Source organism: Tachyglossus aculeatus, chromosome 12 (assembly GCF_015852505.1).
Source record: "Tachyglossus aculeatus isolate mTacAcu1 chromosome 12, mTacAcu1.pri, whole genome shotgun sequence".
Taxonomy (NCBI): domain Eukaryota; kingdom Metazoa; phylum Chordata; class Mammalia; order Monotremata; family Tachyglossidae; genus Tachyglossus; species Tachyglossus aculeatus.
Window position 1 is genome coordinate 8,032,677 of NC_052077.1, and position 54,129 is coordinate 8,086,805.

Genomic DNA, 54,129 nt, shown 5'->3' on the forward strand with positions numbered 1-54,129 from the left:
CGCAAACGTGCTCCTGTGTGTGTGCAAGTGTGCGCCACTGTGTGTGTGTGTGTGTGTGTACCTCCTCCTAACAGTCCCCAAGCGTTTAGCCCAGTGCTCCGCGCGCAGGGAGCGCCCGCTCAGGGCTGGGGGATGGATGAGTGAATGAATGAATGGATGAATGAATGAATGAATGGGTGAATGAATGAGTGAATGAGGCGGGGCCGTGTGTGTGTGTGTGTGTGTGTGTCTGTGTGTGTGTGCGCGCGCGCCTGCCTCCTCCTAATAGTTCCCAGGCGTTTAGCCCAGTGCTGTGAGCCCCCCGTGGGACAACCTCATCACTTTGCATCCCCCCCCCCCAGCGCTTTGAACAGTGCTTTGCACATAGTAAGCGCTTAATCAATGCCATCATCATCATCATCATTATTATTGTTTATTGTTATTTATTTATTATTTATTATTATTTATCGTTCTTTAGCCCAGTGCCCCGCACACAGGGAGCGCTCAGCAAATGCGGTCGAATGCCCGATAGCTCCCAAGCGCTTAGCCCAGTGCTCCGCACACAGGGAGCGCTCAGTCAGGACGATCGATCGAATGAATGAATGAGTGAATGAATGAATGAGCATGTGTCTGGGTGCGCACCTACCTCCTCATAACAGCTCCCAGGCGCTTAGCCCAGTGCTGCGCACGCAGGGAGCGCTCAATAAATACGATTGAAGGAATGATGGTTCCCAATCAATCAATCAATCCTATTTGTTGAGCGCTTACTGTGTGCAGAGCACTGTACTGAGCGCTTGGGAAGTACGAATTGGCAACACATAGAGACGGTCCCTACCCGACAGTGGGCTCGCAGTCTAAAAGGGGGAGACAGAGGACAAAACCAAACAGACTAACAAAATAAATAGAATAGATATGTACAGATAAAATAAATAAATAGAGTAATAAATAGGTACAAACATATCTACAGGGAACGCTCAGTCAGGACGATGGATTGAATGAATGGAGGAATGAATGAGCGGCGGCGCGGGTGTGTGTGTGAGTGTGCCTCCTCATAATAGTTCCCAGGCGTCTAGCCCAGTGCCCCGCACACAGGGAGAGCTCAATAAATGCGACCGAATGAATGATACTGCCCAGGCGTTTAGCCCAGTGTCCCGCACACAGGGAGCGCTCAGTAAATGCAATCGAATGAATAATACTGCCCAGGCGTTTAGCCCAGTGCTCCGCACACAGGGAGCGCTCAATAAATACGATGGAATGAATAATACTGCCCAGGCGTTTAGCCCAGTGCCCCACACACAGGGAGTGCTCAATAAATGCGATCGAATGAATAATACTGCCCAGGCTTTTAGCCCAGTGCTCCGCACACAGGGAGCGCTCAATAAATGCGATCGAGTGAATAATACTGCCCAGGCGTTTAGCCCAGTGCCCCGCACACAGGGAGCGCTCAAGTCAAGACGATTGAATGGATGGATGGATAATAATAATAATAATAATAATAATAATAATAATGGTATTTATTAAGCGCTTACTATGTGCAAAGCACTGGGGAGGTTACAAGGTGATCAGGTTGTCCCACGGGGGGCTCACAGTCTTCATCCCCATTTTACAGATGAGGTAACTGAGGCCCAGAGAAGTGAAGTGACTTGCCCAAGGTCACACAGCTGACAAGTGGCGGAGCCGGGATTTGAACCCATGACCTCTGACTCCAAGGCCCGGGCTCTTTCCACTGAGCCACGCTGCTGAGCGGCAGCGTGGGCGTGTGTCTGCCTCTGTGTGTGTGTGTGTGTGCGCCTGCCTCCTCATAATGCTTTATTACTCTATTCATTTGTTTATTTATCTTGTACGCATTTATTCTATTTCTTTTATTTTGTTAATATGTTCTGTTGTGTGGTCCGTCTCCCCCTTCTAGACTGTGAGCCCAGTGCTCTGCACGCAGGGAGCGCTCAATAAATACGATCGAATGAATGATACTGCCCAGGCGTTTAGCCCAGTGCTCCGCACGCAGGGAGCGCTCAATAAATACGATCGAATGAATGATGGTTCCCAAGCGTTTAGCCCAGTGCTCCGCACACAGGGAGCGCTCGATAAATACGATCGAATGAATGATGGTTCCCAAGTGCTTAGCCCAGTGCTGCGCACACAGGGAGCGCTCAGTCAGGACGATTGATTGAATGAATGAATGAATGAATGAATGAGCAGCCTGGGCGTGTGTCTGTGTGTGTGTGTGTGTGTGCGCGTGCAAACGTGCGCCTGTGTGTGTGTGCCTGCCTCCTGATAATGCTATATTACCCTCTATTTGTTTTCCTTGTGCGTATTTATTCTACTTATTTTATTTCGTTAATACGTTTTGTTGTGTGGTGCGTCTCCCCCTTCTAGACTGTGAGCCCGTTGTCCACTGCTCTGCACGCAGTAAGCGCTCAATAAATACGATCGAATGAATGATGGTTCCCAAGCGCTTAGCCCAGTGCTCCGCACACAGTAAGTGCTCAAGAAAGAATGCTAGTTCCCAAGCACTTAGCCCAGTGCTCTGCACACAGTAAGCGCTCAAGAAATACGATTGAATGAATGACAGTTCCCAAGCACTTAGCCCAGTGCTCCGCACACAGGGAGCGCTCAATAAATACGATTGAATGAATGAATGAAAATAATAATAGTAATGATGGCATTTGTTAAGCGATTACTCTGGGCCAAGCCCTGTTCTAAGCGCTGGGGTGAATGCAGGGCAGTCAGGTTGTCCCCCGTGGGGCTCGCAGTCTTCATCCCCATTTGACAGATGAGGGAACTGAGGACAAAGAGACGTGCCTGGATGTGTGTGTGCGCCTGTGTGCATGCATCATCATCATAATAATAGTAATGATGGCATTTGGGAAGCACTTACTGTAATAATAATGGTACTTATTAAGTGCTTACTCTGGGCCAAGCACTGTTCTAAGCACTGGGGGAGATACAAGGTAGTCAGATTGTCTCACGTGGGGCTCACAGTCTTCATCCCCATTTGACAGACGAGGTCACTGAGGCCCGGAGAAGTGCAGTGACTCGCCCAAAGTCGCACAGTTGACAGTCGGCAGAGCCGGGATTCGAACCCGTGACCCCCGACTTCAAAGCCCGGGCTCTCTCCATTGAGCCACGCTGCTTCTCTAAGCGCCGGCGGGGAATGCAAGCGCTTGGTACGGCGCCCTGCACACAGTCAGCGCTCAGTAAAGACGACTGAGTGAATGAATACAAGGTGATCAGATTGTCCCACGTGGGGCTCCCCGTCTTCATCCCCATTTTCCAGATGAGGGAACTGAGGCCCAGGGAAGTGAAGCGACTCGCCCAGAGTCACGCTGCCGATTTTAGACTGTGAGCCCACTGTTGGGTAGGGACTGTCTCTATATGTTGCCGACTTTTACTGCACGCAGTAAGCGCTCAATAAATACGATTGATTGATTGATAAGTGGCGGAGCCGGGATTAGAACCCACAACAGGTTTACCGTCTAGATGGGGGGAGACGGACCTCAAAAACAAGTCAGCAGGCATCGCTATAAATAAGTAGCATTATAGATACATGCACATGCGCTGTGGGGCGGGAGAGAAGCAAAGCGACTTGCCCGGGGTCACACAGCGCAGAAGTGGCGGAGCTGGGATTCGAACTCAGGTCCGACTCTCAAGGCCTTTCTCTTGCGTCCAAGCCACGCTGCTTCCCTTAATGTTAACCCCTTTGAATCGTGCCTCTCACCTCATCCAGGCCGCTTTGGAAGGAAGAAAGAAATCGATGGATGAGAGCTCACCTCCTCCAGGAGGCCTTCCCAGACTGAGCCCCTTCCTTCCTCTCCCCCTCGTCCCCCTCTCCATCCCCCCCATCTTACCTCCTTCCCTTCCCCACAGCACCTGTATAGATGTAGATATGTTTGTACATATTTATTTACTCTATGTATTTATTTATTTTATTTGTACATATCTATTCTATTTATTTTATTTTGTTAGTATGTTTGGTTTTGTTCTCTGTCTCCCCCTTTTAGACTGTGAGCCCACTGTTGGGTAGGGACTGTCTCTATATGTTGCCAATTTGTACTTCCCAAGCGCTTAGTACAGTGCTCTGCACATAGTAAGCGCTCAATAAATACGATTGATGATGATGATGATGGATAGTCGAGCGGGAAGTTTTCAGCCGTGATCCCCGCGAGGGATGACGAGAAGGAGAGCAACTTTATTCTCTGATTCCTCTGGCTTTTAGAGGTCATTACGGCTCCCTAAAATAAATAATAGTGATATTTGTTAAGCGCTTACTATGTGCCGAGCACTGTTCTAAACCCTGGGGGAGAGACCGTGGCTCAGTGGAAAGAGCCCGGGCTTTGGAGTCAGAGGTCCTGGGTTCAAATCCCAGCTCCGCCAATTGTCCGCTGGGTGACTTTGGGCAAGTCACTTCACTTCTCTGAGCCTCAGTTCCCTCATCTGTAAAATGAGGATGAAGACTGTGAGCCCCGTGTGGGACAACCTGATCACCTTGTAATCTCCCCAGCGCTTAGAGCAGTGCTTTGCACATCGTAAGCGCTTAACAAATACCGTCATCATTATTATTATTATTATTAGGTTGTCCCCCGTGGGGCTCACAGTCTTCATCCCCATTTCACAGATGAGGGAACTGAGGCCCAGAGAAGTGAAGTGACTTGCCCGAGGTCACACAGCGGACAAGTGGCGGAAGCGGGATTATTCATTCATTCATTCAGTCGTATTTATTGAGCGCTTACTGTGTGCGGGCACTGGACTAAGCGCTTGGGAAGTACAAGTCGGCGACATATAGAGACGGTCCCTACCCAACAGCGGGCTCACGGTCTAGGATTAGAACCCGTGACCTCCGAGTCCCAAGCCCAGGCTCTTTCCACTGAGCCATGCGGGTTCTCTAAGCATTAATGGGTTTCCAAAGGGTGGATAAATGAAGGAACTGGGGTGTGACGTGGTGATAACATGAATCTTCATCAGTAAATATTGGGAAATTACAGCAATCAATCAGTGGTGTGTAACTCCATGAGTGCTCACTGTGGGTGTATCCTCCTCCAGGAGGCCTTCCCAGACTGAGCCCCTTCCTTCCTCTCCCCCTCGTCCCCCTCTCCATCCCCCCCATCTTACCTCCTTCCCTTCCCCACAGCACCTGTATATATGTATATATGTTTGTACATATTTATTACTCTGTTATTTTACTTGTACATATCTATTCTATTGATTTTATTTTGTTAGTATGTTTGGTTTTGTTCTCTGTCTCCCCCTTCTAGACTGTGAGCCCACTCTTGGTTAAGGATTGTCTCTATATTGTTGCCAGCTTGTACTTCCCATGCGCTTAGTACAGTGCTCTGCACACAGTAAGCACTCAATAAATACGATTGATTGATTGATTGATGAGAGTACAACAGTTCCCTGCCCACAATGACTCTATAGTCTAGTTGGGGGGCGGGCAGTCATTTAAAAAATAAACAAACAATTGACAGATATGCACAAAAGTGTTATGAGGGTGGGGTGAATACAGCATCAAAAAAAAAGGATTCGTCAAGAGAGTATTAATCATTTTATCTGCCCAAATTTCCGAGTGAGACCACAGTAAGCGCTCAATAAATACAATTGATTGATTGATTGATTGTACTGGTGAGAGTACAACAGAATTGGTAGACAAGTTCCCTGCCCACAATGACTCTATAGTCTAGTTTGGGGGGGGGGGGGGGGTGTCAGTCATTTAAAAAATAAACAAACAATTGACAGATATGCACAAAAGTGTTAAGGTTCTGAGGGTGGGGTGAATACAGCATCAAAAAAAGGATTCATCAAGAGAGTATTAATCATTTTATCTGCCCAAATTTCTGAGTGAGACCGCAGTAAGCACTCAATAAATACAATTGATTGATTGATTGATTGTACTGGTGAGAGTACAACAGAATTGGTAGACAAGTTCCCTGCCCACAATGACTCTATAGTCTAGTTGGGGGGGGGGGCAGTCATTTAAAAAATAAATAAACAATTGACAGATATGCACAAAAATGTTAAGGTTCTGAGGGTGGGGTGAATACAGCATCAAAAAAAAAAGGATTCACCAAGACAGTATTAATCATTTTATCTGCCCAAATTTCCGAGTGAGACCACAGTAAGCGCTCAATAAATACAATTGATTGATTGATTGATTGTACTGGTGAGAGTACAACAGAATTGGTAGACAAGTTCCCTGCCCACAATGACTCTATAGTCTAGTTTGGGGGGTGTGGGGGGGCAGTCATTTAAAAAATAAATAAACAATTGACAGATATGCACAAAAATGTTAAGGTTCTGAGGGTGGGGTGAATACAGCATCAAAAAAAAAAGGATTCGCCAAGACAGTATTAATCATTTTATCTGCCCAAATTTCCGAGTGAGACCACAGTAAGCGCTCAATAAATACAATTGATTGATTGATTGATTGTACTGGTGAGAGTACAACAGAATTGGTAGACAAGTTCCCTGCCCACAATGACTCTATAGTCTAGTTTGGGGGGTGTGGGGGGGGCAGTCATTTAAAAAATAAATAAACAATTGACAGATATGCACAAAAATGTTAAGGTTCTGAGGGTGGGGTGAATACAGCATCAAAAAAAAAGGATTCGCCGAGACAGTATTAATCATTTTATCTGCCCAAATTTCCGAGTGAGAGGAGCCCACTGTTGGGTAGGGACTGTCTCTATATGTTGCCAATTTGTACTTCCCAAGCGCTTAGTACAGTGCTCTGCACATAGTAAGCGCTCAATAAATGCGATTGATGGTGATGATGATGACTTACCTACCGGATTGGGTAAAAGCTACATCTGTAGCCAAACCGCTCTGAAAGCGATGCAAGAATCTTAAATTTCTGTAGAGGATAAAAGGCTCTGTTTCTACCTAGGCTCGAGATGTTCTAGCCTCGTTTCACTGGATAATTAAAGCAATAACGGGGCGGAATTGGGGTAACCAGGGTGCTCCAGCCTCCCTTCTTGGCAACCTTCCAGGACTTGGTTGTATTGTGACTCGATTTCCCTGTGCCTTAATCACCCATTTGGAGAAGTGGCAGAAAAGCAGCAGAATTTCACTGAAAAAAGAGATTCAAGTTCAGATGAGATTTCACTAGAAAATTATGGAATGGTTGAAAGAAAGCATGTGAAATCTGTCATTTGAATAGTTAAATTACAAGGTCATGATGTTACCCTTTTATAGGGTGTGTCCTTATTCATCCCTTATGTTATCAAGTAACTTGCGTCTGCGAGAAATGCACGGGAAATAATGACATCATCGAGAATATTCAGATTTAGGTCACTGAGCCACTTAAAATGCATATAGAGATTCCTACAAGCATGTGCTATTTGCAATCTTTTGCAAATGCCTGTTTTGCTATTTGATTTTTGAAGACTTTTCAAATAATTTGACCAATACAATTCACAGTAAGTATCGCACCTGAGCTCTAAATATTACATTTGAGTTCCTCTTGCATTAGTCGCAAAGAAATTTTTCTTATCCGGTAGCCAATTCTACACAAAAGTCTGGTGCCTCCTAGCCAGGGTTGAAAGCAAAGGGGTTTTTTTCCGTTAAAGTGGAAATGCTGTCAAGTTGTAAAAAAAAATAAAATAAACTTGCTTGCCAGGTCCCTCCAGTCTGAAATATTGAGCTTTAAAATTGCACCCAAAAGAACTTATCAGTTTTGCAGCAAAGCTGGGGCTATCACAGACAATGGTAAAATATGCAATTTAATGAATAAAAACTTTTTGTAATGCTATATCAGAAGCACGTTTTTCCATTCTTGAATTCTCTGGCCTGTTGCATTACAGCCAACCTATTTCTTTTCCTTCCACCCACTGGAGGCTTCGTCTTTATTTCTTGAGTAAAAGCTGCATTCTAAGAAATGCTTTAAGAACTCAGGATCCTGGCTAATCTCTCGATATATCTGGAGGCCTTCAGTGAATGATTCATTTGGGAGAAAAAAATCAATTTCTAGGTACTTGAAATTGGAGATCCTTGGTACCTTCCAGTCCGTCCCCCCAATCCCTGTGAGATGTTTCTTTCTTGTTTTTATAAATGATTTGTCAATTCGGCCTTGCCTTGCTGGAAAATGGAAACATTTATGGAAGTCATTGTGACAGACAATGAGTTTGTCCAAGCGGGAGACCTGCTAGCAGTATTTTGAGCTTCACAAAAGAATGAAATTAGCATTTTCAAAATATTGGTTATTTTAACCTGGAGATCTCCCAGAATTGTGTGTAGATTATCTGCATTTGGACCCATTGCCATCCATAGCCAATCAGTGGAACTTATCGAGCACTTACTGTGTCTACGTAGAGCGGGACGCTATCCATTTGGAAGCATACAATAAAGTTGGTAGGCACCATCCCTGCCCTCAAGGAGCTTTCAATCTAGTGGAGACTCATTCCCTCCTAATCGCATCCAACCAATAGCTGTCTCTCTTCATTCAGCTCATTCATCCGTTCGGTCGCATTTATTATGCGCTTACTTTGTGCAGAGCATTGTACTTGGAAAGTACAATACAGCAAATAAAGAGAGACGATCCCTGCCCACATAGGGCTCACAGTCTAGAGGCGGGGGAGACAGACATCAATACAAGTAAACGGGCACCAATAAAAATAAATAGAATTATAGATATATACATAAGTGCTGTGGGGCGGGGAGGGGGGGAAGAGCAAAGGGAGCGAGTCAGGGCGATGCGGAAGCGAGGGGGAGATGAGGAAAAGTGGGGCTTAGTGTATCTAACCACAATTCAGTCAAAACTGTTTTTATTGGTGATTTTACCCACTTGTTCCAAACTCGGTTTAATAATAGTAGTGGTGGTGGCGATAGTATTCCGGGAAAGAACACAGTTTACAATCAAGGTACAATCATGTTTTGTCGTCTGTCTCCCCCTTCTAGACTTTGAGCCCGTTGTTGGGTAGGGACCGTCTCTGTAAACTGCCAACTTGTACTTCCCAAGCGCTTAGTACAGTGCTCTGCACACAGTAAGTGCTCAATAAATACGATTGAATGGATGAATGAATGAATCAGTCAGTGATTACTGAGAGCTTACTGCGCGCAGAGCCTTTTGTTAAGCCCCTGGGAGTGTGCAATACAGTTGGTAGGCTCAGTCCCTGCTCACAAGGAACTTTCAATCTAGTAGGAAAATGACAATAAAATCAGGGTTTCCCCAGGATGTGGGACAGAGCTTCTCTGCCAAGGACTGTCTATTTGCCACTCTATTTGCTCACGTTCCGTTTCCTTCAGAAAGTTTTCCGTGAGTATGAGGGGCTCCATCATGGCCATATCCCAGCCCATGGGGAGGGAAGTGGGGAATCCAACATGACTGATAAGAGAACACCCCCCCCACACCCATCTTATCTCCAGAGTTTAGGGCGCAAACTCCGGGGAGATTGGGAAAAGGGTGGAACAACGGGCTGGAAGTTATTTAATGTCTGTCTCCCCCTCTCAGCTGTAAGCTCACTGCGGGCAGGGAAGTCAGGGCGATGCAGGAGGGAGTGGGAGATGAGGAAAAACGGGGTTTACCTCTGGGAAGACCTCTTGGAAGAGATGGGCCTCCAATAAGGCTTTGAAAAGTGGGAGCGGGAGAGGTTGTCCGTCAGAGCCTCTTCAGCAAATGCCTGAACACTTTCAAATTTAGTTCTGAAGCTGGTAACCGTTCTTTTTCTCAGTTTAATCAGCCCTGAAGTTGCCATGTCATCATCGTTAGTGACATATCGCTTTCCAAGATGACGTGGTTTACGAAAGCCTCAGCTTAAAGTCTTTAGCTGTCACAGTGATTTTCAGGGCCAAACTCAGTTGCTAAAACCGAAGACTGTTTCACTCTAAAGTACACCCGATGCTCTATTAGAAAGGTTCACCGTAAGTAAAAAGGGCTTGGTAGTCATCATTATTGAAATAAACAAGATGAGTCACCTGATCTTTTTATACTAGTGTTCACTCTTCCCAAAGCACCTCCTGATTGCTTTGCTTCAAAGTGTATTTTTTTGCCTTTTTATTCTGCGGTCATCGCACGTACTCCAGAAGTAACCCTTTTCACATTATCATTTAAAATTTAAAAGGACCTCACTTCAGTGCTTTGAGAACAAATGTATTTGTTCTATTTTTATACCCTCATATATTTTTTAGAACAGTTGCCTACCTAATATCCATCAGTTGTGACAATCGCAGCCCTCCGCTTTCTTTGAGCTAGTGCTAGTGGAGTGGACAAAACAGAAATGAGGGCAGTTGACGCGGCACCTGACTCTACCGTGTCTTAATAGTTATCGTAAGAATTGGGGTATTTGCTAAGTGCTTACTACGTGCCAGCGTTGCACTACGCGCTGGGGTAGATAGAAGATGATTGTGTCCCAGATGGGACTCACAGTCTCAGTAGGAGAGGGAACAGGTATTGAATCCCTATTTTGCAGATGGGGGAACTGAGGCCCAGAGAAGTTAAGTGACTTGCCCAGGGTCACACAGAGCAGGCAAGGGGTGGAGCTGAGTTGAAAACCTAGGTTCTCTGACTCCAGGTCCAAGCTCTTTCCACCAGGCCACAGTGTCTTCCCTCCTGCCTCCCAGATTGGGAGTGGACGTGATCCCTGCTCTAAAGGAATCTACAATCTAGCTGGAGACAGACTTAAATTACAAAAAAAAAAAAAAAAAGAGGAAGCGGAAAGGGCTGTGTACCTGAATTACTGCGTTAATAATTGGGAATGGAAGATCTGTGTGAAAATACTTTGGAAGGTAGTGAGTGTTTCAGGGCTTAGGTAGGACAAAAGTGCTAAAAAGGTAGCAGGGGAGATAGAGAAACAGGAGAGATTAGAAATCAGTCGAGGAAGGCCACGTGATGGAGATGTGATTTCATAAGGGGGTTTTGAAAGTGGAAAGAGCTGTGGTTTGTCGAATTTGAATGGGGAGGGAGTTCCAAACAGGGGTAGTGAGCTAGAGATCAGCGGTTGAAAACATGAGAAAGAGGCACAATGAGTAGGTTGGCGTGGGAGGATCAAAGAGTGAGAGCTGGAGAGTAGACTGGAAGCCCCTTGTGGAGAGGGAACATGTCTACCAACTCTTTATATTGTCCTCTCCCAAGCAGTTAGTACAGTACTCTTCACACCGTAAGCACTCAAATACAACTGATCGATTGATAGTAGAGAAAGAGTAGATAGGTAATAGTAATAATAATTATGGTGCATGTTAAGAGCTTACTATGTGCCAAGCACCGTTCTAAGCGCTGGAGTAGATACGAGTTAATCAGGTTGGACACAGTCCCTGCCCCACATTGCGCTCACACTCTTAATCCCCATTTTATAGATGCGGTAACTGAGGCCCACAGCCCGTTGTTGGGTAGGGATGGTCTCTAATCCGTTGCCGAATTGTACTTTCCAAGTGCTTAGTCCAGTGCCCCGCACACAGTAAACGCTCAGTAAATACGATTGAATGGATGACTGAATGAAAGTTAAGTGACTTGGCCAAGGTCCCACAGGTGGAACCAGGATTCGAACCCAGGTCCTTCTGACTCCGAGGCCTATGCTCTCTCCACTAAGCCACGCTGCAGTAGAGCTCACCGAGTGCCTTAGAGCCATTAGGCGGTAGTTCCTGCTAGATGTGAAGAAGAAGGGGTAGCCATTGGAGGTTTTTGAGGGAGGTGCTGTGTGGTATTTTAGAAAAATGATCTGGGCAGCACAGTGAAGTACAGTTGAAAAAGGGAGATGCTGAAGGCAGGGAGATCCGTGCAAGGAGGCTAGTTTAGTAGTCAAGCCAAAATAGTGCAGTTAAGTGCCTGGACTAATATGGTGACAGTTTGGATGGAAAGGAAAGGGGCATATCCTGGAAATGGGGTGGTGGAAAAAAAACCAAAAAGAATTTCACAACAGCCTGAATAAGGGGGTTGAAAGAGAGGGAGGAGTCAAGGATAGGGTGGCGAGCCCCAAAAGCCGCAAGGTTAGCGTCATTGTCAGCTCTTGTCGGAAAGCTAGGTGGGAGAGATGGAGGAGACAGTTTGGGCGGAAAGATGAGTTCGATTTTGGACGTCCTGACTTTCAGGGACCAGTGGGACTTCTGTGTAGAGACTTCCCAGAGGCAGGAAGAAGTCCAAGACTGCCGAAGTAAGGGGAGGTCAGGGGTAGCAAGGTAGATTTGGGAGTCGCCTGAGCATCTGTGACAGCGGATGAGATGAGTGTAGAATGAGTAGGGAAGGGGGCTCAGAACAGAGCGTTGAGCCCTCCACGATTAGGGGGTAGCAAGTACAGGGAGATCCACTGAAAAAGACCACAGAGGAACAGCCAGGGAAATAAGAGGAGAACCCCGAGAAGACCGTATCGGCGAAACTAAGATGTTTCTAGTGAAGGGAGTGGTCTGCGGTATCAAAGGCAGCCAAGAGGTTATAAAGAATTAGGAGAGAGTCCGTTGGATCTGATAAGGAAGAGGTCACTGGTGACTGCAGTCTCAGTGGAGTGAAGAGACTGGAAGCCAGGTTGGAGAAGGTTAAAAAGGAATTGGAGGAGAGGAAGTGGAGGCAGCTGTTGTAATTCACCCCAGGTAAGGAGGAGTTTGGCCAGGAATGGTTGGTGGCTAGAGCACGGACGTGGGAGCCAGAGGTCATGGGATCTAATCCCGGCTCTGTCATCTGTCTGCTGTATGACCTTGGGCAAGTCACTGAGCTTCTCTGTGCCTCAGTTACCTCGTCTGATCAGGGATGGGAGACAAGGGAAGAGTGGCCTGGGATAGGTTGGGGGTGGGCGGGACATTATCTTTCATAACGTGGGTTAGCCCATAATTTATTACAAAATCGACATTGCTTATACAACTAACGTATTTCAGCTTGTGACACTTTCCCCTCCTTAACGAAGTAATCCGATTGATAACAATAAGGAAGAGGAGGAATTGTGGATGTTGTATTGAGTTAGTTACAGTCCTGGGTTAGTCACGATCAATACTGATGAAAGATGGAAGAAGACTGATTTAGCAGGAATATTAACCGGGCATCAAGAGCGAGACCGTTAGGTTCAGTTTTAAAGATTTTTTTTTAAAGCACTTCAGGAAGAACGTGTAGTGTTTAGTATTTATTGTAATAAAACCGAGCACAGAATACGAAGGGGAAAGTTTGAAATCTCGGGGAAACTTGACACTATTAAAAAACTTTGAACAGTTTGAATACATACTAACCGCGTATTCTGTTAGGCTGTTCTTTTTGCAAGAGGTACTCCGAAGTTGTGAAGGAAACCCAAGGTGTTGGATCAAATTGTTTTAAAATTCAAGTCAGCCACTAGCACAGTCACGAAAAGGGGAAATTTAGCCTCTTTGTACTACACTTGATCAAGAAACCCTGTTAGATATGCATCTGTAGATCGCTTTGTTGGTCCTGGCAGGATTTTTTTTCCCTTGCAACTTTAGTCACAAGTTAATAAAGCAGTTGGTTTAAGCTTCTAAAGGTCTCTGATCAGTGGAAGCCAGTGAGCTTCAATCAGTCAGTGGTATTTATTGAGCACATACTGTGTGCAAAACACTGTGCTAAGCACCTGAGAGTATAATACAACACAGGTGGTGGACACATTTCCTGCCTGCAGTGAGCTTAGAGTTGAGAGGGGGAGACAGACATGAAATAACTTCTAGCCCATCGTTCCACCCTTTTCCCAATCTCCCCAGAGTTTGTGCCCTAAATTCTAGAGATAAGATGGGGGCGGGGGGGTGTTCTCTTATCAGTCATGTTGGATTCCCCACTTCCCTCCCCATGGGCTGGGAGATGGCCATGATGGAGCCCCTCATACTCATGGAAAACTTTCTGTAGGAAATGGAACATGAGCAAATACAGTGGTAACCCAAATAATAACAATAAATAATAATAATAATAATGGCATTTGTTAAGCGCTTACTATGTGCAAAGCACTGTTCTAAGCGTGTGGGGGGGGGATACAAGGTGATCAGGTTGTCCCACGTGGGGCTTACAGTCATCATCCCCATTTTACAGATGAGGTAACTGAGGCTCCGAGAAGTTAAGTGACTTGCCCAAGGTCACACAGCAGACATGTGGCGGAGCCGGGACTCGAACCCATGACCTCTGACTCCAAAGCCCGTGCTCTTTCCACTGGGCCACGCTGCTTCTCTGTCTTGACCCAAAGGTTGACAGAGAAGCTCTGTCCCACATCCTGGGGAAACCCTGATTTTGTCAATATCCTCTTCCCAAACCAACTTGAATCATTTGAAATTGAGTGTGTGTGCGTGTGTGTGTGTGTGTGTGAGAGAGAGACAAGATTTCATTTTCTTCATCTCAGTTCTGTGAGTGAAATTATCTTAATTTGTCTCCAGTGGGGGGAATTTTCTAAAGATATTGTATGCAAAAGGCCACTTATGCGTGGACTAAAGGTTTCCAAGACAGCCTGTTGTGCTGAAGAGGAACTCGTGAAAGTAAAGGGGCATGAGAATTGAGCCCTTATTGTTCAAAAGTGGGAACCAATAGAAAGAATCTTCCCCATTTGTATAGAATGGACAGTGGCAACAAGAAAGACAAGAGACCTATGGTCTCAAACAGTTTTACAAGTCTTCGAAGACAAGACCGTGAGTTGGCAACTACTCACCTGGATTTATCATTTACCTTTCTTCTCAACCGCCCCGCTCTGCTCGAGGCTCTATTTTTAAATCCCACTGTACTCAAGTAATGATACTCAGGCTTAGAGGATAATCATTTCAGAAAGAGTGCAATATGTAGGTATCGAGGCCTTTGGCTACTCGGTCCATGGTAACCAAGATTCCTGTTGCCATAACAACCTGTGGCCATTTCCTCCTCATATACATCATATTGAACTCCAGTTGCTATGACAACCGAATGCAGCCATTGTATTGTAGCTGACTTCTCCGAGTGTTGGCTTCCTTGGCCATGCTTTAGTTGGCCATTCTTGCAGTTGCTTCTTCTTGGTGATATCGAGGCATTCATAATGAATCAAAGGATTCTGATCATTAGATCCCTAAGGAAACGGTGTCCTCCGTTGTGTGGAGAAATTGTTTCCGTATTAAGGAGGTCTGATGCTCATTCGACATTGTGTGATGCAGGATCTCAGTTCTCCAAAGCAGGAGCATCCTGTGGGACTCTAGGTTTCAACGCTGCTTTCACTGATGATTATACAAACTGACCATTTTCTTCTTAAGATTGGAATTTTTAAATGAATTGCTAAAAGAAGGTGAGTGGGGAGCAGAGATGGTGCAGAAGAAAGACTAAGTAGGCCGGGCCTACTAAGGGATCCACAAGGCTTCCGTAACTTTGTACGGTGTGAGCCTACTCCAAATCCCGACTCCTTAATTGGTAGGACTGTGCATGATGTTGTCCTCCTTGACAGCTAGGGTAATTACCTGACAAAAGTGCTCATTACTTGTAGTCAGTCCCTTTCTCTCTCTTTTTTTTATTTTTTGATGGTATCTGTCAAGCGCTTACTATGTGTCAAACACCGTTCAAAGCACTGGGGTAGGTACGAGTTAAGTCGGACACAGTCCTAACCTCCCATCTAAAACTGGCCATAATAGTGGTATTTGTGAAGTGCTTACTGTGTGCTAGGCACTGTACTAAGCGCTGGGATCGATACAAGCAAATCGGGTTGGACACAATCCCCGGACTCACAGCCTTAACCCCATTTTACAGATGAGGGAACTGAGGCCGCAGCGCGGCTTAGTGGCTAGGACACAGGCCTGGGAGTCAGAAGGCCGCCACGTGTCACTTTTTGGGCAAGTCACTTTCCTTCTCTGGGCCTCGGTTACCTCATCTGTAAAATGGGGATTAAGAGTGTGAACCCGATACGGGGTGGGGATTGTGTCCAACCCGATTAACTTGTACCTGCCTCAGTGTTTAGAGCAGTGCGTGGCACATAGTAAGCGCTTATGGTTACATCGTACTCCCCCAAGTGCTTAGCACAGTGCCCTGCACACAGTAAGAGCTCAGTAAATATGATCGACGCAGTTTCCTCATCAGTAAAATGGAGAGTTCTCCCTTCTATTTAGACTGTGAGCCCAATGTGGAAGATTATTCTTGTTTCCACCCCAGTGCTCAGTGAAGTGCTTGGTACTTAATAAGCACTTTACAAGTGCTGAAATTATCATCATCGTTATTATTATTATGCTCAGACACACTTAACAAGGGTGATGCTCAATATCCTTATGCTATACGCAGGACAGGACAACATTCTCCCTCTTTCACTAATTTCCTCATTAAGCAGACCATAAAAACCTGTTCACTTGGATGTAGGAAGCAGAACTGGCTTCAATAGGAACAGCACTTATTCTTGTTAGGAATATTTTCAAAATAACTTTTCCAATCAACCAGTAATATTTACTGAGCACCTATCGGGTGCAGAGCGTTGTACTAAGCACTTGGGAGAGTATAGTGGAGTTAAGGCAGGATCCCTGCCTTCGAGAAGCTTGCAATAATAATAGTAGTAGTGGTATTTGTTATATACTATGAGAACTATGTTATGTACTATGTTATGTACTTTCTATGTACTATGAGAAGCAGCGTGGCTCAGTGGAAAGAGCGCGGGCTTTGGAGTCAGAGGTTATGGGTTCAAATCCCGGCTCCGCCAATTGTCAGCTGTGTGACTTTGGGCAAGTCACATAACTTCTCTGGGCCTCGGTTCCCTCATCTGTAAAATGGGGATTAAGACTGTGAGCCCCCCGTGGGACAACCGGATCACTCTGTAACCTCCCCAGCGCTTAGAACAGTGCTTTGCACATAGTAAGCGCTTAATAAATGCCATTATTGTTATTATTATTATGTGCCAGGCACTGTACTAAGCCCTGGGGTGGATAGAAGCAAATCAGGCTGGACACAGTCCCTGTCCAATCACCATTCTGCAGATGAGGTAACTGAGGTACAGAGAAGTGAAGTGACTTACCCAAGGCCACACAGCGGACGAGTGGTGAGCGGGGATTAGAACCCACGACCTTCTAACTCCCGGGCCCCTGCTCTATCCCCTATGCCAGGCTGCTTGGGAGACAGACACTAAAACATATTACAGATAGGAGGAAGTCTTGGAGTATGTGAGTCTGTACATAAGTGCTACTGGAAGTGTATGAGAAGCCAAGTTTTAAAGTGGCATGGAAGTAGCAATAGGGGAGATATGAGGTGGGGAGATTGGAAATTAAGGAAGGCTTCCTGGAGGAGGTGTAATTTATAAGAGATTTGAAGATTGGGAGGTCCGTGGTCTGTTGGATGTGAAGGCGGAGGTTGGGAGCCGATGTGAGCAGTAGGTTGAAGCAGCGTGGCTTAGCAGCAAGAGCCCAGGCGTGGAAGTCAGAGGACGTGGGTTCAAATCCCGGCTCCGCCACTTTTCTGCTGGGTGACCTTGGGCAAGTCACTTAACTTCTCCGTGCCTCAGTTACCTCATCTGTAAAATGGGGATTAAGACTGTAAGCCCCACGTGGGACAACCTAATTACCTTGTATCTACCCCAGCGCCTAGAACGGGGCTTGGCACATAGCGCTTAACAAATACCATCATTATTATTGTTAGCGGATGAGATGAGGAGGGGGCACAGACACACTAAGTTCATTTGAGAGGGTTGAAGTTCGGGAGCGGGGAGAAGAGTGGATAAGAAGAAGGGAGAGAGTTGCCTGAGTGCCTTGAAGAGACAGTGTTGGGGAGTTTCTGCTCGATGAGGAGAAGCAGGTAAGGCGAGGAGGAGTTCAGCTTTTCTGAGCCTTCCCGTTCATTTTAATTATACTTCCCTCAACCCTCATTTCCTGGGATAATATGCCACGTAAAACAGACTGGAATTGTTTTTAGCTTTCTGACTTTCCCCTCCTTCAGCTTTCAGTTGGTAACAGGTTGCCACGTTCAGTGATTTAGCAACAGCAGGTCTCTAAGAAGGGGCTGTACGGAGAATCTGGAAGGGCACACAAGCAAGAAGACCAGATTAAATGATTGTCTGGACGTAGCAGAGCGTGGTCTCAAACACTGCAACAGAGCAGTGGACTGGCAAAAGCCCCTTACAGTGGACAGATAAGCTTGACAGGCAGCAGTAAGGTGAGAGATTGTTTTCTTTTCATTCAGTCGTATTTGTTGAGTGCTTACTCTGCGCAGAGCCCTGTATTAAGCACTTGGGAGAGTAAAGTACAACAATAAAAGGACATTCCCTGCCTACAGTGAGCTTACTGTGTAGCGGGAGTTTACCCCCCTGCAGACTGTAAACTCTCCACGGGCAGGGCTTGTGTCTACCAACTCTATAGGATTGTACTTTCCCAAACGTGCTTGGTGCATAGAAAGCACTTAACAAATACCATTATTATTTGGATGGGAAGCAAGGACCAAAATCTCCACTGGCTGAATTTGCTTCTTGAAGGAGAGAAATGAGTCTTGAATATTGATTCTTTTTATTATTAATCCCCATTTTACAAGAGAGGTAACCAAAGCGCTGAAGAGTGAAGCAATTTGGCCCACATCCCACAGCAGACAAGTGGCGGAACTGGGAGTAGGAACCAGGTCCTACTGACTGCCAGGCTCTATCCACTTACCCTCCAAGAGGTGCCCCTTCTAGGACACCACAGCATATGGTGTAGTGGATAAAGCGCGGGTCTGGGGCCCAGAAGGTCACTGGTTCTAATCCAGGCTCCACCGTTTGGCTGCTGTGTGACCTCGGGCAAGTCTCTGCACCTCTCTGTGCCTCAGTTACCTCATCTGTAACAAATGGGGATTAAGAGTGTGAACCCAGTCTGGGACAGGGACTGTGTCCAAACTGATTAACTTCTATCTAGCTCAGTGCTTAGAGCAGTGCTTGGTACATAGTAAATTCTTAATTAATCCCAACTAGGAGGGGGGGTTCATGATAAAGGGACTGCCGTCGCTACACCCTGCCTCTTTATCAGTGCTCCACAGGTCTCTGCTTTCTCTAAGGTCACCCGAGGGAGGGGTCGCAAAGGTGGAGGCGCAGTACAATCCCGATCCCACTGCCCAGCAGCTGAGTGTGGTGAGAGGATAAAGCAGCTGGGGAGTGGGAGAAACCAGAGCAGTCATTTTGCCACGGGCTCCAAATATGGGCCTTCCTTTCCCGAGGAAAAATAATTTGTTCTGGGAAGTATTGGGAAATGTGCAGCCTTTGGGTGGGCGGAAGCACCCGCCCCAAGGCCTGGAGTCCCTGTGCCATATGGGGCCTGTGGGCTCGGGGATTGGGGGGCTGTGTCAAACCCAGGGTGGCCCCCTCCCCCTGCCCCGGCCAGGGAAAAGCTTCGCCCCCACAGGAGCGAAAGGTGGACAGAAGGCCCGGAACGACTTTGAGAAGATCGGAAAGTTGCGGCCATTGGACCGAGACCAAGGATTCGTCCCCTCCCGGTGGCTTTGCACTGCCGTTCGTGTTATTGCTGCTATTTTTCCCCACTCACCCAATTATTCTCTCCTTGCCATCACCTTCTCCCTTTAGCCCGTGAGCCACGGACCCAATCTGAAACAGCGTCTTTCTATCTGCCCTCAACTCTTAATATAGTGTCCTACTCATTATAAGCAGCTAATAAAAGCCAGCAGGAAAAGACCGACCACCCTGACTTCTATCCTACATTTTCCTGTCTATTTTTATCAGCGGGACATTCCTGGAGGAATAAAAGAACTAGATCCCTAGCCTCCCTTCTAAGATAAAGACAAATTTCCCCATCCTGTTTCAGCACTTTGTCACGTATTGATTCTTGACTTTTAAGGACGAAAAGGAAAGGTTTTTTTATTTTATTTTACGCCGTTTGGTAAGCCCTTACTATGTACCAGGCGCTGGGGTGGATACAAGGTAATCGGTTTGGACACAGTCCCAGTCTCACTCACAATCTTAATCCCCGTTTTACAGTTGAGGCAACTGAGGCGCACAGAAGCTAGGTGACTTGCCCAAGGTCACATAGCAGACAAGTGGCAGAGCCGGGGTTAGAGCCCAGATCTTTCTAATTCCCAAGCCATTCTCTAGCCACTTACGCCACGCTGCTTCTCATTTCCCTACCCTGCTCGAATTCATAAGCGGTTCCTATCTCAAGAAACACTGGTGACTTGGCAGCCTTCCTTCTCAGGAAAAGCAGTTGTTTCTCCCAAGCGTGTGTTTATCTCCAACCAGCACTGAGCAATTTGAGCTTTTCCTTTTCGTTCTGCTAATCCTAACCATGCCTGCATCAAAGTAAAAATTGTTCAGAAAGAAAGGGAGTTGGTCATTTTCCCTCTTCGAAATGTAAATGTTTACTCTTCAGTTTTTACGGCCCTCAAACTAACTTAATACCTGAATCCAGACCAATAGGGACGTTGGTCATGGATTTTTGTGGCATTACGTACAGAACTACATATAGTAATAATGATGATAATAATAATAATGGTATTTGTTGTTATTATTATTATCATCATTATTATTATATGTAGTTCTGTACGTAATGCCACAATGTTAAGCGCTTACTATGTGCCAAGCACAGTTCTAAGCGCTGGGGTAGATACAGGGTGATCAGGTTGTCCCACGTGGGGCTCACAGTCTTAATCCCCATTTTACAGATAATAATAATAATTAATGTTGGTATTTGTTAAGTGCTTACTATGTGCCAAGCACCGTTCTAAGCACTGGGGTAGATACAAGGAAATCAGGTTGTCCCACGTGGAGCTCACAGTCTTCATCCCTATTTTACAGCTGAGGTAACAGGCACAGAGAAGTTAAGTGACTTGCCCCAAGTCACACAGCTGACAAATGGCGGAGCCGGGATTAGAACCCAAGACTTCTGACTCCCAAGCCCGGGCTCTTCTCTCTAAACCCCGCTGCTTCTCATCTCCTGAAGAACATGGCCTAGTGGAAAGCACCTGTTTTTAGGAGTCCAAGGATCTGCGATCTAATTGCAGCTCCACCCCTTACCCGGTGTGTGACCTTGGGCAAGTCACCCAACTTCTCTGGACTTCAGTTTCCCCATCTGTAAAATGGGGATTAATACCTGTTTTTCCTCTCCTCTAGACTGTGAGCCCCATGTGGGACTGGGACTGTGGCTGACTTGATTATCTTGTATCTACCGTAACGTTTAGTACTGGGCTTGGCACATGGCACTTAATAAATTATTATTATTATTATTATTATTTATTATTATTATTATTATTATTATCCAGCCTCTGGGGTGCTCTTCTTTGTCACCTGGTGGCTACACTAAATTTATACTAACTCTGTATTTGAACATAACCCTACTTTGGGTAAGAGCCTATCAATCAGTCGAATTTATTGCATGTTTATTTCGCGTAGGGCACTATACTAAGCGCTTGAGAGAGTAGATTATAGCAGATATGGTAGACGTATTCCCTGCCCACAAGGAGCTCACAATCTATGAGTGGTTAAAAAAGACTGATGGGCAACTGATAATTAATTCAGCCCGAAATGCGCACAGAAGGTATTCTCTGGCTGAGCTTTCGATTAGCCATTTGTAATGTCTGTTGTTTCTGCATCTTTCTCTTGGCATCGTAATCTTCAATTTTCTCTTCAGAAACAGAGACTCATTCTCTTTATTGTCTCTTTGAGGCTGTTTTGCCCAACAGTCTGTTGCTGTTCCATATTGTGTAAGGACAGATTGTCACCGAGACCTTTTGTCTTTGTTATCCAGCTTGTACTATCTGAATTGTTATCTTCACAAATTTGAAGTGTAAGTAAATTTAGCATAAATCTACGCCCGTGGAGCCGAGACGCTAGCTCATCCGTTTGGTCACAGCCACGTGGGATAATGCCAGAACCCCAGCGTTTTCCTTTTAATAGAATTCACACTGAAATCAATGGAAGTCCTGTGGGCGAAGGGAGAGCTTGCCAGAGTAAAAAGATGCATTTGCTCAATGAATCAATTAATCATATACGTTGAGCACTTACTCTGTGCAGAGAACTGAACTAAGGGTATGGGAGAGTAAAATAGAATAAGTAGGCACAATCCCTGTTCTCATGGAGCTAACGCTCTAGTAGGGCATAAATAAATAAATAAATAAATAGGGAATAAATAAATAAATGAATGAATGAATGAATAAATAAATAAATAAATAAAATATTTATTTTATTTTGTTAGTATGTTTGGTTTTGTTCTCTGTCTCCCCCTTTTAGACTGTGAGCCCACTGTCAGGTAGGGACTGTCTCTCTATGTTGCCAACTTGTACTTCCCAAGAGCTTAGTACAGTGCTCTGCACACAGTAAGCGCTCAATAAATACGATTGATGATGATAGGGCAGACAGATATTAAAGTAAACTAATGGTAAGAGAAGCAACTGAGTATAAGGAAATGTGCAGATGTGGGGCTGGGGCTGGGGATGAGTACCTAAATAGACAGGACTAACTGGAGAAGAGAGCAAGACACAGTGAGTAGTTGGTATCAGTTACTCAGAGGTATTTATTGAGTGCCTACTCTGTGCAGAGCATTGTATTCAGATCTTGGGAGAGTGCAGTTCAGCAGAAGTAGCGGATACATTCCCTGCCTGTAGCGAGCTTACACTCCAGAGGGGGACACAGACATTAATATAAAGGATATATATAATATAACATATATATAATATAATATAATGTAATATAAAATATAATATAATGTAATATAAAATATAATATAATGTAATATAAAATATAATATAATGTAATATAAAATATAATATAATGTAATATAAAATATAATATAATAGAATATGATGTAATATATAATATGATGTAATATAATATAGAAATATAAAGGAGTAGTTTATAATTTGAAGAGTCAGCTGGGTGTTAGTAGGAGAGCAGTGAGGATATGTAGGGGGGAGAGAGGTGATCGAATGCCTTGAATCCAGTGGTGAAGAGTTTCTGCTTGATGCAGAGATAGATGGGCAATTATCGGAGATACTTAAGGAGTGCGGGGGGGATATTTGTGGAACTATATTTTTAGAAGAATGATCAAGGCAGCAGAGGGAAGTATGGACTCGGCGGCGAGGGCAAGAAGGAGGCTGATGCAGTGGGTGAGACAGGTGTGACAAATACTTGTACCACTGTGGTGGCAGTTTGCATGACCTAGTGGTTAGAGCACAGTCAGAGGATGTGGGTTCTAATCCCGGCTCCACCACTTGTCTGCTGTGTGACCTCGGGCAAGTCACTTAACTGCTCTGTGCCTCAGTTACCTCATCTGTAAAATGGGGATTGAGACTGTGAGCCCCACGTGGGACAATCTGATTATCTTGTATCTACCCCAGTGCTTAGAACATCGCTTGGCACATAGTAAGCCCTTAACAAATGCCATTATTATTTGGATGGGAAGCAAGGACCAAAATTTCCACTGGCTGAATTTGCTTCTTGAAGGAGAGAAATGAGTCAAGGAAAATGCCGAGGTTTGCAGACCCGTGAGACAAGGGAAGGATGGTGGTCTTGTCTTCAGTGATTGAAAAGTTGCGGGGGAGAGAGTGTTTGAGAGTAAAAATTCATTTGGTCGTATTTACTGAGCACTTTCTGTGTGCAGAACTGTTCTAAGGGCTTGGGAGAGTACAATACAACAATAAAAAGACATATTACCTACCCACGACGAGCTTATAGTCTAGAGGTGAGGAGTTTGGTTTGGAGCAAGGGAAGGCAAGGGAAGGACATCACGATCGAGATATCCTGAGGACGGGAGCAAATGAGGGCTTGCAGAGAACTGGAGAGGTTGGGGTGGAGAGGCAGATAGAATTAGTGGACCAGTAAACCTATGCTGGTATGAGGAAATAAAGTAATAAATTGAAAAGATGAGAAGGCTCAAACCCTGACAAACAATGTTAAAAAGTTTGGTAGATTCTTTATCTTGGTGCCTCAAGGGTGCTGCTGTTGAAGCTGCAAAGCCATAGAGCTGCTAATAATAATTCAGATAATTTCTATCTAATTTTTTTCTGTGTAGCCAGGGAGCCATCCAAAATGTGAAAGCCTGACCTTAGCTCCAACTTCTGAGAAAGTCGTTTCTACAAAAATAAAAGCTACGATGAAGGGAAGGTCCCCGGATCGGATAGCTTTCCGACAAAATCTGCAAGCCAGGAGGGGACTTATTGCTTAGTCACACTTCCCGGGTAATTCCTCAGAATGTGGAAAATTATTGAAATGCCTCAGGCTTCAGGAGATACCATCACCATCTCCAAGACCGCTGGCTGTGGAAACTACCAAACTCTCTCACTACTCTCTACTGCCAGTAAGGTCTTGATCCAAATCCTACTGGAAAGGCTAGTAAAAAAAAAACTGTCATTCAGAGGGCACAATGAAGCTTTAGACCAAAATGCAACCTAGCAGAAGTGATCTCTGCAGAGTGAAAAATACAGAAGAATCCCAGAGGGCAATACCAAGAAGCGGCACGGCTTAGAGGATAGAGCACGGGCCTGGGATTCAGAAGGACATGGGTTCTAATCCCGGCTCTTCCACTTGTCTGCTGTGCGGCTTTGGGCAAGTCAGTTCATTTCTCTGGGCCTCCGTTCCCTCATCTGTAAAATGGGGGGTTAAGATTGTGAGCCCCATGCGGGACAGGGAAGGCGGCCAACCCGATTTGCTTGTTTCCACCCCAGGGCTCAGTGCAGTGCCTGGCACGTAGTAAGTGCTTAACAAATACCACAATTATTATTATTATATAATTAGGCTGAGGCACAGAGAATCAATCAATCAGGGCTTTTTACTGAGTGCTTACCATGTGCTTACTAAGTGCTTGGGGAGAGTACAGTATAACAGAATTAGTAGACACCTTTCCTGCCTGTAACACGCTTACAGGCCAGAGGCCCGGGGTCACACAGCAGAGAGGTAGTGCTTTTTCCACTAGGCCACGCTGCTTTAACCGGGTATCAGAAGGTGCTTCCGATGGATAAGGATCTGATCAACTCAACAAGTGATGAGCAGCATCAAAACTTTGAGATAATTACCCACGAGCCACTTCTCACTGATGTCTCTTTGTCATCAGGAGGGATATCAGAAGACACGCAGATGATTGCAAACAGATTTTCAGAGTCAGTGTAGCAATATGAATGGACATCAAGCCTGAAGAAGATCAAGCCCACCTAATAATAATGACGGCATTTGTTAAACGCTTACTATGTGTAAAACACTGTTCTAAGCGCTGGGGAGGATACAAGGTGATCAGGTTGTCCCACGGGGACACAGTCTTACAGTCTTAATCCCCATTTTCCAGATAAGGGGACTGAGGCACAGAGAAGTTAAGTGACTCGCCCAAAGTCACACAGCTGACAATTGGCGGAGCCGGGATTTGAACCCATGACTTCTGACTCCCAAGCCCGGGCTCTTTCCACTGAGCCAGGCGGCTTCTCTACCCACCCTAGAGAAACCCTAGTCAACCGAAGATTTTTATGAACACACAGCCAATCACCAGATTCTGCTACCTAGCCAAGACATTATCCAGTGAGTCACTTAATGACAACATTAAATCCAAAACACCTAATTGACCTTTGCAGATTGACGGTATGCCATCAATGTAAACATTACAATTCGGCCCTCTGGACTGTAAGCTCCCCGTGGGAATAGTAATAATAATAATGATGGTATTTGTTAAGTGCTTGCTATGTGCCAAGCACTTTTCTAAGCACTGGGGTAGATACAGGGTAATCAGGTTGTCCCACATGGGGCTCACACTTTTAATCCCCATTTTACAGTTGAGGTAACTGAGGTACAGAGAAGTGAAGTGAGTTGCCCAAGGTCACACAGCAGACAAGTGGCAGAGCTGGGGTTAGAACCCACGTCCCCTGACTCCCAAGCCCCTGGTCTTTCCACTAAGCCATGCTGCTCTGCACACAGTAAGCACTCAATAAGTACGATTGATTGATTATTACCTCTTGTTATAGTGTAGTCTCCCAAGCACTTAGTATCATTTTCTGCATACAGTAAATGCTCAATAAATATGATTGATTGATCAACGAGACCATAGCCGTCATAGCAAATGGTAAGTGCTAGCGTCTAGCCTCCTATTTGCCTGCGAAGCTGGATTTGTCACAGAAAGCATCTGGTTTTTGAAGCGGTGTTTCCTCTGAATTGAAACCAGCATCAAATTACAAAACCAGTTTATCAGCAATGAAATCCTGGATGGCAGTTCAGTTCCACCAACCTCAAGGCAGTGCTCATTGCAGTGCAGCTTCAGTGGGTACTCAGTAGTTCATTCAGTCGTATTTATCAAGCTCTTACTGTGTGCAGAGCACTGTACAAGCACTTGGGGAAGTGGAATACAGCAATAAACAGACGCATTCCCTGCCCACAACGAGCTTACAGTCTAGAGGGACATAGGGACATATAGGATAGGACATATCAGTGGTATTTATTTAGCTTTTGTTTTGTGCAGAACACTGTACTAAGCTCTTGGGAGGGTTTAGTACAGCAGAGCAGGCGAACACTTTCCCTGCCCACAAATAGCTTATAGTCTAGAGGACTTCAGAGGACATATAAAAAGAATCCAAGCAGTTCCTATATAAGGAAACAAAGAGGGAGGGAGGACAGAAAAATATTTTGACGATTTAGTGACGTATAATTTCAAAAGAGTGCTTTGCACACAGTCAGCGCTCCATAAATACGATTGAATGAATCCCTTTGGATTAGGACAGCCTGGCACCTTCCCATCTCCCTCAAACCCAAACTGCCACTCTCCAGGGAGTTCAAAAAGAGTGAATTTGGGGAGAATAGCACATTTTGAATATACCCCATGTTCCCCCTATAAATTTTCACTTGGAGCATATTTTGTAATTATCCCTCTATGTCTGCTACTTATATCCGTTCTTTCGCCTCTGGAATAATTGACAATTTATGACTACTGTCTTCCTGATTAAATGGCATGTTCCTTGAGGGCAGGGATGTGCTCTTAGGCTCGAACAATCGGCTTAGTTCAATGCTGTGCATGTAGAAGGCTGTCAGTCAGTGCTGTTACTATGGTTACTAATACACTAACCCACTGTTTTCAATGATGGTTTGGGGGATCCACCTCAAAGTGAACAAAGTTTATCCTTCCTGGTTGGCTTTTGATAGGTTGAAACGGCCCTCTGCTCCTGCAGCTGGCAAGGTGCAATGCCTCTTTGTGCTCCTAGATACAGAGTTTCAGAAACTCTGATTTGCATTTTGTTTCCACACCATTTATTTTAACTCAGTATCTGACGCTGCCTAACCTAAGGTGACTTCCACTTTCGTTCCTTAGAGATCATTATTTGCAGGCAATCCAGACCAGCTCAAAAGGCAGATTAAGAAAGCCGGAGCCTTCTTGAGGTGTTAAAAATCGAGTCCAGCCCATCATCTGTGGGAGACACAAAGCTGTGAATGATAAAAGGGAGGAGGGTTCAACCGGGTGAAGTGTGACATCGCTTGGGGCCCGTCGTGGTAGTACACCAGAAACTTTGTGTGGTTTCCTGAAAGGGCCGGGAGACTCTCTTCCAAGTCAATGAGCGGTGCGCGAGCTTGCCACAATTCGGGTGTAACATGTCTTCAGTTTAACTTGCACAATGTGCAGGTGCAGAGTTGTTTGTGGTCACATTCTTTGCAAGGCACAGAAGCTGCCACCTTTATCTTGTTTAGATGAAAATTTGGGGCCATTCACCTCAAAGCTGATAGTAAACTAATGCCACACTGAGCCCAAATGACTTAATGCTTACTGATTAAATCAAGGCATCGCATAAGAATTCAATTATTATTTTTATCCTGATGATTATGATCTCGTAAACTGATGTCCCAAACCATGAAAACAAATGGAGCCTCCCTACCCCAAACCCCCCAGGTGCTCGGTTAGACTAACTGGGTAGATTTAGCACCAGAGATAATTGATCTGCAATAATATCTTCAGGTGCTACATAATAAGCATCAATCAAGGCGCTGCCTTTATGCATGGTGAGAAGTGACAAGATGTAGAACAAAAGTACACAGCATATCGTAGGCAGCATCTGAAATGTCAGTTGAAAAAGCCACAAGAGGCAGAATAATAAGTGTTAGATTTGACATAAGACAAAGGAGCAGGAGCAGCCTTTAGCCCGAAAAAAGGGTCCCTGTTTTAAGAGGGAGGAAGAGCGGGTGTCTTGGGCCCATTTTACAGGTGAGAGAACTGAGGCACATAGAGGTCACACAGCAAGTCTGCAGCAGAGGTGCAGTTAGCACTTGTGTCTCTTGACTCAGACCACGCAGGCTCTCCTTTGCCTCTAAGAGAAGGCACCTCTCAAATGCAGGCAGCCCTAAAATGATAGCATCCGTTAATCTGTAATTAAAGACACAATGTAGGATTCCCCCTCTGGGTGACCCTGCAATTTATTTTATGGTATTTGTTAAGCGCATACTATGTGCCAGGCACTGTTCTAAGTGCTGGGGTAGATACAGGGTAGGTTGGACACAGTCCGAGTTCCACATGGGGCTCACAGTCTTAACCCCGAAGTGACGTAACTGAGGCCCAGAGAAGTGAAGTGACTTAGCCAGCGTCACACAGCAGGCAAATGGCAGAGCAAGGATTAGATTCTGGGTCCTTCTGACAGCCAGTCTCGTGCTCTATCCACCTCGCTTCCCATGTGACAGGTCTTGATACTTTCAGTCCTAGACTAACCTTAGAGCAGGGCCTGTTGGAGTGTAGCTGCTGAATTTGTAATGAAATGTACAGTGCTTACTGCTCTGCACATAGTAAGCGCTCAATAAATACGATTGATTGAAATTCGGGGCCACTGTGTCATGAGGACTCACAAGAAGAGCTCATAATCCGCCTACCCAACTTAGAATTGACCCTGTCTAGAAGCCCTACGTGTCCTAGATGGAAGCTAATAATAACCGTGAAGATGCCAGAGGTCACCCGAAGAGGGGAATTCGTAACATAATTTTTAAGCGGTGTGCTTAGGGGATTCACAGAAGAGCAATGAGTCTGAGTGAATCAGGTATCTTGATATCACTGACATATGAACGATAGCAGCTGATATAAGACAATGCCTCCGGTCTTGCCTGATTTCTGTCCCGCCAGGTCATCCTCTCAGCTAGAAAGAAAGTGCATTTTCTTAACCCAGCCCGTATTTCAGTTCATATTTCAGGCCTCATCTGTCTCCCACCACCCTGCCTTCCCAAACTGCCCCCATCTCAGAGAAGGAGGTGCACCTTTGCAAGTTTAAAAGATCTTTCCAGAGCTTCTGTGTGAGACTACTTTTTGCCCCGGGAATGAGAACTGAGAATAAATACACTCGGGTTATGATCATCTCCTAAAACAGTAGTTGTTCACTGTACTAAGCGCTAAGGTAGACTCAAGGTCATCAGGTTGGTTAGACATAGTCCATGTCCCACATGGGGCTCACAGTTTAAGTGGGAGAGAGTGAGTATTGAATCCCCTGAAATTTAGGCGCTGAGAAGTGAAGTGGCTTGCCCAAGGTCACACAGGAGGTAAAAGGCAAAGCCAAGATTAAAACCCAGGTCCTCTAACCCCCAGGCCCGTGCTGTTTCTACTATTCCATGCTGCTTCCCACGGCTTACGGTGCTAGAAACTGCTCAGTTCCCCACAGGCTGAAAAACATCATTTAAAAGTCTCTTAGCGATCTTCATGTGCATTATTTTTAAAATGTGACATTTGCAGAACATTGGGAAGGATGTTTTGTAGATGATTTTGTCCAAAGCAGCATGTCTTAGTGAAAACAGCACGAGCCCGGGAGTCAGAGGACCTAGATTCTAATCTTGGCTCTGCCAAGTGCTTGCGGTGTGGCCTTGGACAAGTCATTTCACTTCTGTGCCTCAGTACTTCTCTTCTCCTTCCTAGAGTATGAGCCCTCTGAGGGACAGGGACTGTGTCCAACATAGTTAACTTGTACCTACCCCAGTGGTTAGGAAAGTGTTGGACATATAGTAAGCGCTTAACAAATACCATTTTTAAAAAGTGCCCCCTCCCCCCCCAATAAATAAATAAGTAAATAAATAAATAAATGAATGAATGTTGATTTGAAAAGGTGTGGAAACCCCTTAAATTTTTCTTCTGTTGTAATCTATGTCAGAGCCCAGGCCTGGGATTTAGAGGACCTGGGTTCTAGTCCTGCCTGCACCACTTAACTGCTGTGTGGCCTTGGGCTAGTCACTTAACTTCTGGGCCTCAGTTCCCTCATCTGCAAAATGGGGATTCAATAGCTGTTTTCCCCTCCTACTTAGACTACGAGCTCCTTGCAGAACCTGATTTTCTTGTGTCTACCTCAGCTTTTAGTGCATTCCTTGGTACGTAGTAAGCACTTAACCAATATTATAATTATTAATAGTAGTGTCACTTGGAGGATCATTAGAAATAAAATATAGGATACTTGGATTCAGTACCTAAATCCTTGTCTTTTGCTAACCATGCACCTACGATTATAATAAATTACAGATAGCATTCTGTTGTACTCTGCCAGGTGTTTAGCACAATTTTCTTCACACAGTAGACACTCGCTCAGTAAGTACTATTGACTGATTTTTATTTCAGTTTTTCATTCAACATTTTTTAGCTTCAGGAAGCTTACTTCAAAGAAATAGGTCATCGGAAAAAAAAACTACTAGAAGAAAAAGCCTAGCTTTCATGAAAAATTATCAAGGCTTTTGCTCAGTTATGTCGAGGGATAGATCTAATAGCTAGTAAACAGAGTAATTTCTTTGATACATTTTAGAACTTGGCCTCCACTTTGAAAACCTGAAGAGTACAGAAATTAAGATTCTCGAAATAGGGATTCCAAGGCACTAGAATGTCAACATAGCTATATCCCCCTAAGAAACTTTATTTCTTAGCACAAATTTTGGCTTTTTAGTTCCTCTGGTATACTGCTGGGGATAAGTTACACAGCTATTGTTCCCTTGTTTGCCCAAGTGAGGCTACGGTCTAACAGAGAGGTTTGTTTTATGAAATACTTCCTGATACCGCAGAATTGATTCACCCTTCCTTCCACCCCTTTCGGTGTAACAGAAGAGGCAGAAATCTATGTTTATGTTCATTCATTCATTCAATTGTATTTATTGAGCGCTTACTGTGTGCAGAGCACTGTACTAAGCGCTTGGGAAGTACAAGTTGGCAACATATAGGGACGGTCCCTACCCAACAGTGGGCTGACAGTCTAGAAGGGGGAGACAGAGAACAAAACAAAACATATTAATAAAATAAATAAAATAAATATGTACAAATAAAATAGAGTAATAAATACGTACAAACATATATACAGGTGCTGTGGGGAGGGGAAGGAGGTAAGGCCGGAGGGATGGAGAGGGGGAGGAGGGGGAGAGGAAGGAGGGGGCTCAGTCAACATTAACAACATTAATGTTGTTAATGTTTTGCAAATGGGTAGCCAGCGTACGAGCACAGGATCAAATACGTTCTGGGAAAAAAATTGGGGATTTTTCAAAGGGTAATAACTTTGAAAACATTAGGGTACGGGGTTCTGAGAAGCGGCATGGCTTAGTGGAAAGACTGTGGACCTGGGTTCTAATCTTCTATGAGATCTTGGGCAAGTCACTTCTCAGTGTCTCAGTTTCCTCATCTGTAAAATGAGGATTTAATAACCGATCCTTCTTCTTCTTAGACTGTGATCCTCATGTGGGACAGGGACTATGAGCTGATTATCTTGTATCCACCCCACTGCTTAGTACAGTGCTTGGCACACAGTAAGCGCTTAATACCACAGTTAATTAATCTGAATGGGGTATGCACCTCCTAAAACTCCTAAATACTCCCATGCTGAATCTGCCCCGCTTTGCTGTGGAGGTAGGACCTGTATTGTGAAATATTAATCCCCCAAGAGATTTTCTAAGAAAAAGAAAGTAAACAAAAAGGAGTAGTTTCTTGAGCTTTCAATGCCCTTAATCTTACTGCAGAAGTGAGATGAGAAGAATGAAAATACCCTTAAATTTATATCTTTAAGAGCTATTTATCCAATCAAGGGCTTAGCTGCATTTAAAATTTCAGCACTTCATTTCGGAGGCAACTGAGTGGTAGTTGTTTCATGGAGCTGTGAGAGCAAACCATCATCAGTGTACAGTACTAGGGAAAACCAGTATTCTAGAAAAAATAGGACATATAGTGGTGTTAATACTTATTGAGCATACACTTGGTGCAGACATTGAACTAAGACAGTGAAGTGACTCATTCCTTGTTCTCAAGGAGCTAATGCTCTATACTTTTCATTTGGTGGGTTTTTAGAAACAAATATATTCCACTTTTAAAACACCTGTTTTCCTCGATATTGCAAGCTTCTCAAGCACTGGTATTGTGTCTTCTGTATGTTTTATTCCTCAAAGTGATTAGTACAGTACTGGGCACACAGTAGGATTAGAATGATTTGGTGTGGTGATGATGTCCCTTAGAAAACGTGGTAATTAAATCAAATGACTGAATAAAGCAAATTGAGTATTTTAATTTCTTCAAAATTGATAAAAAGGAGCAATCAATCATATTTATTGAATGCTGACTGTGTGCAGAGCACTGTACTAAGTTCTTGAGAGAGATGAGCCCACTGTTGAGTAGGGACTGTCTCTATATGTTGCCAACTTGTACTTCCCAAGCGCTTAGTACAGTGCTCTGCACACAGTAAGCGCTCAATAAATATGATTGATTGATTAGCAGAAACATTCTCTGCCGACGAGCGTACAGTCTAGGGGGAGACAGACATTAATATAAATAAATTAAAGATATGTACATAAGTGCTGTGGTGCTGGGAGGGAGGATGAATAAAAGGAGCAAGCCAGGGTGACACAGAACGGAGTTGAAGACAAGGAAAAGTCAGGGAAGACCTCTTGGAGGAGATGCACCTCCAATAAGGCTTTGAAAATGGGGAGACTAATTGACGGATATGAGGAGGGAGGGCATTCCAGGTCAGAGGCAGGATGTGGGCAAGTGGTCAGCGACGAGGTGGATGGGATCGAGGTACAGTGAGAAGGTGGTCATTAGAGCGCTCAATAAATACAATTGATTGATTGATTCTAGACTGAGCCCACTGTTGGGTAGGGACCGTCTCTCTATGTTGCCAACTTGGACTTCCCAAGCGCTTAGTACAGTGCTCTGCACACAATAAGTGCTCAATAAATACAATTGATTGATTAGAGGAGCACAGTGTGCCCGCTGGGTTGGAGTAGGAGAGTACCAAAGTGAGTTAGGAGGAGAGAAGGTGATTAAGTGCTTTAAAAGTGAGGAGCTTCTACTCGATATGGAGGTAGATGGACAAGCATTGGAGGTTCTCGAAGAGAGGGGAAACACGGCCTGAGTGTTCTTGTACAGAAATGATCGGGGCAGCAGAATGAAATATGGTTTGGAGTGGGGAGAGGTAGGAGGCTGTCAGCAAGGAGGCTGATAAAATAATCAAGGGGGGTTAGGATTAACAATTTACAGTCTAGAGTATTTTCAAGAACGCCCGAATTAAATTACTAGAGCTGTCAGTGAGTTAGGTTTTTATGCTATTTGACTAAAGTTGCTTTCATTTCAGTAATTTGTCATTAGATTTATTGGATTTGTACATATTTATTACTCTATTTATCTTACTTGTACATATCTATTCTATTTATTTTATTTTGTTAGTACGTATGGTTTTGTTCTCTGTCTCCCCCTTCTAGACTGTGAGCCCGCTGTTGGGTAGGGACTGTCTCTATGTGTTGCCGACTTGTACTTCCCAAGCGCTTAGTACAGTGCTCTGCACACAGTAAGCGCTCAATAAATACGATTGATTGATTGATTGGATTATGTATTAAATCCTCTCAAAAGGTCAATTCAAAAATTGAGAATTGATGTTACTATATGACACGAAAGAAATACTTTTTTAAAAGACATAGGCTGTTCACCCTGAACAACAGAAGCAGAAATGAAAAAGGTCAAATCAAGAGTGGCTATTTTGACAACAAACTACTGTTCAAGCCAAAATATTCCGGGTCTTGACTTGAACAGTCTTAATGAGATTGGTTTTCTATTTAGATTCGAAACATTTCTAATAGACTTTAGTAAAATGGCATAGTTAAATCAAGTGATAGTTGGCCATTGCTTAGCAGTTATAAAGAATATAATCCTTGAGCCCCTTTCATGAAGAAATAAACTTTCTGTGAGAGAGGTATGAAAAGCAAGAAGACCCTTAAAGTGACTAAATACAGAAGTAAAGATGTTTTTGATAACCACAGAATCAGTTTGTGGTGCAGCTACTCTAGAGCTGTAAACATTGTTCCAATTACATAAAAAGATGAAACAAGGCAAAATAGACCACATTTTTTTTTTAAGAAGGTTGCCTGGTGAGGGTTTGAAAACTTTTGCTGCTGCTTTTTGGTCTCTAAGCGTGTCAAATTAGTTCATTCATTCAACCATATTTATTGAGCGCTAACACTTTAAGAATGGTTTTGTAACTTTAAAACTATTATAAAGAAAGGTTTGGGGAAAAATGGTATTTTTCAACCAAGTTCATTCATTCATTCATTCAATCGTATTTCTTGAGGTCTTACTGGGTGCAGAGCACTGTACTAAGCGCTTGGGAAGTACAAGTCGGCAACATATAGAGACGGTCCCTACCCAACAGCGGGCTCACAGTCTAGAAGGGGGAGACAGACCACAAAACAAAACATGTTGACAGGTGTCAAAATGGTCAGAACAAATAGAATTATAGCTATATTCACATCATTAACAAAATTAATAGAATAGTAAATATGTACAGGTAAATAGAGTAGTAAATCTGTACAAATGTATACAAGTGCTGTGGGGAGGGGAAGGAGGTAGGGCAGAGCGGGGAGATGGGGAGGAGGAGAGGAAAAGGGGGGTTCAGTCTGGGAAGGCCTCCTGGAGGAGGTGGGCCCTCAGTAGGGCTTTGAAGGGAGGAAGAGAGCTAGCTTGGGGGATGTGTGGAGGGAGGGCATTCCGGGCCAGGGGAAGGACGTGGGCTGGGGGTCGACGGCAGGACAGGAGAGAGCGAGGCCCAGTGTGGACGTTAGCGGCAGAGGAGCGGAGGGTGCGGGCTGGGCTGGAGAAAAAGAGAAAGGAGGTGAGGTAGGAGGGGGCGAGGTGATGGACAGCCTTGAAGCCGATTGTGAGGAGTTTTTGCTTGATTAATAGGCTGACAGGCAGCCACTGGAGATTTTTGAGGAGGGGAGTGACATGCCCAGAGCGTTTCTATACAGAGATAATCCAGGCAGCAGGGTGAAGTATAGACTGAAGCAGGGAGAGACAGGAGGATGGGAGATCAGAGAGGAGGCTGATGCAGTAATCCAGTCGGGATAGGATGAGAGATTGAACCAGCAAGGTAGCGGTTTGGATGGAGAGGAAAGGGCAGATCTTGGTGATGTTGTGGAGGTGAGACTGGCAGGTTTTGGTGACGGATTGGATGTGGGGGATGAACGAGAGAACGGAATCAAGGATGACACCAAGGTTGTGGGCTTGTGAGACGGGAAGGATGGCAGTGCCGCCTACAGTGACGGGAAAGTCAGGAAGAGGGCGGGGTTTGGGAGGGAAGACAAGGAGTTCAGTCTTGGACATACTGAGTTTTAGATGGCGGGCAGACATCCAGATGGAGATGTCCTGAAGGCAGGAGGAGACGCGAGCCTGGAGGGAGGGAGAGAGAGCAGGGCCGGAGATGTAGATTTGGGTGTCATCAGCGTAGAGGTGATAGTTGAAGCCGTGGGAGCGAATGAGTTCACCAAGCGAGTGAGTGTAGATCGAGAACAGAAGGGGACCAAGAACTGACCCTTGAGGAACCCCTACAGTAAGGGGATGGGACGGGGAGGAGGAGCCCGTAAAGGAGACTAAGAAAGTAACCGTTTATGATTTTACTTTATGAACTGTTTCATTCATTCATTCATCCAATTGTATTTATTGAGCACTTACTGTGTGCAGAGCACTGTACTAAGCGCTTGGGAAGTACAAGTTGGCAACATATAGAGGCAGTCCCTACCCAACAGTGGGCTCACAGTCTAAACTCATGTAGTTTCTGACTACATGAGTTTATTTGAATCAATCAACAGTGAGGATGTGAATGGATTATTTACCCATGTGTAAAAAAATTCCTGTTTGGCCAAAGGGTCTTCTGGTTTATTACAAAAAATAAATATGGATATGAACCCTATGGATAATGCAGAAATATTTAGGGAGTGTTTTTTGGTTAAGGCAATTAATTGGCAAGTAATAATGATGGTGCTTAAGTGCTTACTATGTGCCAAGCACTGTTCTAAGCATTGGATACACCACAATTAACTGAAAAACAGTATTGCTTGAGATGTGGCTTTCAGGTTGACTAAATAAAAGATGAGTTCATTACTCGGGAGGTGCTTTCAAAGTTGGTGATGAGCCCTTCGTTTTTCATAAAATGATGCCCGTTTATTTTAAGTTGTGAGTTGTGGGAGAATTCTGAACTGAGAAAAAACAATGTTGATTGTTTTGCTCACATTTTTTCGCCAAACCTTTTTGAGAAATATTTGAGAAATCTTCTCAATAAATAGCGACAGCCCTGATTTCACTGCAGGATCTAATTGGGAAGAATTCTACACGACAGAGAGAAATTAGATCACAGGGATTTTTTTTAGCAAAATGAGCAATCTTAATTCAGATGTTGTATAAGCACTAAGTGTGACTGCAGTAGTTGAAGTCTCAGGGTGATGATTTCAGGCACCTAATAATGTTTAGAGTAGCATGTCTGTGACTTCTCATCTAAGTGAACCAACAAGAGCAGCATGGCTTATTGGATAGAGCACGGGCCTGGGACTCAGAAAGACCTGGGTTCTAATCCCGGCTCCACCACGTTCATTCATTCATTCAACTGTATTTATTGAGTGCTACTGTGTGCACTGTACTAAGCACTTGGGAGAGTATAATATAACAACAGACAGATACAGTCCCCGCTCACGACGAGCTCACAGTCTAGAGGGGGAGACGGACATGGGTATAAATACAGACATAAAAAAATTGACAAATAGAGGGATCAGAATGAATAATGTGATATAATGAGTTTACCTCATTATACATCCATACCTCAATAGACATCCATACTCATAACATAAGTGTTGTGGATAAATAAAAAGTGCTGGAGGTGGCCGTAGGGATGTTCAGAGTCACAAGAAGCAGCATGGCTTAGTGGATAGAGAATGCGCCTGGGAGTCAGAAGGTCATGGGTTCGAGTTCTGGCTCCACCACCTGTCTGCTGTGTGACCTTGGGCAAGTCACTTTACTTCTCTGGGCCTCAGTTCCCTCATGCGTAAAATGGGGATTGAGACTGCGAGCCCCACGTGGGACAGGGACTGTGTCCAACCTAATCTGCGTGTATCTACCCCAGCACTTAGTACAGTGCCTGGCACATAGTTAAGCGCTTTTACAGGTACCGTAATTATTATTATTATTCAGGGAAGGTGGGATTTTGGGAGGTTTGAACACGGGGAAGGCTGTGGTGGGTTGGACTGGAGGACAGAAAGGCAGGGAGACCAATGGGGGAGAACAACGCAGTAGTTTAGCCACAATCTGTCCAGTGATCACTGGGTCACATGCATACACACATGCATGACACAGGGCAGAATTACAAAGGAAGATAGGTATTCATGGAAATACATGGGACACCTACAAATATGGTTATTTTACGTGGGGGTTCAAACAATGGGAGAGAGACACGCACACTGATATTGACAGAAAGTGGTAGGAGAGCAAGTGAAAGACAGAGAAGAGGAGGGAGAAGTCGAAAACTTAGAGGAAAGATATGAAGGGGGAAAGACAAAAAAAGGAAGGTCTTTGGTGGTCTCCCATAGTACATAATATACTATCGATCACACTTATACCTTACATATATACAGAAAACAAAGCGTCTGACAAACTTACATCGATCTTCATATTATGCTCATAAAGAATAGGCCAGGAAGTCCTGCTTCACCTGAGATTTTCCAGTTGAATACAAGTCAAGTTCGACCAAAGAAAGGTTAATTACCAGCCCCCATTATCGGACTGAAAGTCAGAGGACAACAATTGATTGACTCCCTGATGACCACGGGGCCACGATAAAGCAAGAGGTAGCTGCCCAGATGCTTTGTCAAAATACCACAGTTTGCTTACAGTGAACAAGAGATAACATCACATTAGAAGTGAAAATGTGGTTGTTCCATTCAAGGCCCCCATGGAGTTGTTTTACCCACAGAAATTGTATTTCAAAAGTATTTAGTATTCCCTTGGTTTTGCTTGCAGGAAGTTGACAACCTTTTCTATAGGTAAATAAAAACGGCCTAGCCAAGCGGACTCAGAAGTTGGAGCAAAAGCACGGTCAGTTCGGGACCATGGATATTTCTTGGGGAATTTCAAGAAAGGGGTACAGAACCATTAAGAAGCGAGCAATCCAGCAGAGTTAACACCTTCTCCCTATCAGACTACTAACCTCTGGGTCAGGTTCATACCCTTGACTACTGCATCTGCCTCCTTGCTGACCCTCCCTCCTGTTTCTCCCCACTCTAGTACACACTTCAGCCTGCTGCGCAGATAATTTATCACCAAAAATGTTCAGTCCAGGGAACGCCACTCCTCAGGAACCTCCAATGGCTGCCTGTCCACCTCCACATCGAACAGACACGCCTTACCTTTGTCTTCAAAGCACTCACCTCTCTCTCCACCTTCAAAACTTTTTTAAGGTCACATCTTCTCCAACAGATCTTCCCTGATGGAGCCTTCTTCCCCCAGCTCGGTCTCCCTTCTGCATCGTCTGTGCACTTCGATCTGAGACCTTTGGGCATTTGATATTCACCCCAACCCCAGAGCACTTATGTACATAGCTTTAAATTATATGTTGTAAATTACCGATTTATTCATATTAATGTCCGTCTCCCCCTCTAAATTGTAAGCTCGTTATGTGCGGGGAACGTGTCTCCTAATTCTGTTTCATTGTACTTCTCCAAGCTCTTGGTACAACGTCCTGCACATAGTAAGTGCTCAATAAATACGATTGATTTTATGATGATTCACAGGGAGTAAAGCAACCTACAAGGAACCAGGATCTAAAGTTGTAGGGTTGGATAGAGTAGATTTAATGCTTTGAGTTGCATTCAGAAACAGGTCAGTAGCTGGAGGAATAGAATAATGAAATATAATGTAGTCATGCACAAATGCCTATTTTTTTTCTCTGGAGGTAAGGAGATATAAAAAGTATTATTCTACTAGGAATAATGAACAGGTGAGATAATATACATCCTTGTCTTACACCCTTACTAATGGGAAATGAATCAGTTTCTCCATATTCTGTTCTTATTGTAGTCTCCTGTCCGGCATACAGGTTCCGTATTAATGCAATTAAATGGTCTGATGGTGATACAACTCTATTAGCAGAAAGTGAAGAAGATCTGAAGGGCTTATTATTAAAAGTTAAAAAGCAGAGCAAAAAGTTGAGCCTGCATTTGAATGTCAAGAAAACAAAGATCATGACAACTGGAAGTTTTAACACATTTATACCAGATGGAGAGCCTATCGAAATAGTTGACAATTTCTCTTTCCTGGGATTGATAATCAAAAATAAAGGAACTAGTAATCAAGAAGTATGCCGAAGATTAATGTTAGGAAGATTTGCTCCGAAAAGCCTGGAAAAATAATGAAATCTGCTGAAATAACAATTGCCACAAAAATACAAATCATCCATTTTTGGTGTTTCCATTGACAGTGTACAGATCCAAAAGCTGGATAGTGAAAAAACAGGATAGAAAGAGCATCGATTCTTTTGAAATGTGGTGCTGGAGAAGGCTTTTGCGAATATCACGGACTGCCCGAAAAACACACAAGTGAATTTTGGAGCAAATTAAGCCAATGTGGTCTTTGGAAGGCCAAATGACTCTACTTAGATTAGCATATTTTGGACACATCATCAGGCGGACTAATTGTCTAGAGAAGACACTAATGCTTGGAAAAGTTCAGAGAAAACGTGGAAGAGGCAGACCAGCGTCTAGATAGAAAGAAACCATAACAACGATAATGGAAGAACCGTTAGCGAGGTTATGAATTATGGAAGGATAGGATGTTCTAGAGACAATATATCCATAGAGTTGCTATGAATCGGAAACAACTTGACAGTACTTGATAATAATAATAACAGTAATTGTGGGCAGGGAACAAGTTTACCAACTCCGTTATACTGTACTCTCCCAAGTGCTTAGTACAGTGCTGTGCACACAGGAAGTGCTCAGTAAATACCATTAGGGTTTAGGGTTTTTATTAAGCATTTACTAAACACCAAAGAATGGTGCTAAGGTCTGGGATTGATAGGATGTGTTCAGATCAGACACAATCCTTGTTGCCCACAGTCTCACAGCCTAAGGAAGGAAAGCAGATATATTATCCCCATCTTACAGATGAAGAAACTAAGGCCCAGAGTTGTTATATGACTTGTCCAGTGTTGCTCAGCAACCCAGGGAAAGAGCTGGGGTGTCAAGCCAGGACTCCTGATTCCCAGTCCCCTGCTCTTTCCCCTAGCCAGGATACCCTTCTTAGTCCTATTAGAAGAACACAATGCAATTTTTGTTGTTGTTTTTCCAATTCAGTTGCTCTTTAGTAGTTCTCTCACTACCAAATATTTGTTCATCTGTGTCCACTTTCGATGGGAAGATCTGGGGAGAGAGTCTTTTATAAAGTTACATTTTCCCAGCTTCTCTTTGTGAATTCTGCTCTTGTCTTTCATTGTTAGAAAATAAAGTGGTTAGTGGTTTGTTCATTTGGTAGCACTTTCTTTTCAAGTGACTAAGGGTGAGCAGTTGTGCTCTTTGCAGTATTATTAAAGGAAACTGGGCCCTTAACTTTTCTCACACTGGGGCTTCACGCAAAACGAATGAACTTGGCAAGAACCTAAAACGAATGTGCAGTGTTGGAACAGAAACCTGTACCATCTGCACGTTACCGTCTGTAATCTATTTAAGTGTGGAGTTGTTTTCTTTCCTTTTTGCTTTTGGGCCAAAAGCGTATCTAGTCATTCTTCCTTGAAGCCTTTTTTTTTTCCTTTGAGTTTGAATCTTAATTCTACCCACTACAAAAAGTGATTGTGAATTGTGCTCAGTTGCTGAAAATATCTCCACGTTGTTGCAGTCACTGGATTTATTTTAGCTTGAAGTCATTTTCCTGCCTGCTTTCCTCAGCTAAAGGTCTCCACAATAAACTCAAACTTAAAAAGCCTTCTATGAACCCTTCTGCGAACTAAGTAGAAAAATCCATTTTGCTATATTAAACTTCCCCACAAAGGTATGTCTTCGTTCAGGGTATATTTTGCTCTGGTACAGTGACTGCTTTCCCAGTTTGTAATCATCTGGTGGGAAAGCCGGAGGCTGTAGTTTTTCCAAATATATGTCAAGCACGGCTTCTGTAGGGCCATGGTAACTACTTGTCTTTTTTCACTCCGTGAGCCCTGGCTAGTTCTTCCTAAGTTGTTCTTCCTTAGACTGTAAGCTCATTGTCGACAGGGGATGTGCCTGCCAACTCTGTTAAAATGTACTCTAACAAGCGCTTAGTACAGTGCTCTACACACAGGGATTGCTAAATAAATGCAATTGATTAAAAATGCCTGCAGTGTTGGAGGAAGGTATTAGGAGAGGGTGCAGAATGCAGATTTGAAAGGCTGGAACAGAGGATGGAAGGCTTAATATAGTGCTCTGCACACAGTAAGTGCTCAATAAATATAATTGATTGGTTGAAGAAATGTAGGCATTAATAACCTATTTTGGGCACAATTAGTTAATCTTCAGGAGTGGTGGGTTTGTGCACGGTTTCATTATTCACGATTTTTCACCCCTTTGCTTTTCCCTCTCACTTCTCACATGAAATCAATCCATCAATCGTATTTATTGAGCGCTTACTATGTGCAAAGCACTGTACTAAGCGCTTGGGAAGTACAAATTGGCAACACATAGAGACAGTCCCTACCCAACAGTGGGCTCACAGTCTAAAAGAAAGCGAGAGACAGAATGGGATTTCAAGTTGAGGTACCTGTACTGCATTCTGTATACTCGGGACCAATAAAAATAAGATGCCTGTAGGTCAGATCTGGAGGAGATAATAAGTACAGGGTTGACAAGGTTATTGAAACTTCGCAACTACCGGAATATCTTTAATTTATTTATTTCTATTAATGTCTGTCTCCCCCTCTAGTCTATAAACTCATTGTGGGCGGGGAATGTGCCTGTTTATTGCTATATCATACTCTCCCAAGCGCTTAGTCTAGTGCCCTGCACACGGTAAGCGCTCAATAAATACAACTGAATGAACGAATGAAGGGTGGGACACAGTGCGGTCTCCTGAGTTCCCAGTGTGGCAAAAATTTCCCGGGAGAAAGACTTCTGAAGTTAAATGGAAGTGACATCAGCAACTGCACGTAGAATGACCGCTTCTATCTTTCCCTCCTTCTATGTCTTCCCAACACTTCTGGGAAGATGGAATAAATCCACGGCAGTCTCCAGAGAAGTCAATCAACCAATAGTATTTATCAAGCACCTACTGTGTGCAAAGGACTGTACCAGTTGCTTGGGAGGATGCAAGAGAATTAACGGACACGATCCCTGCTCTCAAGGAGCTTACAGTCTTGTGGGGGAGGCGGGCGTTAAAGTAAATTTCAGATAAGAGAAAGTTATACAGCATATAAAATGAACCCATGGGGGCTACTAGGGGTTGAGAGTATCAAGGTCACGTACCCCCAAGAGACCTTCCCCAAATAAGCCCTCCATTCCCCAACCTTCTCGCCCTTCTGCATCTGTACTTTTTGGGCCCCTGGTATTCACTCCACCCTCAGCCCTACAACACTTATATATAGATCTAAAAATTATATAGGGAAGCAGCGTTGCTCAGTGGAAAAAGCCCAGGCTTTGGAGTCAGAGGTCACGGGTTCAAATTTCGACTCCGCCAATTGTCAATCAATCAATCGTATTTATTGAGCGCTTACTGTGTGCAGAGCACTGTACTAAGCGCTTGGGAAGTATAAGTTGGCAACATACAGAGACAGTCCCTACCCAACAGTGGGCTCACAGTCTAAAAGGGGGAGACAGAGAACAGCTGTGTGACTTTGGGCAAGTCACTTCACTTCTCTGGGCCTCAGTTCCCTCATCTGTAAAATGGGGATTAAGACTTTGAGCTCCCCGTGGGACAACCCGATCACCTTGTTACCTCCCCAGCGCTTAGAACAGTGCTTTGCACGTAGTAAGTGCTTAATAAATGCCATCCTCATTGTTATTGTTATTTATTTATACTAATATCTATCTCCCTTTCTAGGCCGTAAACTCATTGTGGGCAGGGAATATGTCTACCCACTGTTGTTAGAAGCAGCGTGGCTTAGTGGATAGAGCGTGGGCCCGGGAGTCAGAAGGATCTGGGTTCTAATCCCTGTCCTGCCACATGTTTGCTGTGTGACCTTGGGCCAGTCGCTTCACTTCTCTGGGCCTCAGTTACCTCAATCTGCTAAATGGGGATTAAGACTGTGAGCTTCATGTGGGACATAGACGATCTCCAACCTACCTTATATCTACCCCAGCGCTTAGAACAGCGCCTGGCACATAGTAAGTGCTTAAAAAATACCATCATTATTATTCATTCATTCATTCAATCGTATTGATTGAGTGCTTGCTGTGTGCAGAGAACTGTACTAAGCGCTTGGGAAGTACAAGTCGGCAACATATAGAGACGGTCCCTACCCAACAACGGGCTCACAGTCTAGAAGGGGGAGACAGACAACGAAACAAAACATGTAGACAGGTGTCAAAATCGTCGGAACAAATAGAATTATAGCTATGTGCAGATCAGTAACGAAGTTAATAGAATAGTAAATATCAGCCTGAAGTAATGTGCATAATGAGAGTTCCAGGCAAAATTATTTTTCATTTCCACACCAGATCTGTAGGTATATGAACGGATATTTACTGGTCTAGAGGGTTGTCAGTAGCAACAGTCTAATTCAGATTGGCCCTGAACAATATCCTGCCGTTAAATGACAGGAAAAACTGGAATGTGTGACCAAGGGAAACTGCCGAGCCTTCCTCCTCCTCCTCCAGCCTGTGTCTGTGATTTCCCTGTAAACACCTCTATCACAGGCATTGTTACAAATAGAAGGCTGTTGAGTGCTTTCGCCAATTAATGGTTGGAAGGGACCTGCCGGAAGGAGCACGGGCCGGATGAAGTCTGGGAGAGGTCTCCTGGCTAGAAATATTGTAACACTCAGTGGGTGGGTGGATGTACAGAGGCACTTTAACCTCAAACCTGTGTGGTTTGAGTTCCCAAAACCCTTGAAGGAGAGTTCCCGTGTCAGTGGCACTACTAATACTGACTCGTTGTTGCTGGAGGCAAGGTGCTGCTGGAGGCGTTGCCGCTTGAGAGCCCACATGATCCACGATGCTGGAGAGTGATGGCGATCTTCAATCAATCAATCAATCGTATTTATTGAGCGCTTACTATGTGCAGAGCACTGTACTAAGCGCTTGGGAAGTACAAATTGGCAACACATAGAGACAGTCCCTACCCAACAGTGGGGAGATCATGTGAACTTAGTAATAATAATAATAATAATGATGATGATGGCATTTGTTGAGCACTTGCTATGTGCAGGGCGCTGTTCTGGGCACCGATGGGGGATGCAGGGTGTTCGGATTGTCCCACGTGGGGCTCACAGTCTTCATCCCCATTTTACAGATGAGGTAACTGAGGTTTCCCTCTGTCTCCCCCCTCTAGACTGTGACCCACTGTTGGGTAGGGACTGTCTCTATATGTTGCCAACTTGTACTACCCATGTGAACTTAGTAATAATAATAATAATAATGATGGCATTTGTTGAGCGCTTGCTATGTGCAGGGCGCTGTTCTGGACACCGGTGGGAGATGCAGGGTGGTCGGGTTGTCCCACGTGGGGCTCACAGTCTTCATCCCCATTTTACAGATGAGGAAACTGAGGTTTCCCTCCGTCTCCCCCTTCTAGACTGTGATCCCACTGTTGGGTAGGGACCGTCTCTATATGTTGCCAACTTGTACTACCCATGTGAACTTAGTAATCATAATAATAATAATGATGGCATTTGAGCGCTTGCTATGTGCAGGGCGCTGTTCTGGGCACCGGTGGGGGATGCAGGGTGGTCGGGTTGTCCCACGTGGGGCTCACAGTCTTCATCCCCATTTTACAGAGGAGGTAACTGAGGTTTCCCTCCGTCTCCCCCTTCTAGACTGTGATCCCACTGTTGGGTAGGGACCGTCTCTATATGTTGCCAACTTGGACTTCCCAAGCCCTTATTAATAATAATAATGATGGCATTTATTAAGTGCTTACTATGTACAAAGCACTGTTCTAAGCGCTGGGGAATTTGCAAGGTGATCAGGTTGTCCCACGTGGGGCTCACAGTCTTCATCCCCATTTTACAGAGGAGGTAACTGAGGCCCGGAGAAGTGAAGTGACTGGCCCAAAGTCACACAGCTGACAAGTGGCAGAGCCGGGATTTGAGCCGGTGACCTCTGACTCTAAAGCCCGGGCTCTTTCCGCTGAGCCACGCTGCTTCCCTGCACAGTGCTCTGCACACAGTAAGCGCTCAATAAATACGATTGAATGAATGAGTGAATTTCCATTGCAGGGCAGGTTATTTCAACCCTGTGTGGCCCCCGTAGTCTCCTAAATGATCCAAGCCCTTGCTGTTTCCTTGCATATCTTCCGTCTTCTGCTGTGGAGGCCGTTCGTCCGGCACATTTGCCTAACCGACATGCCCAGGCTGAACTGGAACCCGGTCATTCTTCTCTGCTTTAAGAACAGGGTTTAGAATTTTAGTTTCGGGGGTGGGCTGTGATTTCGGGCCTATTCTTCTGTGTGACAGAGATGGGGAATTCATCATAAAAGCCAAACTTAATGGCTTCTGACTCCCTACCGGGTCGAAGCCAGAAAAGCAGTTGGCAGTCCGAGTACATTAGATGACAGGAAATGGGCCTGTGTGACTAGAAATTACCTCAAGTTTTTCTTCTCTCTTTTGCCTTGCTGCCTCTATCCTTCAGATGAAAGCAAAAGAGGCCTAGGAGAGATCTGCGGCCTTCATACTTCGAATGTTCCTCAACTCCCTCTAGATTTGTTTTTCCTCTTCCTCTCACCCCCCTAGCAGTAGTTGTCCTAAAGGGCTCCATTTTGGGTCTCCATCTCTTCCCACTTTTCCCTCTCCTCTTTGGGTTGCTCGTCCACTTCCTTGGCTTCAGCCACCACCTCAATGATGAAGACTCCCCAAAACTACCTCACTGGCCTTTACTTCTCACCTCCTATGCAGCCACGCATTTCCTCTCGCCTCCAGGACATCCCAACGTAGCTGTCCTATTGGCAACCTTAAGCTCACCAAAACTCAGCTCTTCAACCTCCCTACTAAAACCTCTTCTCCAACTGAGATCCTTCACCTTGTCTTAATGGTTGGCAGGATTTAGATAATGGTTTGCAAATCACTCCTAATTAGATTTCTCATTTCACTCGGTTGTGGCCTTTGGCCTAAAGTCAAAATAATTTTATATAACCCTGACTGAGCCCTCACTTCCCCTAATTACTCTCCCCTCTACACTTAGCTGTACCCCATAAAACACTTTGATGCTCACCCCAGTCCCACAGCGGACATAGCCTTATGCTTTACTTATCAAGCAAAAACTCCTCACTATTGGCTTCAAAGCTGTCCATTACTTTGCCCCCTCTTACCTCACCTCCCTTCTCTCCTCCTACAGCCCAGCCCTCACACTCTGCTCCCCTGGTGCTAACCTTCTCACTGTGCCTCATTCTCACCTGTCCGGCCGTCGACTTCTAACCCACGTCCTACCTCTGGCCTGGAATGCCCTCCTTCCTCAAATCTGCCAAACAACCATACTTCCCCCCACCTTCAAAGCCCTACTGAAGGCTCACCTCCTCCAAGAGGCCTTCCCAGACTAAGTTCCCCCTCCCTCCCCTCCTTCCCAACTCGCTCCCTCTCCTCTATCCTCCTCTATGTGCTCCCCGCCCCACAGCACTTGTGTATATATGCACATATCTATAACTCTATTTATATTATTGCCTGTTTACTGGTTTTCATGTGTATCTATCTGTAATTCTATTTATTGATATCGATGCCTTTTTATTTGTTTTGATGTCTGTCTTCCCCCTTCTAGACTGTAAGCTCGGTGTGGGCAGGGATTGTCTCTCTCTATTGCTGAATTGTACTTTCCGAGCTCTTAGTACAGTAACGCAGGTCCTCTGACTCTTCGGCCCGTACTTTATCCACTAAGTCACGCTGCTTTTCCAAGAGACTGATTGGCCCCTCCTCTGAAGTGTCAGCAAGTCCTTAGAGGCAGTCCTGCTAATTATTATTTTATTTTATTTATTTTATTTTATTTTATTTTGTTAATATGTTTGGTTTTGTTCTCTGTCTCCCCCTTCTAGACTGTGAGCCCACTGTTGGGTAGGGACTGTCTCTACATGTTGCCAACTTTTACTTCCCAAGCGCTTAGTACAGTGCTCTGCACACAGTAAGCGCTCAATAAATACGATTGATTGATTGATGGAATATATGAGACACCTGACTACATTTTTTTTTTTACCTTAGTCGCCGACTGTCAAAGAATCACATAACGGTTGTCAGCTCATGCTGGCAAGACCACTTATCAGCTGTCAGTTGTAGTAGTTCATTCTTGATTTATCGTGGCCTACATTGGAGCTAGTTTCATAGCGGGGACAGTTATGCTTTCCCTTGTTCTATCCAATGATCAGTTCCTCGAGCAAGTTCAGACCCCAAAGATATTCTTACCAAAAAATAAGATTGCCACCCCAAAGCCCTAATAGAAGACTGTTGAAGAATGATCATTTCCATTATCAACCCTATTCTCTGCACTGTCTCTCCTTATGCATTTTGTTTCTTCAGATGCACATTTATATCCTTTTAAGATGTACATTTAGCTAGGTCATTTTAAAAGGTGGTTTTTAAGCCGTATTGATTGCTGCCTGAATTATTAATAAGTGGAATGTTTTGCGCTGTGCCGTTCCTAGAAGGAATCTTGATGAAGTCATATGATAGTTTGGCTGTTATCTGTGTATTTTTCTTCAAGCCCTCTCTCCTTCTAAGATTGTGAACACTATGTGAGATATGGGCTGTCTCCAATCCGACTTTCTTATATCTAGTCCAGTGTTTAATGCGGTGTGTGGAGCAAAGTGTTCAATCAATGCCATCGTAAATTTGCTGTTTTTTCTTTTTAGCTAATGAGATTCACATGGAATCTCCATCCTCTGTTTTCAGCTAATCAACTTCATTTTCTTTACCTTTTGGATTCAATAATTATTGTGGTATTTAAGCACTTACCATGTGCTGACCAATGTATTAAGCGCAGGGGTTAATGTACATATTACTCTATTTATTTTGTTAATTATGTGCATATAGCTGTAATTCTATTTATTCTGACGGTTTTGATACCTGCCTACATGTTTTGTTTTGTTGTCTGTCTCCCTCTTCTAGACTGTGAGCCCGTTGTTGGGTAGGGACCGTCTCTATATGTTGCCGACTTGTACTTTCCAAGTGCTTAGTACAGTGCTCTGCACACAGTAAGCGCTCAATGAATACGATTGAATGAATGAATGAATGAATGAAGGGGTTGACACAAAAGTGTTGGTAGACAGGATCCCTGCTCTCAAGGAGCTTACAGTCTTGTGGCGTTTACAGTGTGGTCTTTTCAGAAACGGGGAAAACACAAGTAAATCAATTTACTTCATAACTCCCGTAGTACAAGTGCTACCATCAATCTTTTTTTTTTAGTGGTATCTATTAAGCGCTTACTAGGTTGCCAGGTATTGTATTAAGCACTGAGCTAGATCAGTGAGATTAGGTTGTGCATTGTCCCTGTCCCACATGGGGCTCACAGTCTTATTTCCCATTTTACTGATGAGGTAACTGAGACCCAGAGAAGACAAATGACTTGCCCAAGGTCAAGTTGATCAGTTTGGACACAATCTCAGTCCCACATAGGGCTCGCAGTCTAAGTAGGAGAAAGAACAGGTAATGAATGCCCGATGAGGAAACTGAGGCACAGAGAAGTTAAGTGGCTTGGCCAAGGTCACAAAGGAGACAAGTGGTAGAGCTGGGATTAGATTCCAGGTCCACTGTCTCCCAGATCCAAGCCCATTCTACTGGACCACATTAAACTTCTCCATGTCATTGTACAAGTGGTATATGTAACCCATGGTCATGAAATAATATACAGGGACTTCCCAATGATGCTCTTTAATTAGTTCCATGAAAAGAGTAATAATTGAAAGAGTGTTAAATGAAACAGAGCTTCCAAGAGAAATAATGAAAAATGCATTCAGGCATACCCGAGATCCATCATTAGCCAATGCCAAACAGCTGTCGAAATGGGCTTTTAATCTCCGTAATTCATGTCAGTCAGAATACATTTAAGATTGAGGGGTACAGTGGAGTTGGAGTGCAAAAGGTGTGAGATGGCTGAGCCAAGCTAAACTCGACTCATGCCACAAACCTAGACCATTATGGAGTGGAGACCCAGAGTAGAAATAATGGTATAAAAATGCCATAGTGCTGTTATGAAATAGGGCTAAATTAAGAACAGTAAAGGATGAATCACTGTGCAAAACATGTATTGATTCGGATAAATATCCTTCTTTCATTTTCTGGTAGAACAGTTCCCTGCACAAGGTAAGCCCTCAAGAAATACCATTGACTGATGAATTAATTTCCTCGTATCCTTCTAAGTCTACTCTGATGAATGATGGACTTTCTTCTGTGACGCTAACCTTTATGAGGCTAGATTTAAAAAAATAGGTATGACAGAAATAAACTTCTGGGAGCGTACAACAGGGATTTTCTAGGATTCTCCAAACAAACCTTCTTGATTAGATGAAAGAAGTTTCCACTTAACAAGCTAGCTCTTTCTTTACACTTGAGATGTATTGGCAATGTGGGCTTAGCAATGAGAGTTTCAATCAATCAATCAATCGTATTTATTGAGCGCTTACTGTGTGCAGAGCACTGTACGAAGCGCTTGGGAAGTACAAGTCGGCAACACATAGAGACAGTCCCTACCCAACAGCGGGCTCACAGTCTAGAAGGGGGAGACAGAGAACAAAACCAAACATGCTAACAAAATAAAATAAATAGAATAGATGTGTACAAGTAAGATAAATAAATAAATAAATAGAGTAATAAATATGTACAAACATATATACATATATGCAACATATGGAGGTGTGTTTAGGACAAATTTAGGACAATTGATGGAGAAGCGGTGTGGCCTAGTGGATAGAGTACGGGCCTGAGAATCAGAAGGACCTGGGTTCTAATCAGTAAAAACGGCTCCACCGCTTTCCTGCTGTGTGACCTTGGGCAAGTCGTTTTACCTCCCTGGGTCTCAGTTGCCTCATCAGTAAAATGGGAATTAAGACTGTGAGCCCCATGTGGGACAGGGACTATGTCCAACCTAATCTCACTGATCTAGCTCGGTGCTTAGTACAATACCTGGCAACCTAGTAAGCGCTTAATAGATACCATTAAAAAAAGATTTATGGTAGCATTTCTTTGTACTACGGGAGTTAGGACGTAAATCGATTTATTTGTGTTTTCCCTATTTCTGAAAAGACCACACTGTAAACGCCACTAGACTGTAAGCCCCTTGAGAGCAGGGATCGTGTTTGCCAACACTTCTGTGTTGTACTTTCTCAAGTGTGTAACACGGTGCTCTGCACATAGTAAGCATTTAAGAAAAGCCATTGATCGTTTGGGCCAAAAAGTGACTAGGTTTGAACCTCTGACTGGATTCTTTTGTATTTATCTTTTTGGTCTCTCCGCAGGATACTCAGGAGCTGCCAGACCATTCCATGGAGCCTGTTATAGATGACTACAAGAAGATGGGAACTCTTTTTGGTGAACTGAATAAAAGCTTGATCAGCATGGGTTTCACGAGGATGTATTTTGGAGAACGGATTGTGGAACCCGTAATAGTCATTTTCTTCTGGCTTCTGCTGTGGTTCCTTGGCTTCCAAGCTCTTGGACTAGTGGCTGTCCTTTGTCTTGTCATTATTTATGTGCAACAGTAAAAATGGCTAAACGACCTGTGGTTTGACACCTGGTAACCATGCTATGTGATGATGAATCTGTGTATTTAAGTAAGTAACCCCTGCAGAAGGCGGCTTTTTTCCAACTGAGTGACTCGATCACGTTGCAATGAACTTCGGAGTGGATGCTCTTTGAATTTACAGTCAATCCTTGTTTGCCCAAGGACTAAATTGATCTAGTTTGTGAGTTATCCAAGCCCAGTTGTTTCTCCTCCTCCTTCAGTGCTCCACTTCCAGAAGATAAAAAGAGAAGATGGAATTCAAACCAGTCAGTCTTATTGTTTTTAAGGTATTTGTTAAGCACTTACTGTGGGTCAGGCACTGTCTACAATGCTCTGCACATAGTAAGTACCCTATAAATATGATTGATTGATTGATTGTTCTAAGCACTGGAGTAGATACAGTTAATTTGGGTAAACACGGTCCCTGTCCCACGTGCATCAGTTTGTATGTGGCTTTGGTTAAAGCCGGGAAATTGTCAGCTGAAGTGATGTTGGGATTTTGTGTAAATGGCAAATCGTTCACACTGTTCTTGCTCCAGTGTAACTTTGTGATTACCCAGGTATTGTTAAGAAAAGCAACAATTCTGACTCCTCTTCGGAAGGGGAAGAAAATGGCACCAGAGGAATCGCCCCAGCTAATTGGATCCTTTCTATCAGATCATTCCCAGCATCCAGAGACCACAGCAACTCTCATCGGAAGCTTTCGACAACTGGACACTGATTTTGTTTTTTCCCTTTCACCGTGCGGCATTGTAAACTGAGTTGCTTAGGCCGTTGCGCTCTGTGGTAAATCCAATTCCGAGGTATTGTCTTGCACGCTGCAAGATGAGTTTGTACATTTTATTTCTCAGAGGACACCCAGTGTGTTTTTCTTAACTTTTACAGTTTTATAACTCTTTGTAATAATTACTGCTTTTAAGTTCCTAACTAGGCAGCGTTCTTTTCTTAACTTGTTGCTACTTAATCTGAACTTCGTAGCTCAATTGATGGCAGTTGATTCTTAAGTAGGGTGACTGGAAATATGATTCAGGAGTATTTGAATCAGGAATTGTGTGGGTTGAACGATGAATCAAAATCTCCTTAAAATATACCTTAAAAAAAGTTGGGAACTCAGGTAAAATATGGACTTTTTATTAGCTACAGTCTATTTAAAACCCATTCTGGCCAGGAAAATATGCAGGGTTACGACAGTATTCTTTGCTGTCTACGTAGGTAATTTTAGATAAAAGGACTGCCTCTGAGGAAAAGGCAGTTTGGGGTGTTTTTTTTCTCTTTTTTTGGTCCTGGCCTATGCAGATTAGCCGTCAGTGAACTGATTTATCCGGTTAACAGTTCAACTCTTTGTGATAACACAGTGAAAGGGAAGAAAAACGCTTATTGCGTTGATGTCAATATGGCTCCTTTCAGAAGCACTCCAATGTTTGATTGACTATTATAGATTAAATTTTTATCTACCATCTAACCCCAAAACAATCCTGGTCAGGGGGGTTAAGAGTAAATTTGTATAAATAAGGGCAGTTTACAACTTTGGCCTTAATTTTTTTACAGGAATGCCTTTGTACAGATCTCTACTAGCATGCATTTACTGGGTTTCTAGATTTTTTTTACTGTCCAAATCTACTCGTCACGTACCATTGTTTAAATGCAAACTATGGGAAAGGATGAGTTTCTTCAGAACTAGAGGGGCTTTTTTGGTGTTTTAACAACAACCCGAATATGGGGTGACTGTATTCATTTATACCCAAGTAGTTTTCTGAAGTGCAAAGGAGGCCTGGAAATGTGTTTCTCGGCATGAAATAGTCTTAATTGCATTCTTTTCTAATGTTGCTGAGGGTTTGGATCTCCATTCGGAAAGGAAAAACTTAAAATTTTCGTAATAACGCCTCTCGTCCCTTCAGTGCCTGTGGCAAAAACATGTTTTAAGAACATTCTTGGGTACATTACACAGCATAGTTTCAATATAATGCATTGCTAATGGTCCTGATGAAGGTCGTGATTGTATATGTGTTTGTTTTGTTAAATTATAAAATAAATCCACCGAGAATTTGCAGCTTGTCTTTTTGACACCTATGTCGTTGCTGGATTTAGGAGCACGTATCAATCAGTCAATTGTATTGATTGAGCGCTTACTGTGTGCAGAGCACTGTACTAAGCGCTTGGGAAGTACAAGTTGGCGACATATAGAGACAGTCCCTACCCAACAGTGGGCTCACAGTCTAAAAGATGTGTCCATCACGACTGACAGTGCTCTGCACATAGTAAGCGCTCAATAAATACGACTGATGATGATGATAGATTGCACCTTTTCTCCAGAGTATTTTTCAGATCTGCCACGAGCTACTTCAAGCTCTCATCGTTTCCCAGTTAGGTTACCGCATCAAGTCTCCTCGGTGATTTCCCGCTTCCAACTTTTCCTCTTTCAGGCTAAACTACATTCCGCATCCAGGATCTCTCTTTAAAAATTGTTCTGCTCCATCTGCCCCCTAGAAAGCCTCCAGTCCGTCAGTAAGTAGTATTTATTGAAGACTTCCTCTATGCAGAGCACTGTAATCATCATCAATCGGATTGATTGAGCGCCTACTATGTGCAGAGCACTGTACTAAGCGCTTGGGAAGTACAAATTGGCAACAACTGTAATGGCTTGGGAGGGTTCGACAGAGTCGGAAGACGTGATCTATCGGGTCGGACACCGCGCCTGTCACACACAGGGCTCACAGTCCGAGTAGAAGGGAGAACAGGTGTTTGAATCCTCATGATACAGATGAGGAACCTGAAGTCCAGATAAGTTAAGGGGCTTGCCCAAGAGCACGCGAGAGGCAAGGGGCAGAGCTGGGATTAGAACTCAGGTCCTCTGTCTCCATGGCCCGGGCTTTTTCCATCAGGCCTCACTGCCCACATCGGAGGAGTGGGTGAGAGAGTGCTTAGGTGACGTGGAAATACTGAGGTAGCAGTGGGTGGGAGGGGAGGGTGGAGAGATGAGAAATGAAGCAGAGAAGACCTCATGGAGGAGGTGCGATTTCAGGAGGATTTTGAAGCTGGAAGAGCACTGGCCTTGAAGCAGCGTGGCTCAATGGAAAGAGCTCGGGCTGTGGAGTCTTCTACACTGTGAGCCCACTGTCGGGTAGGGACTGTCGCTTGTCTGCTGTGTGACTTTGGGCAAGTCACTTCACTTCTCCGGGCCTCAGTTACCCCATCTGTAAAATGAGGATGAAGACTGCGAGCCCCACGTGGGACAACCTGCTCACGTTGTATCTATCCCAGCGCTTAGAACAGTGCTCAGCACATAGTA

The 54,129-nt window shown here is 44.2% G+C and overlaps 1 protein-coding gene across 1 annotated transcript; it reads left to right on the forward strand.

The window, feature by feature from the left end:
- Positions 1–17,854: 17,854 nt before the first annotated feature.
- FAM241A (family with sequence similarity 241 member A) lies at positions 17,855–52,890 on the forward strand (the record flags this gene model as incomplete). The annotated part of the gene is made up of 3 exons (XM_038755325.1): positions 17,855–17,956; positions 50,575–51,182; positions 51,401–52,890. Coding segments are annotated over 2 exons (348 nt in total), but the record flags the coding sequence as incomplete, so codon positions are not given.
- Positions 52,891–54,129: the final 1,239 nt, after the last annotated feature.